At 45.2% G+C, this 72089-nt stretch overlaps 3 protein-coding genes across 3 annotated transcripts in view; all 3 read right to left on the reverse strand.

Moving 5' to 3' along the window:
* Positions 1-1467, reverse strand: part of cldn7a (claudin 7a) — a gene marked incomplete at both ends in the record, with an annotated part of 2920 nt that extends 1453 nt beyond the window's left edge. Inside the window, one exon of the mRNA XM_079757665.1 lies at positions 1245-1467. Within this exon, the coding sequence (XP_079613791.1) occupies positions 1245-1467 (223 nt within the window). The remainder of the gene's footprint in view (positions 1-1244) is intronic.
* A 12425-nt stretch (positions 1468-13892) lies between these two features.
* chrnb1l (cholinergic receptor, nicotinic, beta 1 (muscle) like) lies at positions 13893-30138 on the reverse strand (the record flags this gene model as incomplete). Its single annotated transcript, XM_079758499.1, has 11 exons — positions 13893-14033; positions 14319-14457; positions 22995-23188; positions 24071-24294; positions 24579-24764; positions 25228-25375; positions 25587-25695; positions 26042-26151; positions 26984-27028; positions 27602-27735; positions 30066-30138. The coding sequence occupies 11 exons, from the start codon at positions 30136-30138 to the stop codon at positions 13893-13895; spliced, it is 1503 nt and encodes a 500-aa protein (XP_079614625.1).
* Positions 30139-33379: 3241 nt separating this feature from the next.
* On the reverse strand, positions 33380-55109 carry chrnb1 (cholinergic receptor, nicotinic, beta 1 (muscle); the record flags this gene model as incomplete). The annotated part of the gene is made up of 11 exons (XM_079757574.1): positions 33380-33523; positions 34488-34635; positions 41776-41951; positions 45911-46134; positions 46558-46743; positions 47152-47296; positions 48666-48774; positions 50740-50849; positions 51741-51785; positions 54177-54316; positions 55049-55109. The coding sequence occupies 11 exons, from the start codon at positions 55107-55109 to the stop codon at positions 33380-33382; spliced, it is 1488 nt and encodes a 495-aa protein (XP_079613700.1).
* Positions 55110-72089: the final 16980 nt, after the last annotated feature.

Consider the following 72089-nt stretch of genomic DNA (forward strand, 5'->3'; position numbering starts at 1 on the left):
CAGATTCCCTCTCGGTGAATAACCAGAGGGAGATTTACCACAGAGAATTTATGTTCCCCCCTAATAATGGTCGTTGCATTCACGTTAACCAGCAACATACTTTAATGTGGGCTTTTCCTAGAAGTGAGCGCCTTTGAATAAACACACACACACACACACACACACACACACACACACACACACACACACACACACACACAACAAACCGAAATACATGCCTTCTTGGTGACCTTTGCTTGCTCTCTTTCTATCAATCTTCATCTCTCCCTCTCTCTCTCTCCCTCTCAGTTTCTATGTCCCTCTACTGATGTTCAAGAGGTATGGGGCTATTGTCAGGAGACTCACACACACACACACACACACACACACACACACACACACACACACCTCTAGAACCAGTCTCTACCAGTACTGTCCAGTCCCTTCCCTGTCAAAACAACAAAACGTGTGTGTTTGTGTGTGTGTGTGTGTGTGTGTGTGTGTGTGTGTGTGTGTGTGTGTGTGTGTGTGTGTGTGTGTGTGTGTGTGTGCGTGTGTGACTGTCTATGTGTCTGTCTACGCACTCCTTATGCAATAAGAGGTACGATGAATGGTGAGGAGATAGATGGAGGCTCTTCCCGCGTATTTCTGAAATCGGGTTGTGACATAGTTATGTTAAGTTAACTAAACGAATGTTTCCTAACGAGGTGGAACGTTGTATCAACGAAATGGATTGCATTTAATGACCAATCTGGTGACTTTCCACCGTTTTGTTGAAAACGTGACACATGATGTGAAGAGTGGTTCACATCGCAACTGATGTATCTTATAAACTATTATTATTTTATTTGTGTCATCTGTAAAAACAAGTGATCTCCACCGTTGTCCCACACACGCTGTTTTAATGCCACTGTATAATATTGTGCAGTGTATCGTTTATCAAACTAATCTTTAATAAATAGCTGTATTACATGTATCAACCTCTTCTTTTTAAACTGATGCGCCAGTGGGCTAGGTCTATCAGAAACGAAATTCTCCATACCTGGGGACAACGGTAGTAATCACTTGTGTTTACATATGACCGTCAAATAACAACCTCTGCTTTGTTAAATAGATTCAAAATATTTTTTTAAGAAAATCTCCACGCACTCCATTTGGAGACGTAACGCTACATGTGCCGCGTAATTACTCCGCTTTTGCGCTTATAAAGTGGACTGGATCAAACAAAACACGAAAAACAATGTATGATTGAGGTGATTACTTACTGTCCAGTTGCAGGATCGAGTCGTAGATCTTGCACTGGAGTTGTCCGGTGCTCTGAAACGCGCACGACATCCACAGCCCCTGGTACATGGCCACCGCCGTGATGATGTTGTCGCCGATGTACGCAGACATCTTCCACTGGGGCAGAATAGTTCCGATGATCAGGCCCACCAAGCCGATGAGCGAACTGACGAACCCCAACAGCTGGATCCCCGAATTGGCCATCTTCTGGAGAATTAAAAAGGGGACTTCAAATAGTACTAAAACGAATACGCACGATCCTCGACGCGGACGCGCTTTATCCGAGGTCCTTGGGGTTGTTTCACCAACAAATGCAGTTTTCTTTTTTATTTCAATTTGTTTGTTACGCAGTAAAAGTGATCCCACTCGTTTTAACCGGTGGTATTGGTCAGTCTGTAGCTGGGGTTTGTGAAATGGGTATGCGCAACCGGGGGTCTTGGCGATGTGCGGAGAAGTGGGTGTTTGTCATGCTTGCTGATGCATTGAGTTAAATTAAGAGCTGCTCTGCCTCCACTACACCAGGCTGGTTTTATTTGAAGAGGGGGGCCGACGTCCAAAGCAGTTCCCCCCTTCGCCCTCCAGTGGAGCAACAGGTTGTAACGATTACGCAATCCATAGCCTGTTGTTTCTTTTTTCTGGTGGGTTTTAGATTTTTGAAGCAATTCTGTAGTTATTAATCGCTGTTTAATGGTTAATTTGATTATATTTGATCAAATCTTTATTTATTTTACTTTACTTTTTATTACTATAATTCATTATTTTTTAAATTAATTTAAATTCGATTAACAGACATTGTGAGGGCCAGTGGCTCAGGCGAAGTAAGAGGACCATACTATCACACCTTTGACCACTGGCACACTGCTGTCCACTTGGAAGGTGATTGACACCATATCAAATCACAGTCTTATTGGCTGGAGAGACATTGTTGCCGTTGTCTTTGGACATGTATTGTCCAAAATTGTTATACAAATACATAACTTGTTTGTATTCATGCAAAGCATTTTTAGCATCATACGTTTCAGATAGCAGTTAAGACAAGATTAGTCTTCGATACCAATATCTTTGGGATGGGAACTAACTGGCTAACTAACTAATGGACTAATTCATCGCCACTGCAGCCACAGGTACCTGATAGGTGACATGTGTTTAAAACTGCAGAATCCCCAACTCTGCTTGTGGATTGAAGTGTTAATATCCGACCAATTCTTACAGGAAGGTACCCCCCCCCACCCCCCAATCCGATTTACAATCTCTGCAAGTAATTTCCGATCAAGGATTAAGTACATTGAAGCCCTCATTGTCGTCGATTGTAGCACACACACAACACACAACAATAGTTTGGGCTTATTAGGTGAGTTAGCCATGCCAGCCGAGGCCCCGGCTTCCTGGGGTGTCGGGGCGAAGCCGGGGGGACAATGCCCACTATTGTGCCCGGGAACCACAGGCCCTGGAAATGTTACTTGAAAACCGGGGCAGAATACTGCTGTCCAGTACTAGGAGCAAGGACAGCCAATATCCAACAATGGACACCCCCCACCCCCGCCCCCATCCACCATGAACCTTTTGTTCCATATTAACCTAACGGGGAAACAGACTACAACAACTGCTGCTGGGAGCTTATAATAAAGAGGCTTTGGGAGGAACTGGGAAGGCCATTATTTAATTTAGCAGCAGCTTTTATAGAAGCAACTTGCATGTGTATGTATGTGCACTGTGAGTGTATGGTGTTTTGTAAATACATATCAATGAGCAGGTAGCCTTTAGGGCAGTTTGCTCAAGAGTGCCTCCAGGCAGAAGGCCTATATCAAGGTTTGAACACAACACACACAAAACACACACACACACACACACACACACACACACACACACACACACACACACACACACACACACACACACACACCTTCTCCTCCATCTCCACACCTTCTTCTCTGGACTTGAATTGGGGTTGTTTTTTTTGGGGGGGGGGGGCAAGATTTTCGTATTTCTTGTTCTTTATTCCCCCCCCCCCCCCCATCCCCATTTCTTCTAAGGCCGTTACGGGGCACAGAGGCAGCCATTGTAGCCAGGGGGGACAGTGACTCCTAAGTACTGTAGCTCCAGGAATGTGGCGTCACTTTGATATAGTGTTGGCGGGAGGAGGAAGATGGGGTTGATGAGGAGGAGGAAGAGAGAGAGGAGGGAATGGTAGTTGGATGACTGAAGGTTGGGGCGCTGGGGGAAAAGATGAGGAAGGACAGGAAGGTGGTGAAGAAGAACTACTGAAGACGAAGACAGACCACAACGGGCTAACGTAGAATTAAAAAGGGAATAGGGTGTGTCTTGTTCAGGGAGGAAGACGAAACAAAGATGTCTCCCGGCAGGAGCCATCACAGGTGTTGCCACTGGTTACCAGATTTATGGGATGGTTTCCGAGAGGCCACAATTCCGGAAAGTCTCAGAGTTATTCGTCACAAACAAAGGACACCTATTTTTTTACCATTAGCCCAACAGACACGCACAAACATTCTCTTACACACACACACACACACACACACACACACACACAATACAGCTGCTACTACAAATGTGTCTTATTTGGTTAAGCGGCTGTAAAAACGCACCAGGGGATTGGAATGAAAAAAAAAAGCAGTTGACCAGAACAAGAACACAGACAAAGCTCTGTACTCAGAGGTGTCATAGAAAATACACACACACACATATACATACACACACACACACACACACACACACACACACACACACACACACACACACACACACACACACACACACACACATACAGGGTGTGTTTGATTGAAGTGAGCAAGAGGAGGGCTCCAAACTCAATTATTTAAATCCTTTTAGGGGCCTTTGGGAGGCACAGAGGCGTGAGCAATAAAACATGGCTTGCCAACAGCGTTTGCCCTCCCTCTGGTCTCCTCCTGAAAAGTGTTGCACAGGCAAACAGAGGGGATGGCGCCTTACCCCGAAAGCCTCCCTCTGTCGTCCCGTCTTTGAGGTGTTGTCACGGAACACGTGGTGGATTTCTCCCGCTGTGTTCGACATCGCTTGTAAGAATGCACTTATTTGACTGCTATTACATGACTACATTTTGACCAGTGATAGTTCTGCAGACATGTGACTCAAATCATTTGTTCCATATTCAAGCCAGTCCCAGTCATTTTTCTTGGAAAAGCCAAGCCAAGTCAAGTTTTTATTAAGGGAAAAGCCTTGGAATTAGTCCCTGTAAACCTCTAATAATGATATTATGGGCCAATTGATGTAACCTGTTTAAAAAGTATGACAATGAATTTAATTCTTATTATATCTCTTAGATAACTATTTTACTATTCAGTGAAATATATGAAATCAATAAAAAAAACATATTATTATTGTTATTTATTTCAACATTTCTTCTAAATCAGAAAAATATTCCCTTCCCGTCACTTGTAAGCTGTGAAATACCGACAGCAAGACTACAACTTGATCCAACTAAAAGTAAAAGGTCAAGTGAACTCAGTGTGTGCTTATATGTATTTTATGATCGTCAACATATGAATGCCGTTTTGTCCCTGTAACTGAATTAAGACTGTTATTAAGAGAATAAAATCCTATCTTTTTGATGTATATATATATGTGTAAATATATTTATACAGACCTAATAGGTTTAATAGGGTTACATATTCTATCTTTGAAAATAGTTAGAAAAAACTACTAAACCTGGGTTCGTTAGCAATCTAAAACGTTCATAAACCGTGACTACATTCAGTGTTTGGATTTTGGTGTGTTCATAAACCATGACTATAAACAGTTTTTGTGTTTAGTGATTTCACCGAGGCAAGTTATGAACTGCTGTCCGTTAGTTTGTTAGTACCCCCTGCCTTAATTTTTGCTATCAATGTATTATCCGTAAGTTGCACATGCTAAATATATATATTTTACTTCACATTGTAGTTACCAAACAGGAGGACCAATCCACGTCAATTCCTAGCAAAAGTCCTGTCTACCTAGCAGCCACCACCGTAGCACCATCCAGTGACTCACCATCAGATAGGTTAGGAATACTGAATTATTAGAATATCACTTTTCCACGGTTTTCTGGAGCCTACATGAAAGTTGACGTTATATAAAGGGTTTGTGATGTTGGTTGTTTTAAATGAACACTAGGCTATTCACTAAAGTCCATTAGCATTCAACAGAAAGTGAAAATATTGTTTTGATGAGGACAACATACTTATCAGCAGACTGTAATAGCAGAACTGGGCTATGCTACTGTTCTGTCTGATTGAGTAGTGGTATGACCGTCGTCAACATTTTTCTGAGATGGTAAATTATGGTTATTCCTACGCATCTATATGCAATGTATTTGACCTCACAGGTCCCAGCTCTACACTACAAGAGACGAGAGCTGAACGTAAACGACAACCTCGTTCCTCTGAACCCCGGTGTCCCAAAATCAACATCAAAATCAAAAAATTGTCGAAGTGATCTTATCAACCTCTTACTGTCCAACCTTGTATGGCACAACACTCACTCATTGAATTTCTTGGCCTGTGGCATGTGCCACCGCGACCACTGACATGCCATGGCATATGCCGTTCAGGAACGGCATATGCCATTCAGGAACGGCATATGCCGTTTAGGAACGGTAACTGCCGTTCAGGTGGAACGGCATATGCCATTCAGGAACGGCATATGCCGTTTAGGATCGGTAACTGCCGTTCAGGTGGAACGGCATATGCCGTTCTGGAACGGTAAATGCCGTTCGGGTGCAGCGGCATATGCCGTTCAGGAACGGTAAGTACCGTTCCCAACAATGGTATATGACACCAGCATGCTCCGCCTCCTCCGTATAATTTCAAGACAAGTATTGCCGTAAATGTAAAGCTATATATATTTGGTCTTTATCGACAATATATCACAACATAATGCCATAAATAAAGGGATTTATACGTTTCTCTTGTCTGTTCTGTTGTTAGTATATGTGCAAATCTGTTTGTTGTTGCTTTTGAAATGACAGATGCTTTTGAAAACAGCCAGACTTGCTCCGGTGAAGGTAGTTAGCCTAGCCACCTAAACAGGTCTGACTAATCAATAACAGAGATTTAGAGCTATAGTCTATGACTACAGAGGCAGGTCCCTATATCTACCATGGGGTGGAACTGTAGCCTATGACTAGACAGTCATCCATTTTTCCACTCCTGTTTTATCAAGGTTTCTTAGTAGCGTAGCCTATATAGCCTACTGTATGACTGATTCAACTCATAACTATTCAATAGGCCAAATATTAAGTTTTGCATTTGTTCTTATTGGTGTTTAACCCACAATTTGAAGTAGGCCTACAGGTTCCTATCATTTAACACTGATCCAGTGTCATAAACCTTTCTATACCGACATGATCCAGTGGTATCATGGCATATAGGCCAACCGTTTTTCCGCTGACATGCCACTCATGTGAAATGGTAATTACCAGTTTATACTGGCACCTACCGTTTTTTTTTTTACCGTTTTCCGTTTTACTTGTCTTGAAATTATACGGAGGAGGTGGGGCGTGCTGGTGTTATATACCATTGTTGGGAACGGCACTTACCGTTCCTGAACGGCATATGCCGTTGCACCTGAACGGCAGTTACCGTTCCTAAACGGCATATGCCGTTCCTGAATGGCATATGCCGTTCCTGAACGGCATATGCCATGGTATGTCAGTGGTCGCGGTGGCACATGCCACAGGCCAATAAACGATCTCGGCCCTACTGCGGATACTTCGAGATCATTTCACTCACTGAGGAACCTTCCTAAGCAAAAAAGACCATTTGACAACAGCCAAAGACATTTCGGCTGCAGGTGGATGAACCATCGGTCCATCACCGTCTACCATGAATCAAGTGTGGTGTGAGTCACTGTGGTTTGGCCACCAGGGTATAACGTGAAGCCTTGCAAGTTGGCTTCAAGCAAGATCAGAAGCAGCAGCAGGCTCCAGGCTACGTCGGCCACCACCAGAAGCAGGCGCCAAGTCACGGAGGCAAGCAAAAGCAGGCGTCAAGCCACAGAGGATAGTAGCAGCAGGCTCCAAGCCACGTCGGCCACCACCAGCAGCAAGGTGCCAAGCCACGTCGGCCACCACCAGCAGCAAGGTGCCAAGCCACGTCGGCCACCACCAGCAAGCGCTAAGCTATTGAGGCAGGCATCAGCAGGCACCAAGCTTCAGCGGCCACCAACAGCAGGTGCCAAGCTACGGAGGCAAGCAGACTCCAAGCTACGGAGGCCAGCAGCAGCAGCAGGCTCCAAGCCATGGAGGCCAGCAGGCTCAGAGCTAGGTCGGCAAGTAGCAGCAGGCTCCAAGCTACATCGGCAAGCAGCAGCAGGCTCCAAGCTTCGTCGGCAAGCAGCAGCAGGAACCAAGCTATGGCGGTGAGCAGCAGCAGGCAGCAAGTTACCGAGGCAAGCAGCAGCAGGAACCAAATAACACACAGCAACCTCAAAGACAGCAGGCATCAAGCTAACGGCCCAATCCTCAAAGGCAGCAGGCATCTAGCTAAGGGCCCATGCAGCAAATATAATTGGTAAGTATTCTTAATTGGAAGTACTATAATCCCGGGGTCTGACGGGGTCAATGATTTATGGAAAAGTATTTCCTGAATTTCATAATCTGGCCCTCATCATCATTTCTAAAAGGTGGATAACTGGATTTCCTGCAATGAAATGGTTCTACAATGCTTTTACAGCAAAATAACAATAAAATTGGTTAGGAACTCATTAGAAGCTGATGCAGATAATAGCTGCATGATAATAGCTGCATTGTATGGCTGATGCTTTGTGTTAAAGAACGGCCGAATGGTGCTTCCCCTTCTAGGCTACACTTCTCAACACACTAGGCAATACAGTCAATACAATAGATGTCATAGATATTCCTCAAGAATAAAAAATCACAAAGACAAGTATGTGAAACACTGTGCTTCAATAAAAACTTTAGATAAAATAAATGAAAAAGGCGCGATCATTACTTTCCATCTGTACACTTTCTAAAACAGTGGCCAGAGTTCACCTCCTGTAGGACCTGGAACAAACTTTTATGTTGCGTTGCTTCCCCCTAGTGACTTGTATCTACCACTACAAACCAGTTGGAGAACCCAATTTACAGATAAAACTTCAGTAACGTCCACTTATACGATAATATTACAGCATTTTTAAAATTGTTTGAATGGTGAGCTCTAACGAAAACAAGCAATATATCAAATGCCCTGACAAAAAATAAAGAGATCTGCCATCTGGGGCTGTAGCAGGCCTGGAATTAGCCCATTCAGCCCAAATCTTATTTGTGTGTAAAATTGTGTAAAAAATTGCCGGCTTATGGTAAATTAAAATGTATTGCAATTTGCAAACATACCATCAACTGTGTGTGTGTGTGTGTGTGTGTGTGTGTGTGTGTGTGTGTGTGCGCACACGCGTGTGTGCGATTCTGTGTGTGTGAGAGATAACACGGACCCTTTCCTGCCGGAGGCATACTTTCGTCTAGGAGTAATGACTACAACCGAGATTCGCTTGAAAAGGGAATGGGAAAGCCGCTGGTATAGGCGGTGAATACCTTGTGTAACTGCTTGCAGTCCTAGGTCTATGAATGTGTTTTGGCTGCATTATCACATAATTATAAGATGCCAGCCGTGCCACCAATTAAAGCGTGGCTTGCCGCAAAATGAGTAAGACCGCTTTAAAGGGAGGCCTTCAGGAAGGTATGGGATTTCTCTGTTGGATACTTTCAAAATCTAGTTCACACCAAATTGCCTGCCCTTGCTTTAAGATGTTACCGTACTTTATTGAAGTTAATAGGTCCATCAGTCAAAAATAATGAATGCAAGATTTCGTTTTTAATACTTTTGGACTATAACAAATGGTCACAAAGGCTGGCATATGATCCACTGCATTGTTTAATTTAACGTTATATGAAGGAGTTATATTGTGGCGAACAGTTATATACGAAGTTAAAGCAGTTTTCAACCCCAGAGTTGCCTTTATGTGAACACACCACCACACACACGAAACACAGGTTACACCTCAGAACCACGACTGCCTCGGTGGCGATGCTGTTTCCGCTGACCCTCCCAGGATCATTTGTGGCACCTGGACACGGCGTCCACGGCCGGGATCGCCACACAGCCCCCATCTCCTGGGTCTGTCGTTCCCGACGACCCCATCACCCAACCCAGGGCCGCATTATCCATAAGGGCACTCGGGCCCGTAAGCAGGGGCACTGTCACACCAAAATTGTACCGGGGGAGAAAATTGTACCGCCTCCGTAATCCGCGTTCGAAAAATTACGTCATCGTTCGACGCGATTGTCCGTTGCCAGGCAGGTTTCAGAAAACATTCGCGCTCACGTTGCCAAAGACGAAATAGCATAATACAGATAACACTTTTTACTTTATATTTGTATTGTATTGAATTTAGCTAGTAAACAGTATTTAAAGTGAATCATAGTCTAGCTAGCTTGTGTTAATACACTGAGTTTACTAGCTAAATGCCCCACATTTCATGTGGGGTGCCACATGAAAAGAAAGCTTTAAAATAAAAAAATAAATATATATATATATATATGTATATATATATATATATATATATATATATATATATATATATATATATATATATATATATATATATATATATATATATATATATTATTCTGTTGTAATTGTTGAAATACCATACTTGTTAATCGTTTATGAATATTAATTTTACAATAACAATAATAATAATAATAAATAAATAAAGATGACCACATTCACTCCCCATCCCCAATCTGTCAGAATTTAGTTGGTCCAAAAGTGCGAGCAAATGCAACTCAACCTGATAAATAGGAGACCGATATTATGACAAATGTTTGGGATAGCATACTAACCAGGTTCACTGAGACTTTCCAAATCATGACATAACTTTAGACATTTCAGAACGTCTTTTGGAGTCACAACGTTCTTATGTGGCATCGCAGAGTCACTTCACACAGTGTGTGAAGTACGAAAATGCTGTTTGAGATATTGAAAGAGTTACTCGCCTCTATGAAAAGGAGACCAAAAGGGTCCAAAAACTTTTTTGGTAAAGAAAATAAATTGTGCTGTGCTGTTTGAATTGATTAGACATTTTGAATTGAGACATTTGAATATATTGTTCACCAATCGTATGCCTACATACAGTATATGTAGTTGGACAAGTTAGTAAACATTACATTTGAGAAATCCCCTTGCTTGTGTCTGATATTTTTGGCAGGGGGATAGCACGTGTTGGGGTTGGGGGGGGGGGGGGGGGAATAGTGCCCAAGGGCACCACATTGTGTTAATATGGGCCGGACCAGGCCCATAGCCTTTCAGCGTTCAGTGGGCCTGACCGACCGGTCGGACGCTGGGGCCCCTGCCTGCACAGTGAAGATGCAGACTTCTCCCCGGGTGGGACTGCCTGTCTCCGGCAGCAGGCGTCGTAGGCCCCGATGGTCCCCGACCACACCTGCTAGCGGGTCGGGGACCACCGGGGTCCCAGACCGGCAGGTCCAGGCCGATGATGCACGGGGTGTGGATGTCGGTAAGCCAAAACTCGTGCTCCATCTGGATATGAGCTTACCTAATTTCGCCATTAGGTAAGCACCTTGATCTTGAGTTTGAAGCGGAATAGGCTTGTCTGCTACGTTTTTGCCGCCTAGTGGCCTGTATCCTCTAATACAACCAATTAGAAACCCTAATTCCTACAACGTCTCAGTCACGACTTATAATAGTCACAAGACAAATAATAACAACAGTAATGGGATCTTCCGCAAGAAGTGTATTTTTTAACCTTTCAAATCAAAAATAAAGACAACATATCAAGTAATTCCGTACTGTACACGAGGCCTGTAAGGTTGAGGACTCGAGTCATTGATAGACTCGTCTGTCCCGATCAACATCAGTGTTACGGACATGGAAGGACACCAAAGTAAGGAGTCAAATTGATTCAAATAGTATTGTCTGCGTAAAAAAAACCTATAGGGTTGGGAATCATCTCATATCATGCAATCAGGATTAAAAGTGTGTGTGTGTGTGTGTGAGTGTCCGTGTGTGTGTGTGTGCGTGTATGTGTGTGTATGTGCATGTGTGTGACAGGTGCCATGAACTTGTTTTGGTGTGGAAGAGGTTGAAAATGGCAGAGTCTACATGAAAGAATTATCAAATGCAGAAACTGCCGTGTCAGTATTACAATGTCCTCATTGCTCCATGTTTTTTCCCTTGGGGTGCAGATGGACCTAGAGGTAGATCTGGACTAAGTCGAGCTCCACCAGATCATTAGCTGGCTTCGGCAAGGCTGTAGCCTCCGCCGGCTGCTCGGTAGTCCTCATGTTTACCCTTACACTTTGCCAAGGTGCATGCCTCCAGTCAGGGAGGTCAGCACAGGGCACACCAATGAAGCATCCGTCCGGGTGGCCCATAAAGTCGGCCCCTTCCCTTCACCCCACCTCCACGTCATCATGATGTCCAAACCCCAAGCGTGAGATAAACAGAATCATACTCGTAACAATGTCTTAATCTGTAACATGTGGGAGAAAAAAACATTTAAATTGTGTACATTTTTGAACAGAACTTTTTCCTTTACTAGTAAGATAAATGCTTTTTTTTTTTACTTATTACTTCCACATCTATGCCTACAGTTTAGATTTACAGTGGGGCAAAAAAGTATTTAGTCAGCCACCAATTGTGCAAGTTCTCCCACTTAAAAAGATGAGAGAGGCCTGTCATTTGCATCATAGGTATACCTCAGCTATGAGAGACAAAATGAAAAAAAAAAAAAATCCAGAAAATCACATTGTCTGATTTTTAAAGAATTTATTTGCAAATTATGGTGGAAAATAAGTATTTGGTCAATAACAAAAGGTCATCTCAATACTTTGTTACATGCCCTTTGTTGGCAATGACAGAGGTCAAACGTTTTCTGTAAGTCTTTACAAGGTTTTCACACACTGCTGCTGGTATTTTGGCCCATTCCTCCAGGCAGATCTTCTCTAGAGCAGTGATGATTTTGGGCCTTCGCTGGGCAACACTGACTTTCAACTCCCTCCAAAGATTTTCTATGGGGTTAAGATCTGGAGACTGGCTAGGCCACTCCAGGACCTTGAAATGCTTCTTACGAAGCCACTCCTTCGTTGCCCGGCGGTGTGTTTGGGGTCATTGTCATGCTGAAAGACCCAGCCACGTTTCATCTTCAGTGCCCTTGCTGATGGAAAGAGGTTTTCACTCAAAATCTCACGATACATGGCCCCATTCATTCTTTCCGTCACACGGATCAGACGTCCTGGTCCCTTGGCAGAAAAACAGGCCCAAAGCATGATGTTTCCACCCCCATGCTTCACTGTAGGTATGGTGTTCTTTGGATGCAACTCAGCATTCTTTCTCCTCCAAACACGACGAGTTGAGTTTTTACCAAAAAGTTCTATTTTGGTTTCATCTGACCATATGACATTCTCCCAATCCTGTTCTGGATCATCCAAATGCTCTCTAGCAAACTTCAAACGGGCCCGGACATGCACTGGCTTTAGCAGGGGGACACGTCTGGCACTGCAGGATTTGAGTCCCTGGCGGCGTAGTGTGTTAGTGATGGTAGCCTTTGTTACTTTGGTCCCAGCTCTCTGGAGGTCATTCACTAGGTCCCCCCGTGTGGTTCTGGGATTTTTGTTCTCCGTTCTTGTGATCATTTAGACCCCACAGGGTGAGATCTTGCGTGGAGCCCCAGATCGAGGGAGATTATCAGTGGTCTTGTATGTATTCCATTTCCTAATAATTGCTCCCACAGTTGATTTCTTCACACCAAGCTGCTTACCTATTGCAGATTCAGACTTCCCAGCCTGGTGCAGGTCTACAATTGTGTTTCTGGTGTCCTTTGACAGCTCTTTGGTCTTGGCCATAGTGGAGTTTGGAGTGTGACTGTTTGAGGTTGTGGACAGGTGTCTTTTATACTGATAAGGAGTTCAAACAGGTGCCATTAATACAGGTAAACAGCCTCTTAAAGAAGAAGAAGTTACAGGTCTGTGACAGCCAGAAATCTTGCCTGTTTGTAGGTGACCAAATACTTATTTTCCACCATAATTTGCAAATAAATTCTTAAAAAATCAGACAATGTGATTTTCTGGATTTCTTTTTTCATTTTGTCTCTCATAGCTGAGGTATACCTATGATGAAAATTACAGGCCTCTCTCGTCTTTTTAAGTGGGAGAACTTGCACAATTGGTGGCTGACTAAATACTTTTTTGCCCCACTGTATGCAGAAAATACTTTTGGCATCAATCTGACTTCATCAAATATGTCCCCAATATTATTTTTTACCTAGACAATACTTTTCACATCAATTTGGCAACATACCAGTGGGGATATAAATACAGAATGTGAGAATTTGTGGCCTTGGAAGAGCACCGAAGAGGAATAGAAAAATGCAAATAATTGATTATCATAGCCAACTGTGTGTGTGTGTGTGTGTGTGTGTGTGTGTGTGTGTGTGTGTGTGTCTGTTCATGCGTGAGTGCATGCGTGCATGTGTATATGTGTGTGAATGATTTAGTGTGTGTAAGTGTATGTGTGTGTTTGCATGTGTGTGTGTGTGTGTGTGTGCGTGTGTGTGTGAGTGTGTGTTTGTGGGGACTATGGGAAGGGCTCGTCTGGGGTGAAGTTGAAGCTGGCATCCAGGAACATTGCCAGGGTGCCCAGACCTGTGATGACCACAAACAGCCAGAAGAAGAGCCGGTCCACCACCAGCGCTATATACTGCCAGTCCCCTGTGATCTACAAACACACACATACACACATTTCATTATTTTCTTTCAATGGCTTTCTTCTGTCTCTCATGCATTTCAATGTGAAAGCATATACATTTATTTAGTGAACAGCACATATAGTGATCATTTATTGCAATACAGCGTGTTTTGGGATTGCTACCCAAAAAACATAAAACTCTCTCTCTCTCTCCTTCCCCTCCCTTTCTCCACCCCCTTCACCTCCACTCCCCGACCTACACCCCACTACCCCTCCCCCTCCCCCTCTCCCTGCCCTGTCTCCCTTCCTCCTCACCGAGTCATCCGTGTCCTGTTTCTTCAGCTGTTCACTCATGTAGGTGACGGCCGCAATGGCCGACTTGAGGTTTGGCGGCAGCACCAGGCAGTAGCTGTCTGTGTCAAAGTAGCGCTGGAGCTGCACCGTGCTCTCGTTCCTTCAGGGGGCGAGAGAGAGGTAGGGGAGGGAGAGGCGTGGACAGAGAGGGGAGGTTGGACCTGTTATCATGGTTCACGATATGTGTGTGTGTGTGTGTGTGTGTGTGTGTGTGTGTGTGTGTGTGTGTGTGTGTGTGTGTGTGTGTGTGTGGCAAGCTGTCTTAACATTAAATCAGTAGGGCTGACTTGTTGAAATGTTAATTGAAGATATCTAAAACAATTTTGATATGTTCCAAATGTATTTTCAAGTATAGAAATTACTTATTATTTATTATTTAGACGAGTGAAAACTGATTGACGATTATGGAGATCGGCAATTCATTTCCACATGTTGAAAAATGACGAGTGGAAATGTTATTTCAGATATCAACAATTACATTTTCGATAGAGAAAAAAAAACATTTTGGATAGGTGGGCGTTATATCATTAAATTACCATTAAGCCACCGGTCGACATTCAGACCTCATAAGTATTCAACAAATGTCGGCATGGCAACAGGCTCCATGAACTTGTTTTGGAGTGGAAGGAGATGAAGATGGCAGAGCCCACATAAAAAAAATTATCAAACGCAGAAACTGCCGTGTCATCGTTGCCCGCATACCGTATTCATTTCGGATATGTAGCTCAATTTACCATATTGATTTCTGATACACGTACACCAATGGAGATATTAACAGTGACATTTTGACAACTGGAAATCCCTTTTCTGATGTCTGAAATTAAATTCTGACTAGTTATGAAAGGAATTGTAGATATTTAAAATATAATTGTTGCTAGTACGAATGTAGTTTGTTACAATGGTTTATTTTAGGATATCTGAAATGCAATTCCAGATATCCTCAGTGAAATTCTTAACAGTTACAATTCCAAGCTGACATATCAATAATTTATTTAATTTCATTTTGACTAGTCAGAATTTAAATCTTAATATCTACAATTCAATTTACGATATCTGTCATGTAAGAACAATTGGAGATGTCTACATGAACATTGCCACAACTAGAACTGAATGGTTGATACCATTAATCAACATTTTGACCGGTGAGAATTGAGATGTAGACATTAACATAATTAATGTAGACATTAATTATTGTTTAAAATAAACATAATGAAATTATAGATATGACGACTTCAAATTATAAAAAGTCAAAATTAAATCATTCATATCTGTTTTTGAGGTTGAATATAAGTCAATATCAAAAGCTGTAAAGTGACATATATCTACAATAAACGTGTCCACTTAAGAAATAAATTGTTGGTAATAAAAATCCACATTTTGACTTGTGAGGATTGATGATGAATTGTAGATACCTTTACTTAGAAATGCTACTAGTCAAAATCACATTGTGGATATGTTGGCTAACTAGTCAAAAATCAATTGTGGATATCTACGCTGTTAGCGCTACTGAGTAAAAAGGCCTAGCCAAAGTGTGTGCTCTTCCTTGTGTGTGTGTGTGTGTGTGTGTGTGTGTGTGTGTGTGTGTGTGTGTGTGTGTGTGTGTGTGTGTGTGTGTGTGTGTGTGTGTGTGTGTGTGTGTGTGTGTTGTAGCGTAGGCAGCCAGGGTATATAAAGTGTTCTCTTTGAGTCCCGGCGCCCAGGCAGAATTATCTGTCAAATTGAATTTAACGCTATTTTCCATTTAAGTCAGCAAAGCAAAAGATCCGCTGAACAACAAAAATAGGTATTGGCATAGTCAATTACAATTATGTATACAAAAGGGCAACAAACAAAAACCAACCAGGTGACAGCAGCACAGAGTGCTCAAACCCTCACAGGTTACAATTAACATAAATACACAGAAACTTTGTCAAAAGACAGTTCTGGTTATTTAACCCAACAAAAAAACAAAAAAACACGGTGTTCCGAATGCCCATGTATTTGTGTGATTTATTAATTCTTTCAGGCAGACGATAATGCGGCCTTACCACTAGGTGGAGTCCTTCGTAAACATTGACGCTATCTAGTTTCACCTTTTTTAATCATTTCACCAGCTGTCGTTACATGGAGCAAATGTGCGTTTGCGTTCTTGACAAAGTGAGTTATTATTTCTTGTTTATTCTGATATTTATTCATAAGAACAGTACAGCTAATTTAATGTTAATTTATATGTTTATGCTGTGTCAATAAAACAGTATTTTCAAGTGTTGCGCAACTTTACCGTGGATTCACGTCGCAGCTGCGACTGAATTCGGATCGCGGCCTTTACATATGCGCTCATTCGGAGCATTGTAAATCATTAAGTATTTCATTGTTGTAGCCAGTTATTGTATGTACTTATATCTGGTTTATTTCTGTTATATTGCAGATACCACACACATTTGATTCCTTATACTGTATGCACCTGAAACTTCATAAAGACCCTAAAATCCATCTCTGCCTATGTCTACTCCTTACAAGAGACCCGGTGTGGATCGAGCAATCCACCTAACCTCAGAAATCATCTGTATACATCCTTCCATTTTCAACATTGGTCCTTCAAACCGGAAAGCTTCACCTGCAGCGACCAAATGGCAGAGAAGGAGGGAGAAGACAGCTCCCATCACACCTACAAGCCTATGAAGTGACTCTCCCCCAATCATTGCTATCTCCCACAGTTCCTCTCGGCACTCTTGATAGAGTGCAGAGGAATATGCAGAGTACCAAGATGTAACAGCTGCAGTCCTACAGTTGTCATGCCGAGCCTGCCACATCTAGAGATCAGCTACACAACTTGCTTTGGGCTCCATATGGACAGACACAGCAACAAGGGGAACAGGCAGGCTTCGAAGTAGGTGGAAGGGAAAGTTATCAAGCCAGGATCATATCTTGTCAGCTAGATGAAGCTGTTGGACCCCAATCCTGCTCCCAATCACCAGTAAGCAGCCAAAACCTAGAAGGGAAATATGACTACGACCATTCAGAGTGCAGCTCAGTTATTGACAGCTGCTCACTCCCATTACATCACGCATCATAAAAACAAGCTCCCATCAATCTGGTTCCGTCAATCAGCCAACACAGATCCCAGTTCAAGCAATGCAGCAGCCACTAGCCCATCAGACTCCATCTCAGCCTCCGCCTGGGACACCTGCTCACTTGACGTATGGACTCTGCATTGCACCGCTGCATCTCCAGAGACAGCGTATAATCCACCAGGCATTCCTGCACAGCCAGTGCACCAGCAGATGTCCGCGGCACCCTCACAGTCAGTGTATCAATCTTCTGCAGCGATACACTGCAGAAGGTATTATAGACAGCCGGTCTACCAGCCACAGGCGCACTAGCCGGTGTACCAGACCCAGGCTCCACAGCCGGTCTACCAGCCCCAGGTGCACCATCCGGTGTACCAGACCCAGGCGCAACAGGCAGTGCTTCAGAACCATCACTCAGCAGCTCAGGCTGTTCCTGTGCTGCAAGCGTACAAATACGCTCCTACTGCTCATGCACAACAAGTGTTCCAGCATGGCCCTACTGCACTCCCTCAGTACCTGCAGCAGCCTTCCCATCAGCACCTGCAAAAGCCTCCTCCTGCAGTGCCAGCACCAAATACATATAAACACGCTCCAGTGGTGCTTCCACTGACCAAACCTGAAAGTGCCCTGATTATATCCTGGGGAGACTTGGTCTAAGAAACCCAGCAGTCCTTGCACGGGGCGGCGGCACCGGATTCCACCTTACCTGGACCAGTTGAAGTCAAGGGTATTCTCAATGCGAAACCATTGGGGTACGTTTCATCAGGACCCTGACCCAGTAACACCAAGCATGTTGCTCATGGGGCGGCAGGATGCCTCCCCACCACAAGTAACGTATGATTCCAAGCCCCTTACCAAGCGGCGCTGGCGTCACAGCCAAATGGTGGCTGATCACTTCTGTTCACAGTTCGTTTGCCATTACATGCCAGCCCTTCAAGTGCACCAGAAGTGCAAGAAACCTACCGAAAACCTGGCCATGGACACGGTGGTACTGACAGCTGACCCTCAACTGCTGCACACTCATTGGCCAGTCAGAAGGGTGGTCAAGCTGATAGCCAGTGCAGATGGCTGAATCAGATCGGCAGAGGCCAAAGTAAAGGAACGGACACCCTGTGGCCCGTCTGGTCCCCCGAACGGGTATTCCAGATGACATGGTGCAGGGAGCTATGGTGACGACGTGGGGAATTCAATGGGTCAACCCAGAGAACGTAAAACTACGAAGAGGATTTAGGGCCACATGTGATTATTTTTTGGAGTTCTGACTTCAATCTCAAAATCTTGATTTAAAGTCAGAATAAAAAAAGGGTTCCGATTTAAGTCCTAGATTTCAGACTTTAAACTCAGAATGAAGAGTTCGGATTTCAAAGTCCAAATTCGGTAGGGCTGGCCCGAATGCCATTTTTCAGGCTTCGAATAATCCTTGGTTTTTCCGAGCGAGTATTCGAATACTCGTTCCAGAAAAACACACCATCAAAAACAACATTAATAATCCCTATATACTCCCTGGAACCGATTTTGACAGTATCTGCATATTTTGTTGAAGATTTAATAGCTTTTGAACGTTTATTAGTAGGCCTAAGTAAGTTGGAGATCCTTACTTTTTGCCCCGTGGAAGCGAACAGCTGTTGTTCGGTTCCAAATCAGCTGTCCTTTCTGCCATCTAAGCCCTTACCTTTTCAATTAATCCTGGAACGTGCGTCTTTTCAGGGAATTTGTACAATAAATCCATAACAAATACCGAATATTGATTGTCTTATGTGTCCATATTATATCCATTATATTGACCAGGTATTCCCAAGACGCTCACGCTCTGCAGCAAGCCAGTCACAGTTGATGGGCGCGGCGCTGTACAGCGAACGTAAACAAACACCTAAGCTAAGGTTAGCATTTTGCTAAGCATTACTTTTCCTCCCGAGATCCCGCTAATGTTGTGTTATAAAGTTAAGGGAAACAAGATATCTATTCTTCCTCCACCTCTCTCGCTTCTCTGCTTGGTGTCACTTATAGTTTGCCTGCCTCGCTCTGGTAACATCACGTCGATCATTGGCCAATTGAAAATGTTCCCAAACTGAAGATTTTTGGGGCATTTTGAACCAGCTTGTTCAATGTCTATGTTGAAGTAAGTGCGCTCACTGCGCTGCGCTCGGTTGTGAGGTGATGGATGCGCTGTGACACTAAGTGATGTAAGATCCTCCTAAATGAGCAATATATTACTACTACTACTACTACTACTACTACTACAATATTACTAAATTTATTGCAAAAAGAAAAAACAAAACAAAACAACAACAAAAAAAAAGCTCAGAATACTGATTTAAGCTTCGAATACTAATTTTCCGAACGAGTATTCGAATAATTCGGGCCAGCCCTAGAATTCAGAGATTAAAGTCAGAATTCTAACTTTAAATTCGGAACTCAAAAAATTCACATGTGGCCTTAATCCTCTTCTTTACGAAACCGCTAACGCTAACCACTGTTTGGTTATCTTTGAACCCGTTTTCAAAACAAACTGCTGCACACCCATTCGCCTCAGGAAACAACTTCTAACTCGACGTGTTGTCGACTGTCTCCTCAACCGACACCGTTAACCAATAGTCACCTTTTAAGGTGGATTGACATAGATATGGCGTTACTACTGGATATGATACTATACTATTTATACTAAATTATTACCTAAATTATTAGTATATGAATGCATGAAAATAATAATATGTAAACATTAATAATTGTAAAGACTTGTGTGTGCTACCATTGAGAGTAGTTCATTTTATGACTATCATTGTATGAAGATTTATGATATTATGATTATGTGTTTTTAATTTTGTGTGCATTTATGTGTTAGTGTGTTTGTGTATGTGTATATATATATATATATATATATATATATAAATGTTTTTGTGTGTGCACTCCTATCAGTCAAGATTAGGTTTTATCCCTTGCAAGATGCAGACATATAAACAGAGAGAGACCACAACCATACATATTCTCCAGTGATTGACAGCCTGCTTGGCACCTGGGACCCAACTGTCTCATTGGCACCTTTAATGACGTGTGGACGCCTGCACATGTGCAAGCCCCCCACCCTGACAGCATAGGGGCCAGGCGGCAGAGACGTGGTCGAGAAGGACGTGGTACCGGGTGGCAGGAGGGAAATATGATATGAAATATGGTAGAGTGGATCACGAATACACACACCCCACACTCAAAGGTTATAGAAACTGTGCACTTAGAGGGGAGAACAGGGACTCACACACAGCACCCTCTCTGCTGGGGAATGCCTATTGCATTCCTACGCCTCTACTCATTACCACAGGCCTAAAGTGCCATATTGCCATGACACACATACACACACACACACACACACACACACACACACACACACACACACACACACACACACACACACACACACACACACACGCACACATACTAACACACACACAACCACATACTAACCAATAATTGACATGTACACACACACACACATAAACACACACACACACACACACACACACACGCACACACGCATACTAACAAACACATACATGTTTACACACACACACACACTCACACATGCACACACACACACACACACACACTAAACACTTGGCTACTAACAAACACTTACACATCATAAACATGGTATAATATTATTATAGGGTAGAGTATGTATCGAAATATCTATAAAGTCCTATAAAATTGTGTCTCCCACACAGACACACTGCCGCGTACTGAAATAGTTCCTCCCCTGGTGAATGTCCTTTACAGCGGTCAGTGTCTCCAACTGTCAGAATACCTCCAGAGAGACGGATAGAGAGACTACACTGTCAGAGAGAGAGAAAGATAGAGAGAGAGAAAGAGAGAGAGAGAGACAGATAGAGGGACTGCACTGAACCACTGAGAGAGAGAGACAGAGAGAGAGAGAGAGAGAGAGAGAAATGATTAAGTGAGCAGTCCCCCTCTGTGGATGTAAGGAACATCCACAGAAATAAAAAACATGATGAAATCCCTCATCTGTCAATTTCCTGTCCGACCGCGATCACTAGCTCTCTGACCCTCCCGCCTCCCTTCCCCCTACAGCTGCTCTCTCACCCCCCCCACACCCCCGCTAATGCCTAACCTAAACACAAGGCTTAGAGGACTGGCGAGGACCAGCAGGGCTTAGGGATGGAGATGCTACAATGAGATGCCCTTTTGGAAGGAGATGACAGACACACACACACACACACACACACACACACACACTCACACACACACACACACACACACACACACACACACACACACAACAACAAGGGACAGGGATGGAAGGTGGTGGTGGTGGTAGTGGTGGTGGTGGGGTATGTATCAGCTATGGCCAGTTGCCCCATGCACTAAGTGAGTCTGTCATTCAGTCTGTAAGGAACTGAACGAGAGCACTGGTGGAGGGGAGACAGAGTGGACCGGGACCCCGTGATTAAAGACCACCAGGGTTTATTAAGGCATAGACATCTCCAGAGTCTTTGATTTAGGTTGATTGGTCACCGCGATTATGTTGGCGGACTTAACGATCTCTAGCAAGTGGCACAGGACTATGTCTATTTGATGTACTTTTATAATAAGTTTTATTTCAAAGATTTGAAATGCAACAAAATTGTTATCCCTGGCCAAATCGATAAGGCAATAGTGATAAAGATGACCCGGATATTGTGAGGGAACAGGGTTGTCTATTAACAAGCCACAGTGAGGTGATTGGAGCTCAAATTAGCTTATGGGACACTTCCCGGCAAATATATTAATGGCGCCATGCAGGCAAACATCATCAGCTGCAGGCTAGCGGTCAGTGAGTCATACTCTTATTCACAGAAACATTAGTAAAAAAATCTTTCTTGGCACGACAAGGGTGGAGAAACGTATCGTTCAAAACAACGTTACACAACGCAAAGAAACAACCGCTTTGAGAGTGAGTCTACCGATGTTAACTCTGGAAAGTTCCAGTTCAGAGTTTGGTCTAGCTGTGCATAGCTGTCCAGCTATGCAGCGCACAACTATATCGCTTGCCAAGCCTCCCAAACGTGGAGCTCTGCTGTAATAGCTTGTCTGGCAGCGAGACACGGTGTTTGCAATCTGGCTTGTGTCTTCAGAGGAAGATTGAGGCCTCTGATTAATTCACACTAATAGCATATGCTAATCTCCCCGTCGAAACAGACAATTCAGCATCTTCATCGACCACATTTTTCATTGCAGAATACCCCTTCATCAGTTTGGCTTAAACACTTCTCGGATAAACACTTGAGAGGTTCGAAGATGAACTAAGGCTGTGGGAGTTGAGATTTTCACTGAGATTGATGCCCAGATTGTTGCATCTGCTATATTCTTTAGATGTTTTAATCCTAAGTGACAGTGAATTCAGATACATGCCAATGACGATCAGGTAAGGGGCCTTTCGGTACCAGCCACAACACTGTCTTGCACCACTTTAATCCACCATTATTAAAAAATTATAGAAAACTACAATGTGCTGAAATGTAGCCTTGGGTCCGAGACAACTTTTACACACAAAAGGTTGCAAAAGGATGGCAGGTCAGCTGCTTCAGCCCAGCCTCACCTGTCTGTCCATGGTATGACACGATCGGGGTCGATGTTACGGATAAAGTACTCCCCCCCAGGTCTTCTCCCGGGCGGCGGTTGCAGCGGTCGGCCCAAGTCGGTGGACTCCTTCTCCTTCTCCCACTCCTCCTCTGGTTCCTCTGTTGGCGGCCTGGTCATGCCGATGTACTTTGGGAGGAAGTTGATGAAAACCTGGTGGTGTATTTTGGGGTCAAGCAGAGTGCAAGAGCCATATTTTAGTCATATTTATGTCTAGTGTCTTTTGAGTAATTGATTTGTATGATAAATGATTAATATTAAGATTGCATATTAGCATTGACCCATAAGGCACAAGAAGTGACCTCATGTGCGGGAAAACAGAGCTGGAAACCTACATATCAACACAGTTTTTTTTACCCTTATAAGGATTTCATGCTTTGTGTTGTTTGTATTGTAAGTAGTAAAAGACTCAACTAAATCTAGAGACATGTCATTTTTGGAGTCACGCTCATTGCTAGGCTAACCCAGTGTTGTGAATATTGGAAAGAAAATTGGCAAAACAAAGCTACACAGAGTAAACCAGAATATGGCTACAATCTGACCGTTTGACTGGTGTAATGCTGGTGTAGAGGAATGAGGGGGATAGGTTAATGGACGAAAATAAGAGCAGAGAAATTAGTCATTCGGACATCATTGTGTTGCAAGACCAAAATGTCTTTGTTTGACCTAAAAGTAACTTAAAAGCCACCTCCAGTAATCAATAGTGTTGTTTTTGTGTCCAATACCCTAATTGATTCTACAGTCATCGTAAATCACCAAACGAAAAGATGAAGCTTAGGTGAATTAGGAGATGCCTTTACCCACAGCAACTCACAGTGAATCGAGATCTATTGATTCACTTATCTTCCCTAGTTTAGTCTACATCCTATGCCCTGGTAAATAAAGAAAGCAGACGGAAATGATACATGAATGAGCAACATCTGTATCTGTCTTGCTATGATGCCTCTGGGATAAGAGGGACAATTGCGCAGGAAATGACACGTTTTCTTTGGACGTAAGTGTCTTTAAAGATGGCGTTTGTGGCGTCGGTCTCACCTTGCGCACCCACATGGGCATCTGGTGGGTGTTGGTGGAGCGGTGGTGGAGGTTGAGCACCACCACGCTGAGGATGACGGAGAAGGTGACCAGGACCATGGTGAACATGACGTAGTTGACGATGATGGGCGTGGCCAGCGATGTCTCAGGGACCTTATTGGCCAGCAGTAGCATGAAGACGGTGAGGGCGATGAGTACGGAGATGGAGAGGGTCATCTTTTCTCCTGTAGACACAAGCACATCAGTCAATACATACAGTGTATACAAAGTCAAAAGCAAAAAGAGATCAACAAAAACCTTTACACGCATCCTAAAGAGAAGCTGAATAGATTTGTTCTGCTTCTACATCGATGTTCAACGACGTTCAATCTATGGAATGGAGGAATCACAGAAGGACAACCTTCTATTCATCTGCGTCCTCTATTTGTAACGTAGTATGTTGTGAAGAACAGCAAAATCGCTCACACACATTTCTAAGTAATCATGCATTTTGAGGACATCTTCTGACCTGCTCCGGGCGGCAGGTAGAACACGAAGATGGCTAGCACACTGGTGATGATGCAGGGCACGATGATGTTGACGATGTAGAAGAGGGGCTTCCTCTCTATGATCAGGTAGAAGGTGATGTCTTCATACAGGTCCCGCTTCACGTTCTTCCTGCTGGGTTTGTGGCAGATGTTCCACTCCCCGTTCTCTGAGGGGGAGAGACACACAAACACAGATAGAAATAGGGAGAGAAGAGAGCGGGAGAGAGAGACACAAAGAGAGGGAGCATGTTACTAAAATTGTAAACAATGGAGGGTGTTAACTCAAAACAAAAAACGATACTGGTCTCCTTCCCCATTCATCGTACCTAACATTTACATTCTTTACATTTAGGGGATTTTGCTGACGCTTTTTAGAAAGCGACCTACAACCATTCATTCACACATTCACACATCAACGGCGGAGTCTGGTAGTAACCTTTGATTACCAGTCAACAGCTCTACCACCTGAGCTACTGCTGCCCCCACGTAGCTGTTGGAATCCATGACCAAATCACCCCTAACAAGCTACCTGCTTCTTAATGGGATGCATCTAAGGTCCCTGTTAGCTGCATTGGATAAACGCATTAGCTAAATCAACCACAACAACAACAACGTCATCAACACACGGACCAGTGAAGGCGTTCTCATCGATGACAATCTCCTGGATCTCGTTGCCCTCCTCGTCCAGGAAGTACTGGAGGTCGACCTCGGAGGCGTCGTAGGTGTAAGACCTGAACACCATGGTGCAGTTCTGCCAGTCGAAGGGGAAGTACGCTGCCTGGAGGGGGGACACGGTACAGGGGGTCCGGATGAGGCAGGTTACACATGAAATAAGCTAGCAAAATAAGCAATTCAGTTCACTCAAATGTGGCGTTCGGCTAAGGATTGGTTTGAGTTTGGTTAGTAAGGATAGGGTTGGGGTTAGGATAGGGCCATGGTTACCGTTGTGGTTAGAGACAGGTCAGCATCCTATGATTTTCCGACTGTACCTCGATAGAGCAGGAGCTGCGGTAGATGGCTGGGGGTAACCAGGTCACCACCCCGCTGCTGTAAACCAAGACGTTGACATACAGGGCCACGTCAAACTGGCCGTCATTACTGCCGGGTGAGAGGTCAGGAGTGAGGGGTGGTGGATTATAAGGAGAGAGCAGTTTTAGACATTTTCAGAACGATTTCATGAAAAAAAATTGGGCGGCTTTAGCGACATGCAACAGCTTTCATGCCAGAAGTGAAAGAAAATGTTGGTCCTGCTTGGCCTGATTTCACTGTGAGTTGCATCAACATGAAGTCAGATTCGTATGCATTAGTTTTATTATCCTCAGACCCGTTCAAAGAGAACAGCAGTGGATTCAGATCCAGTCCATTGTGAACTAGCAGATAGCGGGCTGTGACATGGCTAGACAGGTGGTTTGCTGGACACTGTGTTGACAGACAGGGCACTCACTTGTTGATGAGGTAGATATCGGGGCGCCAGACCTTGTTTGGGGGAACCCGGACCACGTCGATGTCGTCATACTCCGCCGGGTTCCATGACAACCGGTAGTCCGTCCACAACTAGTGGTGGAGGAGGAAGAGAGAGAGAGAGAGAGAGACAGAGGTAAAAAGGACAGAACACTGGTACAATAGGATAAACTAAGAGACACCCAAAAATCTAAAGAACGAAAAAATGAGAATGAGAGGGATACAATGAGACTCAAAGACATGAAGAAAAAGTAAAAGTAAGAGAGACAGAAAGACAGTTTGAAGTCAAAGGACACACAACAAAAATAAAGAAACAGCATGAAAGAATAACATGAAGACAGAAAGGAGGGAAGAGAGAGGGCTGAAGAGAGGAGGTGAAACCGATCCCCACAATTCTGTGATGTCGCCGTCAGCGACAGCATTGTTTCTCCTCTGATGACTCATTGAAATACTCTCCGCTTCCGCTCTGGTCCTCACCCACCATGCCTTCTGTTTTGCACACCCCACCCCCAAACACACACACATTCAGAGCCTAAAGAAGTCCAATTAGCGAGTGTGAAGGAGTGAGAGAGAGAGGAGTGAAAGCAGAGAGCTGAGTGGCGAAACCGAGAACTGGCACAGAAGCAAGGAAGCAAAGAGGACGAGGCCATCGCCATTAAAAGGGATGAGGCCATTTAAGCCGGAGAGAGAGAGAGATAAAGAGAGAGAGAGAGGGACAGAGAAATAGACAGAGAAGGGAGGATGAGAGAGAGAGAGAGAGAAGAGAGAGTGAAGAGAGAGAGAGAGACAGAGAGAGAGAGAGAGAGAGAGACCGAGAGAGAGAGAGAGAAATAGAGACACACACACACACACAAACACAGAAAGAGAGTCTCGGGAGAATGTGTGAGTGTGTGTGTGATGAAGATCAATGTTGTCATTGGACTACCAGATTCATGAAGACGTTGGTTGTCATCTCGCTATTTTTCTCATTCTGGATGGAGAACACACAAAGACACACATACACACCGACACACACACACACCCACACACCGACGTACACACACACACACACACACACACACACACACACACACACACACACACACACACACACAGACACAGATTAGCTTACTGCTACTGTATGATCGGACTGCTCAATCAGTCCCAATCAATTGAGCCCCCATGGCCTCCGCTACCAGAGAGTGTGCATTTGTGTATGTGTCAAGTTTCGCTTGTGGGTGTGCCATGTGTATGTAAGTGGGAGAGATAAAGGCGTTTGTGAGTGAGTGTGTGTGTGTGTGTGTGTGTGTGTGTGTGTGTGTGTGTGTGTGTGTGTGTGTGTGTGTGTGTGTGTGAATGTGCGTGTGGGTGTGTGTGTTTAAGTGTGTGTGTGTATGTGTAGAAACAATCCTGATTAAACATATAGGGCAACATTTGTGTGTGTATTTGTGTTTGCGTGTGTGAGTGTGTATTCCCATGAATGTGTACCAGGTCGTCCAGTTTTGTGTGTATGTGTGTGTTTGTGTGTGTGTGTGTGTGTGTGTGTGTGTGTGTGGTACCCTACCAGGCTGACCAGCTGAGACAGGGTCATCCCCACCCGCACCATCACTTTCTCCTCCCAGCTGATGACCGGGCGCACCTTCAGGTTGTAGTCTGTGAAGAGCTTCTGGAGGAGGCGCCGCTCCGTCTCAGATGCTCCTGCAGGGGGAGGAGGGGGAGGAGGTGGAAGAGGAGATGGCGGAGGAGATGGAGGAGGATGTGGAGGTGGAGGAGGTGGAAGAGCAGGAGAAAGAGGAGGAGGTTGAGGGGGTGGAGGAGGAGGAGGTGCAGGAGGAGGAGGAGGAGGAGGAAGTGAAGGAGGATGAGGAGAGGGAGGTGGAGGAGCAGGAGGAGGAGGGTTTTTGATGAAGATCATAAAGCGGATAGAGAGAATGTTGAAGGAAGAGGAGCAGGGAGGAAGGGGAAGAAGAAGAGGGAGGAGAAGGAGGAACGAGACGATGAAGGGAGCAGGGAGGGAATTCAAGTGGAGGCATGGTTGGAGAAGGAGTGCACAAAGAGGAAGCGATGCGGAAGATGAAGTGGGGGAGGAGAAGAAGGAAAGGAGGTAAAGGAAAGGAAGGAAGAGGTCGATGAGCAGAAGAGAAGATGATGAAGAGGATGGTTGATGGAGGAGAGGATGGAGGTAAAGTAAGAGGGAGATGATGCAGTGGATAAAATTCTTACATTGTGACATAATATACAACACATACTGTTTTATATATTATTCTGGTTTTGTAAGATTACCACTAAATACAAATGCTGGAACGTGGGATGAAGATCAATAGAAAACTTTCATAATGATCAATAACATAATTATTGATAGTGTGCTCTTGAGGATAATTTACCTTTGGAAAACAATCCTAAACTATTTACTTTTGCAAAGGAGGAATAGTTTTTATGAATATATTTGACACATAATGACTCAGTCATGGCTAAATGAGCTGGCCAATCAAAAGCTCCTTCTTCATTCCTTAAGCCTTCTGTCACACACACATCATTGGTGCCTAATAAAAAGGCTCCAATGATTCGTGTGGCTTTACAGCTTTGGTCAAACCCCATTTTGAGGCCAGTCAAACACCAGGCCCCTGCCACAGTTAAAGGTCTTGAGTTGTGCTCTGTGAGAGTCGGCTCTTGGGTCTAAAATATCCACAGCAGCCGCCGTTGAGAAGAAATGTGCAAATTCTCAAACTGACGGACGGGGAGTTATACTGCCCTGTTGTCAACAAGAGTTGGAGGGAATTTCCATGAGAGCCGGCGTTTTGTGTGTGCGGACATTGTGGTTTTGTTGTGTATCTTCTTGGTTTGTGACGCTAGGGAGAAACACTGTCACTGTAACCTATTTCAGACACAAACAAAAGGTGCGGCGTCGACAAACAATTTGATCATTTACGCAAAACGAATACTTGACACGTATGTTGCCTTGCATTCTGTTCCTCTAGATAGATAAATAACGAGAGAGAGAGATAGAGAGAGAGGAAAAAGGCCGATAGCGTGTGCTTTTGGCCTGAGCTGTCATCAGTATGGACGAGGATCAAAGAGAGGCTTGTATCTGTTTGCTCGCCGACCCAGAATAGCGCTGCGTCATCAAACAATGCAGTGCTAATGTGATTATCATGAATGTTACCGAGAAAGTCTCAGGACTTCCGCCTTATCGTTTTTCAAAGCCTAGATGTATTACTGGACATCCTGATTAAAGAGCTGAAGGTTGACCCTCCTCGCGGCCATCTCCTTGCTTTACTAACAGATTTTTTTATCCAAATTCAAATAATTGATTTATATTCAGACATAAAATGATATAAACTTTAAATATGTGCCATGGCTAGTTGTTGTTGGATATGGGTAACATTTGGATGTTACCCATATCGGCCTAATTAGCATATGTTTTGTATAAATGTATATGCAACTTTTATATAACTGTCCTCAAGCTGAAAAGAACTAGAAGAATGATCATTCAATTAATAAATAAACTGTGTAATAACTCACAGCAGTTCATAATAATCATAAAAAAGAAAATCTTGAATGCACATTTTAATGTTGAACAAATTTCCATTCTGTAAGAATTAGAACACAGGAATGCAACGACAGAGACACAGGCAGAGAAGGAAGACGGGGTGTGTAGGAACTCCATGAACTGACTGTCTGGAGTGTGGTAGGGTGTGCTGAGGGCGACGTTTGTTTTCACCGATACAGGGTCATGTGATCAAAGTTAAAGAAGTTTGTCTGTTTCCAACCTTATTTTTCTCAGTGTCAAACACCCTCACATTCCTGTTCCTGTCTAACAAATCTCTTCATCGAACGCTATTAAAATCGAATCGAAGAATAAACAACAATGTTAAACATTTCTTTGAATCGGAATGACACGACAAAGGTCAGAGCACCGCCCGATATCCAAACCCCTGACAGAAAAACAACCACCTAAACCACAACATGCATAACTTTCCTCTAAATGAAATTAAAATAGTAATTAAACGGTCAACCGGGGCACTCACCGGTCAGGGCCAGACACAAGCATCCGCACAGAACTACCAGCCAGTTTATCCTAACCTCCATCTTCGTAGCCATCCGTGTGTCAGCTCGCTCGCCACTCCAACCACCACACCATGTGACTTCGTTCTGTGCTGTCACAACGCTGGGAGACGGCGTTGCCCCCCCCAGCGCCCAGCTCACCTCAGAGAAACACCCCCCTGGCTGAGTGGAAGGGGAGGGGGGGTGGGCACATCAAGGAACCGGAGAAGTATTTCCAAAATGTATACTGGTCTCCTCCACACACGCACACCCACACACATTCCCCTCCTTGCTTCCTGTATGTGCATTTATTTGTGTGTGTGAGGTTTATGTGTGTGTGAGCCTTGATTGTGTGTGTGTGTGTCTGTGTGTGTTTGTGTGAGTGAGCTTTGTGTGTGTGTGTGTGTGTGTGTGTGTGTGTGTGTGGGGGGGGGGGGGGGAGGGGGTGATGCCCCCCTCTTTCTCTCGTTCTCCTGAATGAGAAAAAAAGAACAGGGTCCGTTTGGGGAGTGAGGAGAGGGCGGAATGTGTTTGTAGTCAGTGGGGTTAAGGGGTGGAGGGGATGGGGGGGCTACACCTGTTAGTGCTCACCAACCTGGGATCGGGAACAGTGTGATAGACAGCCCTGGGGGGGTGGAGGGTGAGGGGGAATCTCAGTATGTGTGTGGGAGAAGGAGCCACGAGGGGGACTGTGTTTCAGAGCGGCTGGCTGTTGGCTGGTGGTGGAGTCTGTTCACTCAGTGACTCTGTGTCCCAACAATGAGAGCAATTCCTCTGTGTGCGTGTGTGTGGTGAGCCTTGAGTGTGTGTGTGTGAGTGAGCTTTGTGTTTGTGTGTGTGTGACTGAACTTTGTGTGTGGTTTTGTGGTTTTGTGTGTGTATGTGTGTGTGAGTGAGCTTTGTGTGTCTGTGTGTGGGTGAGCTTTATGTGTATGTGTGTGAGTGAGCTTCATGTGTGGCTTTGTGTGTGTGTATGTGAGTGAGCTTTGTGTGTGTCTTTGAGCTTTATGTGTGTGTGTGTGAGTGAGTGAGCTTTGTGTGTGTGTGTGTGTGTGTGTTTGAGCTTATTATGTATCTTTGCAGTGTGCAGTGTCTCAGCAGCACCGTTTTCCTCTTGATTAAGTTTAACGAACGAAAGGGAATTGTACACCTCTTCCTCAACCAAAAGATTACGCCTATGAAATGAGACAAAGCGTTAATGATTTCACTTCTTAACCACTGGTGAACTCCGATTTTTTGTTGTCACTCGAAAGACTGGTTTAACTTTCGATTGGTTACTTGTAATGATGGTCCTTCCTGTGTCTGTACACCTGAGAAGGAGTTTTGAAACCAAAACACCAATGCTTTGACTGTAGCCAGTTGAAAGTGACTGACAGATGACTTTGCTTTCCTGAACGCAGTCTTAAACCGTCCCAGCGAGGTCCTCTGAATGGATCCATTCTTCAGTCTTCCAAAGCCCTCCGCCAAACAACAGCTCAACACTACATAGCTCCGTAAGTCACAGTGCTAAAGGGATATATTCCGCAAACATGTATGTTAATGTCGAAAGCGGTGTGAACTTCCTCACTTCTCTGCATCCCTCTCCCTCTCTCCCTCCAACTCTTCTCCTCTATCTCCATTTTACAGTACACGTATAACTACAGCCAGAGTTAATTAATAATAGCAGTAGCGATTCCCCGGCTCCTCCTAGCTGAGTGTCGAGGTGTCCCTGAGCAAGACGCCTGACCCTGTCTGCTACTGACGAAATTTCTGTCACCCTGCATGGTTGACTCCGCCGTCGGAATGTGTGAATGAATGATGCTTCGGATAAAAGCGGCTCCCCCGAAATCCCCTAAATGTTAAAGTAAAATAATACAACAACACTCATCCAACACCGGTTCCTCTATACCTTCCATCGTCACTCACAATCTCTTTGATTAAGATTGACAGCAAGGAGGTGTGAACACAAATAGGACGCAGCCAAAGACCCCCCGGCCCCTGGCTCTGCTCAACAGAGTGGACGAGGACAGGTGTGTGTGTCGCATGGCATTCCTGAGCAGCTCATGCAAAAGGATGGGGTGCATCAAGTATGTGTGTGTCTCTTTGGGTAAATAACTTTGCGTTAATGCTTAACGGACGCGTCACTGTGAGAGTGTGTGTGTCAGTATAAACTGCAATGGAGTGTCCATTAGTCTAGGTGTCCAAAGTGTTTGTGTGCGTGCGTATCAACCTGTGTGCCGTCACTGTCTGTGAGTGTGTGTCTTCTGGTAGAGACAGTGGACAGGTCCACAACCTATTGATGCAGCTGGCCAGTATCCCCCCCAACACACACACACAAAAATAGCTACACGCGCCAAGCACACGCAAGCCGGAAATACAGAGGATCACTGCTGTCCCAGATATATCCCAGATCCGCCCCCCGCTCATTCAGACACGGTTAGGGTAAAAAAAATGAGGGTGGGAGACATGCACTCAAACACAAGCACCACACACACACATACCTTGACTGGTATTTATGGAGAATGCTTTTGAGGGGGTTTCAATTTGTTTATATGTTCACACTTCACACAAATATTTGACGAAATTCTTGACAGTAACACTGTAGTTGAATGTGTATGTAAGTACATTCATTACAAATCAAATTTTTCATACAATAGTCATCAAACTAAATCAAACTGAATTGAACATTTAGTTCAGAAACTTTGTAAGAAAACCATGTGAATAAAGGTTTCCTTCAGAAAAGTGTAAGTACCCTTAAACATGAAATAAAATACTTCCATCTTTCAAGTATGCTTTCAAGTTTATTCTCTTCAAACTCTCTGGGCAAGCGCTTGATATCTGACCACAGTCTGTCATTTTGTACACAGACAAACAGCGCCACGAAGGTCTCTTTCAAACTTTCACTGTATCACCAAGGGTCCAGAAAACACAACAAACAAATAATTTCACAATAAGGGCGGCTGAAATGGTTGACATGTTTTTCTGTCGCCCTTATTGTGAAATAATTTCTTTGCCTTCTTCACTGTACAAGCTTTACAATAAAAGCTTTCCTTTTTCTCAATCTGCATTATACGGTTGCAGACAAAGAGCTATGGGAGTGATCATGATATTAGGATAACACAAAGGCAATTCTAATTACAATTTGGAATATAAAAACACAAAAACGGAAACAAACAAAAGCATGAAATTGCTCTCCAAAAAAGATTTTAGATGAAGACACACCGAATTGTGGTGGTGCTTTGCTAGGAGAAGAGCTTGGCATATGCGGACACACACACACACACACGCACACACACACACAAACACACACACACCCTGCTCAGGGCTTGAAGGGGTCGGTGGGTGTGAGGCTGGTGCTGGCGTTGATGAAAATGCCAAGGGTTCCGACGGTGGTGAAGACCACAAAGATCCACAGGAACATGCGGTCCACCACCATGGCTACATACTGCCAGTCCTCCTTCAGCTAGGGAGAGGAGGAGGAGCGGGAGGAGGAGGAGGAGGAGGAGGAGGGCGAGAGGAGATGAGTGGTGAGGAGGAAAGGAGGGGAGAGGAGGAAGAGGAGGAGGGCGGGAGGAGAGGAGTTGTGAGGAGGAATGGAGGGGAGAGGAGGAGGAGGGAGAGGTGGAGGAGCAGGAGAGAGAGAAGAGGAGGAGCAGGAGGAGGAGGGAGAGGAGAAGGAGCAGGAGGAGGGAGAGGAGGAGGGAGAAGAGGAGGAGCAGGAGGAGCAGGAGGAGGAGGAGGAGCAGGAGGTGGAGGAGGAGCAGGAGGAGGGAGAAGAGGAGGAGGAGGAGGAGAAGGAGGAGGAGGAGGAGCAGGAGGTGAAGGAGGAGCAGGAGGAGGGAGAGGAGGAGGGCGGAAGGAGAGGAGTGGCAAGTTGGAAACGAGGGGAGAGAAGGACAGGACAGGGAAAGAGAGGAGGGTGGAGGGGAAGGGAAGGACAGGACAGGAGGAGAGGAGAGGAAAGAGAGAGAAGGGGGCGAGGAAAGATTAGCAGAATGAAGAGGAGAAGGGAGGAGGAGAGGGGCAGGGGTGAAGGGAGGAGGAGGAGAGGATGGAGAGGTGGAGGGGATAGAAGAGGAGATGATGGGGAAGAAGAAAAGAGAAGAGAAAAATTACATTAGAGGTAGACAGTCCATGAGACAGCAAGCATGCAGAGACAGACAGAGGGAAATGAAGAAAGAACGACTAAAAAGAGAAATGGGCAAGAAAATAGTTTTAAAAAGGCGGCACAGACCAGAAAAGCAATATGTTCATAACAAACAAATGTACAAACAACCAGACAGTTACAAACCGCCCAAAAAAAAAAAAGACAAGAAAAAAAAAACCTTTAAACAAAATCAGAACAGACATAAAGACCAAACAACATATACATAGCTGACAAAATGGCCACCGTAGCAGCTCAAGAGGCATCGGTTGAGGACACTCACAGCTTCGTAGTCCTTCTCGGCCTGCAGGGCCTCAGCGATGTAGGTGATGGCCTCGATGGCAGACTTGAGCTCATCGGGCAGTGTCAGGTAGCTGCTGGGCCCGTCGATGTACTTTCGCATGTCCGTGGTCATGCCCTCCGGCTGGTACCTGCCACAGACATCGTTTCAATACCATAAAAACATCGGTCTGAAGTTAAAGCTGTTGTAATATATTTCATCAAGTTTGTAGCGTCACATTACCGGTACATATCTCTAGTCAATGCTGATTGAGAGGGAATTCAAATATGTTAGCAATAAATGTTATAAGCAATATTTCAATTAAAAAAGTAATTTTAACAAATATATTTTAACATTTCCAGGTAGAAATAGGAAGGAAATGGACTGGGAAAAAAATATGAAAAACATAATTGACACACGCAGACACAGACACAGACACACACACACACACACACACACACACACACACACACACACACACACACACACAAACAAACAAGCACACACATATTAATGGCTGATGCTGAAGGACGGAGATTGAATTCACTTGATTTATGATGATTCACACTTTAATTTAAAGTCGATTTTGTTTGCTCCTTATGAGATGTAAAGGGCCATTCTGAGCCAAAACAAACACAAATTCTAGGGATTCAAGGGATTAGACTCTAATTCAAATATAATTTTGAGTATTACATGCCATTTTTGCAAAGTTCGTTCCACTAATGCAGGGGTTCTCAAAGTGCGGCCCGCGGGCCAATGGCGGCCCGCAGAAACATTCCTGGCGGCCCGTAAGCTAAACATATTAAAAAAAAAATTTTAAAAATTGATTTTAATTTTTTTTTTTATATCAATATTAATTTAAACAAAAATAAATAAATATAAAGAGAAAAGTCGACTCTCTAGCTTTCAATTGAATCCTGTTACATTTGTTCGATTTAATCCGACCGTACATTACTTTGAAAGGATGAACCTCAGTTTCGTGATTTAGACCTCACTTGACCTCACTCCCAGAGGTCCACGGTGCAATGTTTTTTTTCACCACTGGGATGCTGACGGCGTTTCCCGCCTCAGTCACTCTGCCGCAGCCTCAGGGAAGAGACCGTGACTGCAGCTGTGATGATGGAGAAATAAACATACTTTTGGTGATGAGAAAAGGTGGTTTCAAGATAACTGGACATACACTTACTTTGCCGTACCTCACGGGTCGGATAAAGTCATGTGCCTGATCTGCAAGCAGGTTAATGCAATGCTGAAGGACTTCAACATAAAACGCCATTATGATACCAATCATAAAACGTACGACAAATTTACCGGCGAGGAGCGCACCGGTAAGCTTGAACAACTTAAAAGAGGCTACGCTGCACAGCAGTCAGTTTTCACAAATCTAACAAAATCCGGTGAAGCTGTAACACAGGCTAGCTACGTTGTAGCTCAAGAAATAGCCCGCCGGAGCAAGCCCTTCAGTGACGGAGAATTTGTGCGAGACTGCATTTTGAAAGTGGCCGACATTGTATGCCCTGAGAAAAAAGCAAAGCTCCGTGACATAAGTTTGTCGAATGACACAGTGACACGACGAATCGAAGATCTGGCAAACAATCTCAAAGAGCAACTGGGACAACGTATCGAGGGACTAGGAAAGGGAGCCTTTTCCATCACACTGGATGAAAGCACGGACATTTCCGATACAGCGCAATTGCTGATTTTCATCCGAACGGTCACAGAGAACTTTGAAATAGGCGAGGAGCTGCTTAGTTTGGAGAGTGTCAAAGACAGAACAAGGGGAGTCGACATTTGTGATGCTGTGTGTCGCAGTCTTGAAGCATACAATGTGAAGCTGCAGTCTATGGTCGGTGTCACAACAGATGGAGCACCGGCAATGGTCGGAAGAAAGGCAGGTGCCATGTCGCTGCTCTCTGAGAAAGTGGCCAACAGCGGAGGTGAGAAACTAATCAAATATTACTGCATAATGCACCAAGAAGCCCTCACTGCTCAAACGCTTGAAATAGAACATGTCATGGAGATTGTTGTGAAGACAGTTAATTTCCTGAAGTCCAGAGGTCTGAATCACCGCCAATTCAAGACTTTTCTGGAGCAATCGGAGGCAGTTATATGACTCTGCTGTGAGGTGGCTGAGCAGAGGTGCCACATTGAAGCGTTTTTTTTAACTTGAGGAAGGAAATAGGAGAGTTCATGGAGTCAAAAGGACAGGATTTGACACAGCTAAGTGACACAAAATGGCTCTGTGACCTAGCGCTCCTTGTTGATGTGAACACTTGTCTCAGCGATCTCAATTTGAAGCTGCAGGGCCATGGGAAGCTTATTTCCACACTATTCGACAACGTCAAAGCTTTCCAGAGAAAAATTGAACTGCTGCAGGGACAGCTCAAACAGGGAGATCTAACCCATTTTCCCGCCTGCAAGGTGCTCGTAAATGAAACAGACACAGATCGGTGCCACATTCTGCGTCACCTGCGTTCAGGCCACAACCAAAACCGAATAAAAAAACTAAGAGAGGAATTCGAGCACCGCTCCTCCGACTTCAGGAACTACGAGAAGTCAATCAACCTCTTCCAAAATCCTTTCTCTTGTGTCGCTGCGGAAGAGCCTGCAGAAATGCAGTTTGAGCTCATTGACCTACAGGAGAGCTCCGAGGCCAGAGCAGCATATCGTGACAGGAATCTCATCGAGTTCTACAAAGGACTTTCCCCAGCGACATACCCTGCACTGCGCCAGCATGCCATCAGAAAGGTCTCTTTATTCGGGAGCACATATACTTGTGAGAAGACCTTCTCCACCATGGCCATCAACAAATCCAAGCTGAGATTCAGGCTTACAGATGGCCATCTACATGATGTCCTTCGTATTGCAACGACGGAGATGGAGCCGGACATCAGAGGAATCAAGGCCAACCGAAAACAGCACCACAAATCCCACAGCAATACAAAAAGTTATGTTGACCTAGCAACAAATATTGTGTGATTTAATGACAAGCTTATTGATGACAGGCAATGAGATATGAGTGATGATGATGACTTGTTTGGTAAGCTTCTATTTTAAAAGTCTCTCTCTTTCTCCCCCTCCCTGTGTGTGTGTGTGTGTGTGTGTGTGTGTGTGTGTGTGTGTGTGTGTGTGTGTTTGTGTGTGTGTGTGTGTGTGTGTGTGTCTGTCTGTCTGTGTGTCTCTGCAGGTTTTCCTGAGGTGATTTTGTAGCTGGAATTGCTCCTGAATAAGGTCCAGGCTGATAAGAAAGGAAGGCACACTGAGACTGACTGTTCTAATTAAGTTTTTATTCTGAAATGCACACAGGACTGTTATATCCCAAATTATACTGTAGGGGGCAGAGAACCCCAGGGATTGTGTGTTAGTTACAATGTTTCTTAAGGTTTTCTCAAGTTGTGCCAGGTTTTCCCTAATTAGTTATTTAAAATGTGTTTATACTTGATGCAGACCAATACATGTAGAGACTGTAGAGATGCAACCTGGTCATTAAAATGATTACAAATGGGATTTTGTTCTGTTTTATAAAAAATGTTTCCTTTGGCAGCCCTCAGTGAAATTTTGGGTTCCTAAATTGGCCCTCAACTGTCAAAACTTTGAGAACCCCTGCACTAATGCCACTGATTTTTACACATTGCATATCTAATGGAAACGTAACATAGATGTACCGTACATCTGCACATAGACAAATAATACAAACCATTTCAAACAGTAAGTAAACATGGCATCCAATGTTTGCTTCATGATATATGAGCTTTAATCCGAGGCATTACCACACTTTATTAACATTAATGACTATTCTTTGCCACACATCCGCTATGTTATGAAACAACTAGAATATCAAACACCTTTGTCAGATGTCTTTGAGTGTGTGGCATTGTGTGGCGGAGGAGGAAGACATTACCGTCGGCTCAGGTGAGCAGCTGATGATTTTAGACGGAGGCTGTTGATTTTAGACGGAGGACTTGCAGTACAGCACAGTGACCACTTGGGGGTATTGTAGTGCCACACTCCGAAACAGAGGAACTATTTCAAGAAGATTTCTGTCTGTTGTTGTCCCCTCTCGCAGCGTGCCTTGACTATAAACCCACCTTGGTATTCATCATGCTACATTTCTGTGTGTGTGTGTGGTTACACCCACACAACCGAGGTGTGCAGTTGTGTGGCAGGTGAACCTGTGACCGCACACACGTACAAACACACACAAACACGCCCACAGGCAGATGCTATCAGATGATTGCGGTGTGGGAGAGAGAGAGACAGAGAAAGAGAGAGCCAGCCACCCCCCCCCCCCCCACCACAAACACACACACTTCCCCATGGCCACGTGTCTCCTAGGTGTGGTTGGGTCCCTTGATCGGGGAGAGGTGAATGACTAGTCAGAGGTACTATTTAAACCCCCTCCCCCTCCTCCACCACCATGACCACCTCACCCACCTGCCAAGAGTCTCAATAAACCTAATTAAGGTTTATTGAGACTGAATGTGTGTGTGTGTGTGTGTGTGTGTGTGTGTGTGTTTGTGTGTGAGTGTGTGTGTCTGTATGTGTGGAGAGATACTGCTGTCTCATCGGATTGGCCCTAATAGAGATACTGCCTCCTCCCCCACCTCCCACCCAACACTTGTGAGGACATTCACCTTCACACACACGCACGCACACACACACACACACACACACACACACACACACACACACACACACACAAACACACACACACACACGCGCGCCGCTGTAACGTGTCGGCGGTGGATTTGTGCGTCACCATTATTATTTTAGCAACGATTTACCATGTCTGCCTCTGCCACCACCCTCCCCTCTCTCCCTCCCTCTGCTCCCCTCCAGGGAGCAGCAGACCAAAGGGAGAGAGAGGGAGAGACGGAGGGAGAGAGAGAAAGAGAGAGAGAGAGAGAGACAGACAGAGAGAGAGAGAGAGAGGAGAGAAAAAGAGAAGGGGAAGGGCTGAGTTGGGAAAGAGTTGAGTTAAGGGCAGAGACCGAGATGACCAATGAGAGAGATGGATAGCATCAAGGGTACAGAGAGCCTGTGTGTGGCCTTTTCAAAATGGGCAGTGAATTCCGATCTATGTCATGAAGCAGGTTGAGGATGTCTTGTTCAAAGATGTTTACACGTTAGGGGGCGGACATTGGGTATCGATCCTGGCACGTTTCGGCTGAGAGGTGAACAACTAAACCACTACGATCCTGAGAGTTTTTTCCAAATAATTGTTTGACATATTCACAAGAATATTCCATATTTATTATGGATAGCAGAGGCGACAGTGGCTCAGGAGGTAGAGCGGGTTGGTTGGTAACCGGAAGGTTGCTAGTTCGATCCCCGGCTCCTCCTAGCTGAGTGTGGAGGTGTTCCTGCGTAAGACACCCCACCCTAACTGCTCCTGACGAGCTGGCTGTCGCCCTGCGTGGTTGACTCCGCCGTCGCTGTGTGAATGTGTGCATGAATGGAGGGTCTGCACTGCTGACTGTTTGGCGATGGGGAGGCTGCACCCACATTGCCGCAGCAGCACAGACTGCGACGATCGTGCCGCATCCCTGCGTCTGCGGGGCGCCAGTGTGGCAGGGGGAGCGTGACATGACTGCGAGTGCGTCGGGTTAAAGCGAGCGTCAGCAGATTGGGGGGGGGAGGGACGGATCGATGGAACAGCGATCGGTCTCTCATCAGTCACTCGCCGTGACCCGTGTGTCCTCGGAAGAAGAGGGATTTGCCTTTCATCACCTTTCACCACAACTCCCCCCTGGTGCGCACAAAACTCATTTGAGTACACACAAACACACACACACCTCCGCAAATGCGTGTCGTTTCGTATACACGCACAGAAACTGTACACACACACTTTACACAGACACACAAAAATCAACACACACACACTGGGCCCTATCTTTCATCCGGCGCAATTTACTTTCTACACTGACGCATGTGTCGTTATTAGTTTGCAACTGGCGCTGAGCGTTCTTTTCCCTCCACCGCCAAGCGTCGGTAAATTAGGGAATGATCTTGCGCCCCAAGGGGCGGTTCGGCAAAAGGCGGAGGCGTGTTCTGGCGCAAACGTTCCCTGGTGCTATTTTGCAGTTTCAGAAAACAATTGCGCCACAAACCAGGATATACCTGGTTTAAAGTCAGTGGCGCTTTGTTCAGATGCTATTTTAAAGGCGCATGCATAATGTTGCTTGTGCACCTCGCGCATACACTTTGCTTCTCTCATCTACCTAGCCACACATTCTTGGTAAATTATTTGGGAAAGAACAGCTTATACAGCGTGTCAGCTGTTGATTTAAAAGTTGTACTTTTATATAAATTTTTGATTTAAAAGTTGTACTTTTAAATCAATGCCTCTGCAAACAACGTACAGCAAACACTTATTTTCTTGACACAGACATCGTGTACAAACCCATAACTTTTAGGATTGATGAGTATTTGATCGTGAGGAAACATTGTTTTACAGCGAGTGAGTGTTAAAAATAATGAATGAATGCAAGCGCGTGTGTGTAACAGAATTAATGAATGCGGGCGCGTGTGTGTGCATCCATCTGATTAAACACACGCAAACTAAACACATAAAGCATAATACAGTCCATGGCAATGTATATTAACGGGGGGACACATGCATATTAGGAACACAAGTCGTGACGATAATACATACAATACTGGTAAGAAACGATGTTTGTTAATGTATTGCGTATATCATTAAATAGAACCACAGTTACCGCATATCATATGTGTGTTAAGTTTTATTTGCCGAATTGTATTTGAGGACTCAGTTCTGAAGTTGTGGAAGAAAACGCTATTCCATGTATGAATTAGGCCATATTATTTGGCCATAAACTGAGCATTTTGAAGATTGAAATTCATGTGGTCATGCATCTGTCTCATCGGAGACTGCAAACGCGCTGTCAAAATATCAACTGGTCAGATTCAAATGCACTCATGGCTCTTAAAGGGGATGGTAGATGGCATTCAGATTGGTTTATTGAACGTTACGCCCAAACCACACCTAGGGTAATTGGGCTACTTCAGACCAACCTTTTTGAGATTTGCGCCAGGCGCAAGATTCATTCATACGCCGGTAAAATAGCAACATCGCCATAGAACCGCCCACAAAGCTACTTGCGCTTGGCGCTTCTCACTTGCGTTTCAGACCGTTAAAATGGGGCCCACTTAGTTGAAGAGTCAAAATTGGTATGTACTTTTTCCTTATACCTGAGGGTGCTTTACCAGAAACAAGTACACACACACACATTTAGTTGTAGAGTACAGTAACACACAGACACACACACACCTGTTGGGCTTTGGGAAGAGGAAGGAGTTGGCGGGCTTGCGTATGAAGTATTCGTCGGCGGAGCGGCTGACCGTCTTCACGCTGACCTCACGCCGCACCGGTGTCTCCAGGGACAGCGGGGTCTCCACCTTGGGCCGCAGCATGCCCAGGTAGGGGGGCAGGAGGTGGATGAAGATCTGGTGGAGGGATGGGGTGGAGGGGGTGAGGAGGGAGACGGGGTTCGTAGAGAAATGGAGATGGAGAAAAGCCCACACCAAGGTAGTTTTGAATAGGTACAAATGGTGGAAACACATGCAGGTGGATACAAACAGTTTTTGGGGAGATGGTGAATTGGGGGAGGGTGGTTGTTGTGGGGAGCATTGGGGGAGAAGGAGTGTTGAGGTGGAGGGTAAAGGAGGAGGGAGTGGTGGGGACAGTTTCAAGGGAGCCCAGAGTCTATGCTTAAAGGGATACTTCACCCATCCAGAACCGGTGTTCTATCATCATAAAATGTTTTTTTGCCCTCAGTCTAACCCAGTCTTCCCCTGGCCCAGCTTTCCTGAACTAATTTTCTCCCGAGATGACGTCAAATTACGCGTTTGACGTCATCTCGGGAGAACTTTGCTTGCCTGCTAGAAGGGCCTTGGACTACAAACCACTGGTTCCGCAAATTTGTGAGCCCACCAATAAGGAATGAGGGGGGGTGAGAGCTCGCGTACGAGATGCAAACACAATGTCCGCCATGTTTCTTCACCGCTTAGCAAGAGAACAAATTTGCAATGTGAAACAGCTGAAGAGCATTTTGAAAATCAATTCTTGGATTCGGACATTCAGGGCTATTAGTGCGAGCCAGAATACAGCCAGGAAGAATTGACACAAATAGAGGACAAGGCTGCTGCAGCTGAACAAGCCTTGCCGAGGACGAGGAACCAGAGCGTGCCGGTTTGCTCTGTTCGCCTATAGACACTTACACAGAGTCCCTGTGCTGCAGCGAATTTCAGCGATGCCAGTTTCTTCTAGAATAAATGGCTGAATCTGTCGAGGACGGGGCCATGTGTGTAACCTCTCACCCAGGCTTTACGCCTCATCTGAACAGTTGGGTATTGGATGCATATTTCCGGACCCAGAAAGTGAACTGGAAACGCCAGCCAAAGCCTGCCGGGAGAAACAGCAACTGAGCATAGAGTAAGTGTTTGTTTTTTTACTAACACATTGGCTACAATAGTTTTGAGTCCCAGGGAACGTGACAATGTAGTTATCCGAAAGTAGCCGATCTTATTGGCAGAGCATAGGCTACGTTACGTTAGCTTGAAGTCTGTGTAACGCTGTAAAGGCTACTCATGGCATAAATTATCTTGCTTTGCTAATGTTGTTCTCTTTCTTTTTTAAGACAATATCGGCTTCCTGTGTTGTCCAGGCCATCAGAGATAATGACCAAGCACAACATGGGCAGTACCGTTGCTACCAGGAGACAGTAGATGCTCAAGATGAGCTGTGACTATTTTGACTCAAACGCACCCTACACGTTTTATTTTTGTAAATAGTTCATATTTTTTCATGAATAAAACTTCAAATTCTTGTTGGTTGTTGGGATTTGTTTACTAACCAAAGTGCTGTTATACTAAAGTAGGCCTACTGTGTAAGATAAACACTTATTTCAACTGGGGAGAAAAGGTTGACTACAAATACTTGATATGCTGAGCTAGTGTAATTAGCAAATCTTTTTATGCTGTGCAGTCTAAGTCTAAACTAGTCAACGTATCACGGGGATATGTTTACACAAAGTTTGCTCACGCTACCACTTGAGCTAGGACCATGGGTCCTTTCCCCTCCAAACGGAAACATGCGGGCGGTGCAGCGAGCGCGATGCACTGTGGTAGTTGGAGGATTTCTTACTTTTGAGCCAGAGAGGCACTTTCTGCCTTTTCTCAAGCTAGGATGAACCGATTTCAATTTTTTTTTTCACATTTGTAATACATAGAATTATTTAATTCATATAACCTTCATATCTCCACCGGTGAAGTATCCCTTTAATAAACGCAATAGCCGCTGTTTAAATTACCATCATTTATTTATGCTTGAAGTGCCGTTAGATTCATTTTTTAATGTTGCGCTGCTTTTGGTTCATGGTCATCATTTGTTTTCCGTAAATTGTTGGTACATGAACAGTCAATATTCTATGCCCCAAATGTCCCAAAATGTAAACAATAAAAAAAGGGACTTTTAAGAGTCCCAAAGGGAAAAAGGGACTTTTAAAGCTAGGGTAGGCATTACATAAGAATCGTTTTTTTTCCTATTTGTTGCAGTTCTCTTTACATCCTGGCAGTCATCAATAAATCAAATACTCTGACAGTGTTTGTGGTGGTCGTAGGCCTGCAATAAGCCCTTCTGATCATTTGAGTGTTTACCGATGCAAAGATTGAACAGCTTACAGCATACCAGTATGTCTCCCGACCGACCTGGATACCTGCCTGTGAGGTCATTGACCGGTGTATTCCACAAGGCTAGGCAGAACTATTGCTGAGGCAACCAAGGTCGAGGTCTTGCATTTTGGAGGAGTGGCCTTTACCGGGAAGCCTTTTTTCAGTTGGCTACTTTAAAAATCGAGGTTTTTCTGGCTGGTTTCACCAAACTGCCAACCCTAGATTTAATTAAAAAATTAATATTGGGAATTTTCACACATACACATACACACAAAAAATGTTTGCATCCACCTGCAGGTGTTTCCACCCTTTGTACTCATTCAGAACTAACTTAGTGTGGGCAGTGTTGAAAACACTTTTGTTTATCTCCATTTCTCAACCGTTCATTAGATAGTGTTCAGCCCTATAAAGAGCTAGGCACCAGCTCCCTCTAGCACCCAGATCCATGACGAAGACCACTCCTGATAGACTCCCTCTGTTACTGTCGTGGTCACTGTTCGTCTATGTATCAGGAAGCTCCGGGAGGCGGTGTGCTCACGACCAGTGCTCACAGAGTACATTTCCACTGGGCTGACCCCCGAGGTCAGAGCTGAACGCCATCCGCTCAGAGCTTTGCTGTCAGAAGTCTCTCGTCGATGACCTGAGGTGGAAAATGATGCGCTCAATGCCGCGTTGGAGGCAAACGGCTTGCGCGACTTAATGCCAGGCTAGGCACAGCACAGAAGGTGGAGTTCTCCGCAGCCCCCGACCACTACGACCAAGGTACCCGTCATTCTAAACAACGTGGGCGACAATTATAGTGGCGCGTGGGGGAGAATTGAACGATACCCATCAAAGGATTATAATCATTATGTTGCCTTATAGTCTATATGAATGAGATAAGACTTTGAAGAATCTCCTGAAGAGACTTCTTCAAAAGATTCTTGATTCTTCTTGCTTCTTGAATATATCCTCTTCTGTGACACCAGTATGTCCTCATATTATATATGACAGAATTCTTCAGATCCAGAGGTCCAGACAACCTGATGTTTAGAAAGTGTTGTGAAAGGAATCGATAAGGATGGCGAGGGTAAAGGATGAGAGGAACTGGGTGAAAGGTTTGCAACCAAGTCGGTTGATGTTGAAGCCATGTATGGGCTTGAAGCCATGTAACAACCTTGGCTTGGAGCTTATGGGAGGAATCCCAAAGCCAGACAATAAAAAACTGTTTGCCAAAGCTGGAAAATAAGTGGTTCCCGGCTTTTGTATTTCTTTCTTAAAGTTCTAAAGTTCTGAAGTCTCCTGATCTCTTTCCTTGTTAGAGTTGAAGTGTTTTCCACCACACACCACTAGCCCCTTTACCGCCAGCCCCCATGGGCTGCACACCTCTGCCTCAGCGCAGTCCACTCCAAAGAGCAGACTACGGGGGGAATCAACCGTGGCTGGTACCACTACCACTTGAACACTTTACACTTTACTACACCTCACTACTTACTATTAGCACTGTTTTCGTTTCTCTATTTATTATATTTTATTTTTATTATCTGTTATTATATTGATGCTGCTACTTATTTTTACTTATGTTTTTACACATCTATATTTTTTTACTTATCTTTATTTACTTCACTTGTGTTGTTGCTGCTATGTGGCTGTTGAAGAACCAAGCCTAAGAATTGTACTCTTGTGCAATAAGACGAATTAAAAGCCACTCTGAGTCTGAATCTGAATCTGAATGGAGGGAGGTGTCGTTTCACCTTGCGCACCCACATGGGCATCTGGTGAGTGTTAGGGGAGCGGTGGTGGAGGTTGAGCACCACCACGCTGAGGATGACGGAGGCAGTGACCAGGATCATGGTGAACATGATGTAGTTGACGATAATGGGGACCCCCAGGGACGTCTCGGGGACCTTGTCGGCTAGCAGCAGCAGGAACACGGTAATGGTGAGCAGCACGTTGATGGACAGACCCATCTTCTCGCCTGGACGCACACACACACACACACACACACACACACACACACACAAACGGCGGGAGGCATACGCACGGGTGAATACAGGTCGATAAAGCTGACACGACCACACATGGCCAAATCGGTTTGGCTGTTAAAACTCTGCGACGTCCCACTTTTTTGCAGAATTACATATTTGTAATACTGAGCTGTGTGTTCATGTTTCCCATGCATGCGTACATGGAGATGACATGAAGATATTTTAATTGTATATGAATCTTCCTAGCACGATTTTCAAGAAACAACATCCAGCCATAGCCATAATTCACCTAGCGGCCATCTTGGCTCCAGCTCGGTCCGTGTTCGGTGAACCGCACCGAGCTATCGTTTAAACCAGGATGGCCGCCAGGGGATTGAGGCCCATGTTGGTGGTGAAGGAGCAGGGCGGCGTACCGGCATCCGGGGGCAGGTAGAAGTTAAAGATGGCGATGATGGTGATGAGGATGCAGGGGATGATGATGTTGAAAATGTAGTACAGGGGCTTCCTCTCGATGATCAGGTAGAAGGTCATGTCTTCGTACATGTCCTCGTTCATGTTCTTCTTGCTGGCCTTGTGGCGGATGTACCACTCGCCGCTCTCTGTGGGGGGGGGGGGGGGGGGGGCAGAAACCGTTACCCTGACTACGGTCAGGGAGGATGCTCTCACAGTTTCAGTCTGCGGTTTAGGCTATAGTGGCCATGTTTATGTTATTGACTTCTAAACACTTCCTTGGTATCATCTTATATGCAACCAAACGAAACCCAACCATCGTGCCCACGTAACCCAAGACAACCCAAATCAACTCACCATGCATCCTGTGAGAAAATGAGGTTCCTCATTATGACATCTTGAATCAATAGATGGAGAACATGAGGTACTTCAGTATGACATCATGATTTAATTGATGTAGAACATGATTTTTCTTTTAGTATGACATCTTTATTTAATGGATGAGGAACGTTCGGTATTTAAGTATGACATCATGATTTCACTGATTTGGTACCCACCGCTGAAGCCCTCATCCAGGACAATCTCGCGGATCTCCTTGCCCTTGGCGTCCAGCGCGTACTGCAGGTCAATCTCGGTGGAGTCGTAGGTGTAGGAGCGGAACTGCATGGTGCAGTTCTGCCAGTCGAAGGGGAAGTAGGTGACCTGGGAGGGGGACGCAGGAGGAGAGAGCGGGGACATGGTATGTTAAGAGCTGAGGAGTAGAAGGCTTGTACAGTCAGTTATGGGACGTTCTGATAGAGACCGTGTCGCTAGAGCAGCGATTCCCAAGCCCCGGTCAACAGACCGGAGCTATTATTTCATGCGCAACCGCATCACAAAAACATCATCCGTCCGCCATCCATCCACACCAACCTTTTTTAACCATTTTCAAAACCGCACCCGCCCGCCATCCGCCAGTTGTATATAGCCTACTATATAGGATAATGGCTATTGCACTTTATTTTTTGAAAAAAAAAGGCCTCGATATTAAAGAAACGCAGGCTCGAGCCTATTAATTCCAAAATTCGTTGCAAGTCCACGACACAACAGAGCAACATGCATGTTCACATTTTAAATTGTACGTAACAACCCCAAAGCTTGCCTGCTTGCCTTGCAAATCTAAGTTTTCCGACAATCTTTCTTACCTTCTTTCTTAGCTGTGGATGTTACTGAAATAGAAGTTGAATAAAGTAATCTCATTTAAATTCCTTATTCCAAGAGTGGTAGGCTACAATGATGGGCTGTTTTAAAATAGAACTAATATCGAAACAAAATAACCCAAGGGCAGTCTCATCTACGAGACGTTTGCTTAGTGGCCTATAAGGAAAGCGCTGCAACGAAATGCGACATGAGATGGATCGTCACTTAATTGAAGCTTTGTTTTTTCTTTCAGGAGTGTGTGTGTGTGTGTGAGAGAGTGTGTGTGTATTTAACCATGTATATATTTTTAATATGATTGGTTAAACCGTCACCCGACCGAATTTAATTACAATATTATTTTTTGTCACGTCATCCGCCCGAACCGCGGTTTAGCCGGTTTTGCAACCGCCAACCGCGCTTCTCTAGTCCATGGACCCGTTAAAACCATCATGTTATTTACTTCGACACATGGACATAAAATTTAGCAATAATGCAACTAAACCACTGTAAATTAAGAACTGTAAATGCATCTCTCTGCACAACTTTTGTGTTTATTGAAGTCTAAGGTGACTTTTCTTGTGTTTCTCTAATAAATGTTATAATTGTATATGATTGCATTGTTCAAGTGAGCCTGAGACTCAAGCATTTCAGTGCGGTTACACAAATGTTGTGAATAAGGCAAGATGATACTTTTCATGAATATGTCGGTCCATGGAACAAAGAAGGTTGGGAACCCCTGTATGTGTGTGTGTTTTGTTATCGAGGTCTCGGATAATCGGACGGATAATCAGAGCATGGCAATGTGTGAGTGAGTGATGTGATGTGTGTGTTTGTGTGTGTGTGTGTGCGTGCGTGCGTGTGTGTGTGTTTACGTGTGTGTTTGTGTGTGCACCTTGACCCCGCAGGAGCTGCAGTAGAGGGCCGGGGGGGACCAGGTGACGCGGCCGCTGCTGTACACCTGCACGTGAACCTGTAGCGCCACGTCAAACACCCCATCGTTACTATGGAGACAGAGAGAGACAGAGAGAGAGAGAGCGGGAGGGAGAGACAGAGAGAGAGAGAGAGAGAGAGAGAGAGAGAGAGAGAGAGGGGAAGAGAGAGAGGGAGAAAGAGAGAGAGGGGGAGAGAGAGAGAGAGAGAGAAGGAGAGAGAGAGAGAGAGAGAGAGAGAGAGGAAGAGAGAGAGGGAGAAAGAGAGCGAGAGGGGGAGAGAGAGGGAGAGAGAGGAGAGAGAGAAAGAGAGAGAGAGAGAGAGAGAGAGACGGAGGGACACAGAGAGAGAGACAGGCAGAGAGAGAGACCGACACAGAGAGAGAGAGTGAGTCACAGTGCAGGTTACCAGAGTTCTGTGTCCAACTCCTCATGTCCTTCGATCGCTCACACACGCTCACTCACAATGGTCTTGGAGACTAAGTAAGATCGCCATGTGTGGTTTGTATATGGATGTAACACCTGTAAGCATCGAGATTTAGTCTGTGTGTTTGTGCATGTGTTTGAGTAGGACTGCGTAAATCGGTGCATATTCTATGTTTCTGTGACTATGTTTTTCCCACCTATTTATATATGAGCAGAAACAACAAACACTATGTGGTAAGGAGACAGGCAGCTTGTGCGGGGGGGCCGGGGTAGCTCTGTTATTGGAGAGACATCCTGGATTAATTTGCGTGGTGGGCGAAGCTGGCTGATTAGGACCCACAGACAGACTGAGGAACACTGCAGTAAGGAGGTGTGAGTGAGTGTGTCGATGTGTAGATGTAAGAGAGAGAGATAGGAGGAAGCAAAAGGGGGGAAATAGAAATAAGCCTGGGTAAAGATAGAAGAGAGGGATATGACTGGCCTGAATCAAAAACAAAAAAAAACTAAAAACTAAAAAAGTGTTTTTTTCATTCTCTTTCTTTTTACTCTGGCTCTACTCCAGTGGTCAATCTGCATTATTCTGGGGATTAAATTTTGAGCCAAATCAATGTTTTAATAGAGCCAGGATAGTTGGCGGTGATGGTTTTTGACTCCCTTCTAAATTGGAGTTTTAACTCCAATGGATGTGTGTGTAGCTTTCTCTTTCAGTTTCCCTCTCTCTCACACCCTCTCTCTCTTCGTTGCAGCGTCTCTTGCTCCCTCTCTCCCTTTTCTCTCCACAACTCCAGCCCACTAACCTCATGCTACCAGTATGAATGTCCAGTGAAGTATATCCCCTTAGAGCCATAGAACCATTTCTTTGCGTGAAATGTGTGTGTGTTGGCACATGCATGTGTATGTGTGTGTGTAGCTGTGTGTTTGTGTGTGTGCATGTTTATGCGCTTCTGCATCTGTCCAAACTGGTTTGTACTCCCCTCAGGTATTGAAATATGCATGTTGACTTTTAGAACTGAAAAATCCCACAAAAAATGTGTTTGTGAGTGTGTGTATGTGTGTGTGTCTGTTAGCGAGTATGTGTGTTTGTGTTTGCAAGAGTGTGTGTGTGTGTGTGTGTAAACCTGAATGTCCGCAGACTAACTTGTAGGCGTCTTGCATGCAAGAGAGACCTCATCTGCTCCTCTTTAACGTCACCGCAAGTCACTTTGGATAATAGCTAAATATCCGCAGGTGCCATGCTTAACAAACCTACCTCACTCTGTTTGGCCTCAACAATCACGTCTTGTTACGGAGTTGGCCCACCCGCCAAGTGTACGTGAGTGTGCACGTAAGCGTTTACACTTAGGGGATTTTGTTGACGCTTTTATCCAAAGTGACTTACAACCACTCATTCACAAATTGACATATTCACACACACCGTCAACCACGCAGGGAGACAGCCAGCTCATCAGGAGCGGTCAGGGTGAGGCGTCTTGCTCAGGGACACCTCGACATGCTAGGAGGAGCCGGGGATCGAACTAGAAACCTTCCGGTTACCAGCCAACCCGCTCTGCCTCCTTAGCTACTGCCGCAACGTGCACACCACACACACATCACATGGCTTGTGGTTCCTACTTGTTGTAGAGCACGATGTCAGGCAGCCACACCTTCCCCGAGGGGATACGTAGCACCTCCACACCGCTGTGGTCCTTGGGTTTCCACGACAACCGGTGGTCTGTCCACTCCTGTAGTTCATGTGAAACACACCGCTTTAGAGTGTTTCCTTGTCTGTCTGTGTGTGTGTCTGTGTGTATGTGTCTCTGTGTGTGTGTAAGTGTGTGTTTGTGTGTCTGTGTCTTTGCGAATGTATGTATGTGTGTGTGTGTGTGTGTGTGTGTCTGTATGTGTGTGTGTGTGTGTGTCTGTGTGTGTGTGTGTGTGTATGTGTGTGTGAGGACAGGAAAACTGTGATGCTTTGCCAAACAGAAACAGAGGGACCAGGGAGGTTGGAGGTAAAGGTGAGTTCAGAATATCATTATCATGATTATTATATTATTTATATATTATCATTATTTATGATGTTATTATAAATGTTGGGATAGCTGGGTGTATTCCATGGCCTATTGCATATTTGTCTCTCCTCCTTATGCTTTGTTTGCCTTGTATTTGCCTTGTCTTCATATATTCTTACCAATTTAACTATATTGTCGTCATAAATGTATATTTTCAAAAGGGAAAACATTTTTTTGTCCAATGTTTCTAAAAGCTTTCTAGAAAGAAGAGGCCGTTCCTAAAGAGATCTGTGTCGGCTCGCGGGGGGGGGAGTGACAAATATATAGACTGTTACACACAATTTTTCAATCTGTCACAGCCTCAATTCAAAGGGGCGCTGGCAGACCCTCGGTCACATCCTGCGACGCCTTAAGAGCACGATAAACAGAGCGCTTGTCAAAGGAACCAGCAGGAGTGGGTGCTTGTTAAATGGGGTGACCTCGTAGAACCGTTTAAAACGGAAGGCGTTTACTGTTGAAAGGTGAGTGTGTCCATGCATTCAAAATGAGACACACTGCTATCGGCACACAAAAACTATATCTATGTTTACTATATACTGTATATTATATCCATGCAATTCCTACCAGATTCATAACCACAGTTGTACTCATTTCTTCATTCTTCATGTTCTGAGAAGACAAAGAAAATAACAAATCAAAGTGTTAATCGTAAATCGTTTTGATCTGATAATATGACAAAGGTCTTCCATCCTTGAGTAAAATGTTTTTTTTTCCAAATGTTAAGCTTTTTCCAACAACATGAGTACAACTTTGCATTTAGGCTTCTTTTCTCAGCAATACACGTAGAACTTTTCGCCCCCTAGTGGTCACTAGTAAACTTTTGATAATCATTTAAAATAAAACAAACCACAATGCACAAAAACCCACCACACACCACACATAAATATCACTTTTCACTCTGTGTGAGTGATCCAGCATTTGTTTGTATGTACATGCACAGAGTGTCTGTGATGTGATCCGAGATACCGAGGGGGAGACGTGTGGAAATGTTGGTCAGTGTGTGCTTTTGTTTTTGTTTGTTTGTTTGTGCGTAGGTGGGTGAGTGGGTGTGTTTGTGTGTGTGTGATATCTTGGGAGGCCCCAGCCCTGTGTAACAAGGACTGCTATTTAAAACTAGGCTCAGAAATGCCTGCAAGACAGCTGGTGCAAGGACCGAGGGGGGTAGAATCCTCTCCCCCTATTCTCTCTCTCTCTCTCTCTCTCTCTCTCTCTCTCTCTCTCTCTCTCTCTCTCTCTCTCTCTCTCTCTCTCTCTCTCTCTCTCTCTATATATATATATATATATATATATATCTCAAACACACTCTCTCTCCCATTAAGCATCTCTTGCTCCCTCTCTCTCTCGACTCCACTGCTCCAAACCCCTAGCCTCATGCTACTAGTATGAACGACTAGTGAAGTAAATCCCCATGTCTCCTTATACGCTGGGAACCACTAGCTGCTAACCGTTAGCCTAAAGTTAGAGTGCCAGTGCGGGATATGTATGTATGGTGACGCATGCGTTTATGTGTTTCGATGCATGTGTGTGTGTGTGTGTGTGTGTGTGTGTGTGTTTGTGTGTGTTGGGGGGTAATTTTCTGGCATCATTCCACTCAGGAACTTAAACAGTGTTGCGTGAATTTCGCTTGACCTCAATTCTAAAGAGACGTAGCGTGTGTGATGGTGTGAGTGTGTGTGTGTGAGTGTGTGTGTGTGTGTGTGTGTGTGTGTTTGTGTGTGTACATGATGTTCTACATTTGCCCGAACTTGGTTTATATTATATATATATTTTATATTTCCACAGGATTTGAAATTGCCCTTTCGAATAAAAATAAACCGAAAGAAATGTGGTATGAATGTGTGTGTGTGTGTGTCTTGGCGCGATAATGTGTGGGTGTGTGATTTTGTTTATATTTGTAACAAGGGAAATTAATGACAATGTGAAGTGGAAGGAACTATTTCCAATAAATTGATTAAATGCATCTTGATCGTGATAAAAACGTTAAACCGATTCCAGGGGTTGGCAAACACGACCCCGCTGAGTAAACAAGAGCTTGTGCATAATTGGGTTTAACTGGCAGAGGTTTGTTAAACTGACAAAACGACTCAACTGCAGGGTTATTGGAGCTGTCTGTGTATTGATTTCCATTTTTAGGGACCCTTTGTCGTTTACAAACCCCTTCAATAAACGTGCTTCAGCATACCACCAATGGAAATTGCCATTGTTTGTCTTCCGGTTTTTGATATCTAAATATTTTGTGAAAACGTTTAGTTAAATGAAATAGTTGTATAGGACAACTTATTTATTTCATGAAACAAAAAACCTTGAGAGGAAGAGAAACTCAAAGAAAAGTCATCCATCGCTGCATGCTTTGAAGCAGTTCCTATATCGAGCCAGCTGAACAAAGGTGACCTGAAATGCATCCCACACACCTTCACCACTTTTCAGTCCTTTAGCAGACGCTTTTATCCCAAATAAATTACCAGTGATATTAACGAGCGGTGAGGTCTTAGGCGTCTCGTGCGGGGACACCATACAGCTAAGACTACAGACATTGGGGTGAGACCCCAGAACCTTTCAGCTGGAGGTGGAAGAACTTCCTGACCACTGTACTACACTGGACCCGTGTTCCAGCAGGTACAAATACATCAATCTGAGCCAAGATGAACTCAAAAGTACACACAGACACAGGGGTTTACTTGTGTGTAATACTTACGTTAAGGTGTGTTTGTGTGTGTGTGTATGTTTGTGTACGTGTGTCCGTGTGTAATATATGTGCTTACATGCGTGTAATTGATGTGCATTGGTGTGCGTCTAATATATGTGCGTGTGTGTGGGTGTAAGTGTGTTTCTAATATATATAAGTGTTTATTTGTGTGTATATGTGTGTGTGTTTAATACGTGTGTGTGTGTGTGTTTAATATGTGTGTGTGTTTAATATGTGTGTGTGTGTGTGAGTTTAATAAGTGTGTGTGTGTGTGTGTGTTTAATACGTGTATGTGTGTGTGTGCCAACCCTCACCAGTCCGACAAAGGAAGTGAGCATCATGCCCACACGCACCACCACTCGCTCATCAGCACGGCGGGCCGGCCGTACTTTCAGGTTGTACTTGAGGGGTGCGAAGAGGGAGGACATCAGGGCCTGCTCCTCCGGATTGGACTCTATTGGGGGGAGACGGTGCACATAAGATCACAGGTGACGGCACATTGACCAATAAGAAATATACAAAAATGTAAAATTGAATGGGACAAGATATCAATACCTGTGTAAGTGTAAACATTTTTTCTATCTAAAAATAACATAATCCTAAACATAATAAAAACATAATTATTAGGACGATATTTAAGAAAATTTTGTAATGAATAACTGACAAATGGCAACAATAACGTCCAATACATGACATGATCATAGTTTATATATTACTTAGATACAAACAAAATTATTTTAATTTGGGCCTTATGTACCATGAATATAGAACCATACATGGGGCTGAGAACGACTCATCTCAGTGTGTTTTTTACCCTGAATTCATGAGATACACACAGTTCTTGAAGACTTGGTAGACAGGTTTCTAATCAAGTCAGTTAATGCCAACTGTCAGCAGGCCAATACCAGCCAACCAACAACTTAAATCGTAGGATAAATGAGTTTGAATATCAAACGTATGTGGTCTGTGAGGACCAAATTGTAGATTAAGAGGCGTAGTAATTGCACACTTTTCATTTCATTGTGCCAAGACGTGCCAAATACGGACTCCACACACACACACACACACACACACAAACACACACACACACACACACACACACACACACACACACACACACACACACACACACAGGGCAGCCTGAACATGTGTCGTTGTCTGTGTACAGTCGCACAACCGAACTTACCTCCGACGGCACACAAACTCCATAAGCAACATGGCACCAGGAACAGCGCGCAGCCCCTCATGGTCCCCCCGCGCAGTACGCACGCTTCTTTGTCCCGCTAATGAATCAAATCAAGTTAATAGATGCCCACTACAAGTAATGGCCTGGTTCAGTTTGGTTTTGTTGAATCTGGAGTGTAGTTTGAGTTGTTGAGTTTGGTCACCGGGTCCAACTGGTCGTCTGCTCGAATTACTCTACTGGAGGGGAGGGGAGGAGGGGAGGGGAGGGTGACTGGGCTGGTGGTGTCACCAACCAGCTGGCGTTCTAGTAGGCTTATCTAAAGAGCTAGGCTAGGCTATAACTTAGATGTTACTACAGTGTGTGTGTGTGTGTGTGTGTGTTTGTGTGTGTGCGGTGTGTGCGTGTATGCATGGTTAAAATGAATTCATACTTGGTCTTACACACTATTATAATCTTGTATATACACCACTATACTCATACACACACAGTATTATACTCCTTTTACATGTATGCATAAGAGTGTATAGTCGTGTATGTGAGCGAGTATAGTCGGGTATGTGAGAGAGTATAGTAGTGTATGTGAGAGAATAGTAGTGTATGTGAGAGAGTATAGTAGTGTATGTGAGAGTATAGCTGTTTATGCAAGAGAATAAAGTAGTGTGTGTGAGAGAGAATAGTATTGTGTGTGAGAGAGTATAGTAGTGTGTGTGTGTGTGAGAGTTTGACTGAAACGGAAAAGTGAGTTTGATTCCTCAGCAGAGGTGAGTAGAGTAGCCAAAAAATGTACTCAAGTAAAATGAGTGTTACTTTAAGTATATAAATACTCAAGTAGAAGTAGAAGTATTCATAAAAATAATTACTTAATTAAGAGTCAAAAAGTATGCAGTGAAAAGACTACTCAAGTACTCAAGAGTACTTAGAAAAGTACTGAGTTTCTCCAGATTTATTTTTGAAATATACAGAGCAACACAAATGCTAACAAATAGACACAAACAACATATAAAACAGCAATGTTCAAATATTTTTTTAATTTAAATATTACAATTTAAATAAAACAATAAATGTCTTTAAAAATAAAATTAATAACCCTTGAACTAAAACGATAATCAATTAATTCTTTGCAAAATTAAATACATCAACCTACAAATAAAATTATAGTTAATTAGGTTTATCCAAAATTATAATAATTGTTGTGTTGTCCATAAATGATCAGTCAGGTTCTTATTAACTCGATTTATTAACAAATTATAATCACCATGTCCCTGCTCTCTGTCTAGCGTGTCTATCTGTCTCTCTGCATCCCGCGATCTCTCTCAGCATCTCGCGATATCTCCAGTAGCTAAGATACTATACTACATCCCTCCCTTGTTTAGAATTAAAGTACTAATTAAAGTACTTCAACATAAAAGGGTTTCATTACAAACAATCAAATTAAATCCCTTGTGACTAACTGTCTATTACTGTTGCCTACAATAACACTGTACTGTAATGTTCACAACTCTTTTTTTTTTCATTCATTAACAGATTCAATATGATGATTATTACAGTTGAACATAACTTTTTTTTTTTTTTACAAAGTCACTTTACAGTTACTAAGTGTCCCTGTAACGTGCGGGCTTTCTTACAACCCTGCCACGCCTGGTAGTGACAACCTGCCATTCTGGAACAGGGGCAAAGTCGGGTTCAGGTGGAATCTCGACTGCTGGAGTGATCTGAGCGAACTCCATGTCCAGATTGTCATTGAGAACCCGAGCCTCGGTTGGCTCCGGAACATCAAAGTCCATTACCACTGGAGTGTGGCGCAGATGTTTGACATTCCTGATGACCTTTGATCCATCTTCTGTGTTGATCAGTTCGAAAGAATTGTCCGATGTGTTTTTGAGTAACACATAGCGAGTGTCTCTGAATATGGAATCCAGCTTTCCGTTCTCCATACTAGCAATGTACACAACGTCACCAACTTCAAAGTTGTGTTCCTTCGCTCTTTTCTTCTGGTCAGCGTACTGTTTCATTTTGGTTCTGTACTCCTGGTGATGGTGTCGGATGTCATTTGTCTTCTTTCTGATGTGTGATATGTCATCTCCCTTCTCCACGTTTGGAATCTTTGTACGAATGTCTCGTCCAAACATCAGCATAGCTGGTGTCTCCCCCGACGCTCTGTGTGGCGTTGAACGATATGCCAACAGAATCTTAGGAAGCTCCTCCCCCCACACCTTTCCTTCACACTCGGCCGCTCTGAAGGCTTTCTTTAGGTATCGGTGAAATCTCTCAATTTTCCCATTCGATTTCGGATAATATGGAGATGCACGAATGTGTTTGACTCCACACGTCTTGAGGAACGACTCAAAAAGCTGTCCTACAAACTGCCTGCCATTATCCGTCACGACCTCTAGGGGGAATCCGAATCGAGAAAAGACCTTTGTCATTTCTGTAATGACAGTTGCTGATGATATGTCAGATATCACCACAGCCTCTGGAAATGAGGTATAGTAGTCAATCACAGTCAATATGAACTTGTTCTGGATAGGACCTACCAGATCGATACCTAACTTCGTCCAAGGTCTCGGTGGTAAGTCAAGTGGTTGGAGGGGTTGATCGTTCTGGAGCGGCTGATTGAGTACACAGGCGGAGCAGTTTCTAATGTCTCTTTCAACATCCAAATCCATGTTAGGCCAATAGAATTTACTCCTCAGGTACTGTTTTGTACGTACCACACCCTGATGCGTCTCGTGTCCGATCCTGAGTACTCGTTTTGTCATTGCTTTCGGTAACACAATCCTGTGTCCTCTCAGTACAAGTCCATCGTATGTGCATAACTCTTCTGCACACCTGTTGTATGGCTGTAAGGTTTCCGGTACCGGATTTGGCCATTTTCCTGTCTCCACGATCGTCTTCAACTGCATCAGTGTTTTATCCTCTGCCGTTTTCAGGCGAATGTCCTCCAGAGTTATGGCCTGTACATCATGCAGAGTCACTGACAACACTCTGTCGACATACAATTCCACATACTCATTGTCCTCAGTCTCTTGTAATGGAAGTCTTGATAGTGAATCTGCCACATTGGATTTTCCCACTATGTGTTCGATCTTGTAGTCGTACGGCTGTAGTCTCAAGCCTAATCTCTGTATGCGGGGTGGCGATAGTGTAGCTTTCTCTGGGTTGAACATGTAGATGAGGGGCTTGTGGTCTGTTTGTAGCGTAAACTTTCCTCCCCACAGGTATGTTCTGAAATGTTCCACAGCCCAAACACAACCTAGAGCTTCCCGCTCTATCTGAGAGTAGCGGCGCTCGGTTGGAGTCAATGAACGGCTCGCATACGCCACTGGCTTGTTCCGTCCATCTGATTGGGTTTGAAGTAAGACTGCTCCTAGTCCTACTGGGCTCGCATCACTGATGACTACTGTTGGTGCATTCAGCTTAAAGTAAGCCAGGCATGGCTCACTTACCAACGCGTCCTTCATTGCTTGGAACGATTTCTCTGTTTCTGTCGTCCACTCCCATTCCTGTCCTTTTCGAGTCAACTTCCTTAAAGGTTCTGATAGGTTTGCATAGCTCGGTATGAACTTCATCAGAAATCCGCAGGTGCCTAGGAATGAGCGAAGTAGCTGTACATTCTCAGGTCTTGGTGCTTTACAGATAGCTTCAACCTTCCTTAGATCTGGTTTAATTCCTTCGGCTGAGATCACATGACCAAGTATCTCAATCTGCAGTAGTAGTCCGAATATGCACTTGTCTCTGTTCAGGGTTAGGCCTCTGTCCGTGAATCTCTGGAAGACTTGTCTCATTCTTTGTTCCAATTGCTCATCATTCTCACCGAAGATCATAACATCATCCATGTAACAGACGGTGCCCTGCATTCCGCAAAGCATCGAGTCCATAGCCTTCTGATAGGCTTCCGGTGCACTCGATAATCCAAAGGGGACTTTTCTGAAGCGGTAGCACCCTCTGTGAGTAATGAACGTGGTCAGGTGTCTAGATTCAGGGGCTAAGTCACACTGCCAAAACCCTTTCCGTGCATCTAACTTGGCAAACACTTTTGCTCCCTGCACAGCATGTAAGATGCTGTCTACAGTCGGTACTGGATGTCTTTCTCTGATCACAGCATGATTCACCTCCCTGAGATCTAGCCTCACTTCCTTGGTGTCTTTCTTTGGAATTAGTAGTATGTTGGAGACCCATTCTGATCCTTCATTCACTTCCTCTATTATACCTTGGTCAAGCATCTTGTCTAACTCCTGGTTCACAGCCTCCAACATTGGATAAGGGACTCTCCTCAAACCCTGAGCTACAGGTGAGACTTTCTCATCGACTGTAACTTTATGACTGTAACCTTTAATTTGACCTAGTCCTTTAAAAAGTGAATGAAATTCATTTGCTAGATTACTGAATCTCTCTGTCTGTCCTACTGTGTTCACAGTTTCTCCAGGGTTCAGTATCTTCAATGCAAAGCTGGCTTTCCTACCTAGCAAGGCCTCAACCTTTCCTTCTATGACATAAACGTCATCTTTCACTACCTTGTCCTGCCATCTAATTTCTGCCTCAAAATAACCAGCACATCTAAGTGGTGTTGTCTGGGCATAGGCATAAAACCTCTTTCTGGTTGGTCGTAGTTCTGTCCTTCTGGACAATGTTCTTCTAAATAGGTCTTCTCCTATGAAGTTTCTACCACTTCCTGTGTCTATGACCATTTTTAGCTTTTGTCCATTTACTTTCACTGTTTCAGTCCCTTCCGAATTAACTGCATTAATAAACTCATCTGACTCTGAGTCAGAAGGTTCATGCACTGCTCTAACTGGTTTACGAAATTTGGGCTTTTCTTCATCCCTATTTCTGTCACTATTCTTCCCTCCCTGTGCAAATATTTTCTTCCTACACACTCTTGCATAATGTCCAGTTTTTTTACAGTACAAACAAGTAGCAGTCCGAGCTCCACATTCATCTTCTCTGTGGGACGACATTCCACATCTGAAACACTTGGTGTCGCTGTTGTCATGCTCACCGTCATCATTTCTGCTTTCGCTTCTTCCGTGTGCTTTAGGTTTCATTTTCGTGTCGTCACCGCGACTCCTCCTCGTCGTGAAGTGAACCTGATTGTCCCGGGCTCTGTGACCACTGGCCTCCGGAAATAATCTAGACTCCGTCTGCGCAGCTTCAAAAGCTCTTGCAGTTGACAATGCTTTGTCTAAAACCAGTCCATCCTCCTGTAACAGTTTGTCACGCAGCCTCTTCATCGCACATTTCTCCACAATCTGATCCCTGATCATGTCATTCTCCAGTGCGCCGAAGTCGCACGATTTCGCTAGTTCCCGCAGTCCATTCACAAAAGCATCAACCGACTCGTCGGGAAACTGAGCTCTTTGTCTAAACTTGTGTCTTTCCAAAACCACATTTCTCCGTGGCGTAAAGTATACATCCAGGGCAGCAACAGCCTGCGCATGTGTACCTTTGTCTCCGGGTAGATTAGCGAAAATCCTCTGGGTCGGCGCACCAATACAATGCAGAAACGTGGCTCTTCTGCCCGCGTCCTGTGCACTGACAGTCCCACTCGCAACTTCGAAGAAATTGTACGAGTCCTTCCATAACGTGTATTCCGTATACAAGTCCGATGCTCCCAGGTTCAATGGGACTGGCGGGGCTAGTTGAGCGTGGAAAGCAGGCGCCGGCGGCACTGGTGCAAGAGCAGCCTGTTGTCCCTCCTGCGACATGGTGGTCACTCGTGGTTCAGTCTGCGTTTCCCCGGCGTATTAGACGTGAAATCCGTGTCGTCTTGTTGCCTTCGACTTCATAGCAAACAATCCCATCCTCGTCGCCAAATGTTGTGTTGTCCATAAATGATCAGTCAGGTTCTTATTAACTCGATTTATTAACACATTATAATCACCATGTCCCTGCTCTCTGTCTAGCGTGTCTATCTGTCTCTCTGCATCCCGCGATCTCTCTCAGCATCTCGCGATATATCCAGTAGCTAAGATACTATACTACAACAATTAAAACCAATACACTTATAACACTGTTTCAATTATTTTGCACATAAACATTTTTAACCCAATTCCTAGGTTACAATATGTCACAGGCCCTGACAAAATGATCTGGGTTGTGTTCAGCCCAAAAAAATGTAAAACACAAAAACTTGAAATTGAATACACATCAATACCTGCTGGCAAACTCACTTAACCTATGAAACTACAGAGGCTGAAAAAAGAGACCACCTGCTCCTGTGAACATAGCACGGCACGGCCACAACATTAGCGCGGAACAGGAGCCATTAAAAAAGTGCGCAACACTGTTGAGCCACATGACAACACATGTCACGTGACTCAAGTGGCTGCATTTGATTGGCAAGATCATTTTGTCAGGTTTTTAATGGTTAAAATAGTCACGTGATAGATCTCGCATGTAATAAAAAAAACAATATAAAAAAAGAAAGTAACGGCCGTCACGTAGCCAAAGGCGTAAAAGTACCGTTCTTTCTTCGAAAATATATACTCAATTAAAGTAAAAAAGTGTTGCAATACAACTACTCCTAAAATTACAATTTATCCAAAAAGTTACTCAGGTATTTGTAACGGAGTAAATGTAGCACTTACTACCCACCTCTGTTCCTCAGTTCCTGATTGCTGACTGAAGAGGCGGTAGCTTCTGGCGCTCAAAATACTGCGGTGTCATTTCACTCTTGAATCTCCAGCGATGTTGCTTTACTGCGTTTGCACCAAAAAAATATTTGGTTGCTTGTTTGCGTGGCCGCCTGAGTTTGAGAGAGGCTTCCTCTTGTGACCGCCAATTCATTCTCAGCAATGGCTGGTTTCTATGTATTGTGGAAGTACCAGAGAAGTCAGAAAAACCGACGCAGTCGTTTAGGATTCATAATATCACCCGTTCTATAAAATATGCCGGAGGTTTCCAGATTAGAATCTAGAAACCTCCGGCGTGAGTCCAGGAGTTCTATATCTAAATAATACAAGATTATATAATATATAGATATCTTTATAATATAATTTTGTAGCGTCATAGGGTTTGGGAGATGGGGGCGGGCCTTAGCGGGGGGCCCTCGTAGGAATGAGGATTCGGCTTTGCAGGATTTGTTGTGGTTACCGGCGTTGTCGTTGTGGTTACCGGTCTTGTGTGTGTTCCAACGGTTTATTAGCGGTGGTATCTAATAAATCGCTGTCTAAGCAATACTTGAACCACGACATGGAGGAGAAAGGGCGTTGTTGACGTTTGCGGACTCCGGGTGCTCAGCTCAGGAGGCCGGCAGGACCTCCTGCACCACCTCGCCGGAGGAGCTCCGGGAGTCCCCAAATTGCAACAATCCCTTTCTCCACGTCGTGGTTCAATCTGGACTTCAGATTGATGTGGAACGACCAGAGACGTCCGAGAATCCGACACAGTCATTAAGATTCATGATATCATCCGGAGGCGTACACGGCTTTTGGCCGTTATATTATATATTATATTGTAATGACCTCGCCGGTGACATAACGATGTCCAGTCATAAGTACTTGAAGGAACTTTTACTGTTACAAAAACCAGGTTACTGAAACCCGTAACCAACGGCAAAAATCCACACAAACAACAACTGGACTGGTTACATGGGCAACCCCCCAACCCAGTCCCTTCAAAGTGCTAGCCCCCACCCTCCTGTTCTCTCAAGGCCCTCCCCCAGCTGACCTGATGATTCGCCCCCCACACTGATTGACAAGAAGAACATTGCAATGCATGCACATACAACTGGCATAACGGAGAACGAAATACAAAGCAACACATAACACACAAACTATTTAAATGTCCCAGGGTCGCTACAATATTATACAGATAGATAGAGATCCCGGGGTGTTCTAGATTAGAATATTTTATAGAACGGATGATATTATTAATCCTAAACGACTGCGTTGGTTTTTCTGACGTTTATGGTACTTCCACAACATGTAGAGACTGGCCATGGTTTAGAATGATTTGGCGGTCACAATAGGAAGCCTCTCTCAAACTCAGGCGACCACTTGAACAAGCAACCAAATATTTTTTTGGTGCGAACGCAGCATAACAGAATCGCTGGAATTTCCAGAGTTAAATGACAGCGCGGTATTTTGAGCGCTAGAAGATACCGCCTCTTCTGTCAGCCAATCAGGAACTGAGGAATCAAGCTCAATTCCTTTTCATTCAAACTCTCTTCCGTTTCATTCAAAATCACGTCTGTTTCATTCAAACTCACTTCCGTTTCATTGAAACTCTCTCACACACACACACACACACACTACTATACTCTCTCACACATACTACTATAGTCTCTTGCATTAACATCTATACTCTCTCACACACTAATATATTCTCTTTCATAAACATATATACTCTCTCACACACACAACTATATTCTCTTGCATAAACATCTATACTCTCACACACACTACTATACTCTCTCACATACACTACTATTCTCTCTCACACACACAACTATACTCTCTCACATACACTACTATTCTCTCTCACATACACTACTATACTCTCTTACATACACTACTATTCTCTCTCACATACACTACTATACTCTCTTACATACACTACTATTCTCTCTCACATACACTACTATACTCTCTTGCATAAACAGCTATACTCTCTCACATACACTACTATCCTCTCTCACATACACTACTATACTCTCTCACATACAATACTGTAACGAGCTGGGTTAATGTGGTTCGGTTATTATGCGTTCAGCAGCAATGCAAATGTTCTCATGTGTTGGGTTATGCACTAATGTTATTAGTGGGGGTTAATAAGGGATTGTCTCGCGAGAAGGGGGGGGGGGGGGACAACGTGAGGGAGGGTCCGGAAGCGGGGGGTGGGGGTAGTGAGACCTGTGTTACGGCTGGATGTACGAGTGGTCACGGCCAACAGTGATCGGAGATAAGCTGTGGATTTACCAAATAAAGAGCGGATTGTAAGCCGGACATCGACTGTTTATTCAACGCTGCACCACGTGAGGTGGACGTTACACTGGTGTCAGAAGTAAAACGACGGACTGGTTCTTCTCCGGTGTTCGCCGTTATCCTAGCGTCTTGCGGACCCACCACGGGGTGCTGCTGTTTGTACTGCCAACGGACATGGCGCACAGGAGCGGAGCGCGGCCGAAAGTTAAGGAGGAGGGGAGCTACAGTTATGCCCTTGCGGGGGGTCTGGCGGCGGAGTTTGAGCGCGCTGCGGAGACCAGGGCCCGCTTGAGGGAGATGGCGAGGCGCATGGCATGCGACGCGGGAATGGGCTCCACCGACCCCCGACGGAGCAGAGGATATGGTGGAGGCTCTGTCGCAGGCACGTCGGCTCCTCCAGAGCATGACAGTGGAGGGAGTGCACAGCCTGCGTGTCAGAGGGGCGGTGCCTATACTTCCTGGGCCCCGTGTAAAACACCAAAGTACTCCGGTAAGGCAGACTGGCAGGCGTTTCATGCCCAATTCAAACTGTTGTCACAAGCTGCAGGCTGGTCGGAGGATGATAAAGCGCTACAGGTAGCGTTATGCCTTACGGACGACGCACTGGCATGCCTGTTACTGCTCAGCCCAGAGGAACAAAATAATTATGAGGCTCTTGTTGGGGCTCTGCAGAGGCGTTTTGGACATTGCGAACAGCCCGGTCTCCTACGCTCTGAACTTTCCGTCAGGCGCCGGCGGCCTGGGGAGCCCCTCCGTGTGCTAGCTAATGACATTGAAACTCTAGCCAGGAGGGCTTATGCCCACATGCCCCCGGAAATACAGACGGAGCTTGCCAGGAACCAGTTCGTCCAAGCCATAACCCCCAGGGAGCTGCACATTCAGACCCAGCTCACCCATCCCCGCTCCATACAAGTGGCTCTGGAACTGGCTCTGGAGAGGGAGATTGTGGGGGGCGGGACCATGGGAGGCAGCCCTGAGGACAGTGGTCCTACAGTGAGAACCGCTGCATGCACTGATGCAGCCGAAGTAAAGCCTGCATGGGTGGCTGAAATTACCGAATTAATACGGGCTGTCTCCATGCATTCGCCGCAAAGTGCCACACAACCTCGGCAACGCCCCCTGGTCTGCGGACAACCTGGCCATCTTCTCAGACAGTGCTCCAAGCATTCCAAAGACCAGGGAAATGGCCCGGGGCCCGCATAGATGGGACAGTACGGACCCCGGGCACGGTGTCCCGTGCTGTTGCCGCAAAGGATGGAGGGGCCCAACAGCACAGACGGGGGAGAGGGGCTCCACTCCCCCCTGAAGCAGACGATAACACAGAATCCACGATGGTGGTGGGTTGGACTCATTCGGGGAATTTCTGCCATGTTCCCGTCACCATGCACGGGGCCCCACATACAGCCCTTGTGGACACGGGCTCCACAGCAACACTGATGAGGCCAGATGTAGTTCCGGCAGGGACACAGTTGGAGCAGACTACAGTGCAGCTGAGGACAGTAACTGGTGAGTTGGCCCCTATGCTTGGTAAGGGGAGGGTGATGTTGAATGTGGGAGGTCTGTCAGTGGATTTCACTGTATGGGTGGCGCAGGTGCAGGACCCCTGCATACTGGGGCTGGACTTTTTGAGGGCTGCGCGCTGTCTGCTGGACCTGGGGAAGAACACATTGACATTTCCCGGGGGCCCCAGTGTTAAGCTGATACCGACACCCAGTCCCCAAAGCCACACCCCCTGGTCAGGACAGCCATGGAGACACACTGCCATGACACAAAAACCCCAGTAGAGAGACATACCCCCCCTGTTAGCAGCTTCCTGCCACTAGTGCCCCATGCCCCCAGCAACGGTCAGCCCCCCTCTGCACATGCCGAATCATCTTCCCCAGCCCAGTCAACTACGGTGGGGGAAACAGACAGGTTGTCGGCGGTGAGAGGGATATGGAGACAGAACTGTGGCCAATTGGAGCAATGGCAGCAGGAGGAGCTGTGGAAGGTGTTATCTGACTTTATGGACATTTTTTTGCACTAACAGACAATGAAGTGGGCCTGACACACCTGGTTCAGCACGAAATAGACACTGCACGGCTGATCAAGACGTGTCCCCGGCGTCTCCCCATGGCTCACCGTGAGGCTGCAGACAGAGCGGTTGAAGAGATGCAAAGAGATGGCACTGAACCGTCGGACAGCCCCTGGGCCTCGGGAGTGGTGATGGTGTCGTAAAAGAGGAGCACCAAGATGAGATTCTGCGTAGACTACAGACCGCTGAACAGTGTGACAAAAAAGGACTCATATCCATTACCCAGGATCGATGAGACATTGGACTTGGTGTCTGGCTCTTCCTGGTTCTCTTCACTAGACCTGCGAAGTGGATACTGGCAGGTGCCCCTCAGCCCTGGAGCAAGACCAAAGACTGCCTTCTGTACGGACAGGGGGTTGTGGCAGTGCCGGGTCCTCAGTTTTGGCCTGTGCAACGCCCCAGCCACCTTCGAGAGACTCATGGACAGGGTGCTGGCTGGCATCCCCAGTCAGAGATGTCTGGTGTATTTGGACGACATCCTGGCCCATGGGAGCTCCTTCCAAACGGCCCTGGAATCGCTGAGGCTGGTGCTGCAGAGAGTGGCGGCGGCGGGCCTAAAATTACACCCGCATAAGTGCAGCTTCATGAGGAAGGAGGTGGAGTTTTTGGGTCACAGACTGGGGGGAGAAGGCATCAGCACACTGGAGGAGAAAGTGCATGCAGTGAGAGACTGGCCGACACCAACTGACCAACGACAGCTGAAGAGCTTCCTCGGCCTGGCCTCATATTACAGAAAGTTTGTGCGAGGTTTCTCCTGTATAGCTGCCTCACTGCACCACCTGCTGCAGAAGGACAGGGACTTCACCTGGACGCCACAGTGCCAACATGCCTTCAACTCCCTCCAGAAGGCACTGACTGAGGCCCCTGTCCTCACCCCCCCGGACCCTGGGTTGCAGTTTACTCTGGACACGGATGCCAGCGACTTGGGAATGGGTGCAGTGCTGGCTCAGGCGGGGCCAGAGGGGGAGAGAGTGGTGGCGTATTTCAGCAAAACCTTCAACAAGGCTGAGCGCCGCTACTGCGTCACACGCCGAGAGCTCCTCGCCATGGTGGCGGCGATTAAGCACTTCAAGTACTACCTCGGTGGCCGGCCCTTCACTGTCAGGACAGATCATTCGGCACTGCAGTGGCTGATGTCCTTCAGAGAACCAGAAGGCCAAGTTGCGCGCTGGATTGAAACGCTGCAGTCCTATGTCTTCACGGTGGTACACAGGGCCGGAGCCAGCCACGCCAACGCCGATGCCTTGTCCCGCCGCCCCTGTGCACTGGGAGGGTGCCAGTACTGTGAGTGGAGAGAAGCACATGAGAGAGAGCTCCGTATCGAGGAGGAGACATGCCCCATGCACGAGGGGGCCGGACCAGTCTGCCGCGGAATGCAGATGGTTGACGCAACCGAGTGACAGACACAACAGGAGCAGGACATGGACATACAACCGCATACAACCACCGTGGGAGGAGGTGACTGGGAGCTCGAAAGGCATGTGGACTATGTTTGAGGCGCTGAGAGTGAGGGATGCTGCAGAGAGCCTGGAAGGAACCTTCTACGGGAAAAGAAAGGTGGCAGGTGATAGTCCCCAGTTCACTGAGAGACGCTGTGCTGAGAGCATCCCATGGGACTGCAGGAGCGGGGCACTTCGGAGTAGCAAAAACACTCCGCCGGCTTCGTCAGGGGTTTTGCTGGGGGCGGGTCAGAAGGGACGTAGAGGACTTTTGCCGCCGCTGCGACCTCTGCGCGGCCTACAAAGGACCCCCAGATCAGTCCCGCGCGCAACTACAACAACAGGCGGTGGGGGCTCCCATGGAAAGAGTAGCTGTGGACGTCATGGGCCCATTCCCCCGCACGGATGCAGGCAACCGGTACGTTTTGGTCACCATGGACTATTTTACAAAATGGCCTGAGGCGTACGCAATACCAGATCAGGAAGCAGAGACGGTGGTTGACGCTCTGGTAGAGGGCATGTTCAGCAGGTTCGGGGTGGCAGAAACCATCCATAGTGACCAAGGGAGGAACTTTGAGTCGCGGGTCTTCACCGCCATGTGTGAGCGCATGGGCATGCATAAGACCCGGACCACAGCCCTGCACCCCCAGAGCGACGGTCTCGTCGAGAGGTTCCCAGTCCCCAACGGGACTGGGACACGCACTTGCCCTTCGTCCTCATGGCCTACAGGTCCGCTGTTCAGGAGTCCACCTCATGCACGCCTGCCCTCCTCATGTTGGGGCGGGAGATACGGACGCCAGTGGAGATGGCCTTTGGCAAGCACCCTGACACCCCTGCTGTTCCTCCAGGGAGAGAGTATGCCAGGAGACTCCAGGATCGGATGGAGTCCGCCCATGTCTTTGCCCGAGACCAGCTGGAGAAAGCGGGCATGAAACAAAAAAGGAACTACGACATAAGGTCGAAGGGAAGACACTTCCAAGCTGGACAGCTGGTGTGGGTGTATCGCCCCCGCAGGAAGAAGGGACGGTGCCCCAAGTTGGACTGTCATTGGGAGGGGCCTTGTCAGGTGTTGGAGCGGCTGGGTGAAGTAGTGTACCGGGTCCAGCTGCAAGGAAGGAGAAAGAAGGTTGCGCTCCACAGAGACAGGTTGGCCCCGTACAGAGGGGATTCTCTCCCTTCCCAAAGCTCAGAGTCCCAGGTGTCCGCCCGGAGGGGCGACGGCGCAGCCGCTGCATGCGGCTACACAGGGACACACGAGCCCTATCGAAGACCCATTTCCCCTGCACATACCTCCCCAGAGACAGTGACTTAACCCCCTGTTCACATCCCTCCTTCCCCCTTCCCACCACAGTTACCTTTCACTGCACAGGGGCGTTGCCCCAACCACCCGGCAGAAGCGCCTGCGTCCCCCACGCGGCCGCGGAGACAGGGACGTCGGCCGGCCCGTTTCAGAGACTCTGTGTAGTCCCTCGGGACGAGGGACTTTGTTGGGGGGGAGCTGTGTAACGAGCTGGGTTAATGTGGTTCGGTTACTATGCGTTCAGCAGCAATGCAAATGTTCTCATGTGTTGGGTTATGCACTAATGTTATTAGTGGGGGTTAATAAGGGATTGTCTCGCGAGAAGGGGGGGGGGGACAACGTGAGGGAGGGTCCGGAAGCGGGGGGTGGGGGTAGTGAGACCTGTGTTACGGCTGGATGTACGAGTGGTCACGGCCAACAGTGATCGGAGATAAACTGTGGATTTACCAAATAAAGAGCGGATTGTAAGCCGGACATCGACTGTTTATTCAACGCTGCACCACGTGAGGTGGACGTTACAATACTATTCTCTCTCACATACAATACTATCCTCTCTCACATACACTACTATACTCTCTCACATACAAAACTATTCTCTCTCACATACACTACTATACTCTCTCACATACACTACTATACACTCATATATACATGTAAAAGGAGTATAATAGTGTTTGTGTGTATGAGTAAATTGGTGTGTATGCGAGATTATAATAGTGTGTGTAAGACCAAGTATGAATTCTGTCCCAGGCGGCCCCTCATACACACACGCGCGCCAAGCATCACTCGCATTCATTCATTCTGTTAAAGGCTCGCGGTAAAACTATGCTTTCTCACGATCAAATCAATCCTAAAAGTTATGGGCTTGTACACGATGTCTGTGTCAAGAAAATATGTGTTTGCTGTACGGTGTTTGCAAATGCATTGTTTTAAAAATACAACTTCTTACCGCTGTATCAGCTGTTCTTTCCATTATAATTTAACCAACGTTATAATTTACCGTTGATGTAAATTATTTTAGTCTATGGTATTTCTGGTGTTTCAAGCTAACCACAGTTATGAATGGTTTCTTCACCACATAATGGACAACACCATATAAGGTTTTAATGATAAGTTAAAGACTACAAACATGGCCATTTTGCCATTTCCGTTTAAGCCAAGACAGTCCAAATGTTTACCTGGGTAAATAAGAACATGTGGGCGTGGCCTATTTACCGTTCCGCCCACTCCCAATATAACTGTTTGTTTACCTGTGTTTGGGAGATGCTTCATAAAACACCTCGAACGCAAGCCCGTTTACCTTGTGTCTCTGATAGAATAAACCACGTTGTTGAACATTTACCACTCTCCGAGTCATACCTAGCACGAGACCACCACACCACAAAGGATCGAATTAGTTTATTCCACTTCACCGTTAAACAAGATTTTGTTTTGGAAGGCTGGGATATAGCCTACTTTGCTTGAGTTTATTATTGTTATTATTATTATTATTATTATTATTATTATTATTATTATTATTATTACTACTATTTTAACGCATGATAATACAGTGTTCATTCATGAAGCCCCTATGGATGTTTTTTCCACAATCCACATCATCATAATATTTCAATTAGGCTAATCATTTGCATGTTTGTGCTGTGTATAGCCTACTGGTGTGCAAGCTTATGCTGCAGTTCCGACCCGCCATGGTACGTCAAAATAGCAACACCATCTGTGCTATCCGCTAGTGCACTTAGACCAGTGCTGTGTTCCAATATCCATACTTCCATGAGTACACTTAAACGTGGTACACTATCCGCACTCACTAAGTGCGTTAATTTTCAGATGTCAGTGTTGTTCCAAATCGAAATCTCCGTGGTGCACTAACCGGAAATTACGATCACGACTGCCTCCGCGGCTCCTCCCCCGCAATAAACATCCCGCTTTGAACGATGAACTCTTTACGCATAGCTGCTATAAAAAGCTATAAAAGCTATAAAAACTACAAAATGACTATTAATGCAGGCTACTGCATGAAATAGAGTCATTGAAAAAGGCTATGAAAATGCGCCGACTTTGAGACCTAGAGATCAAAACGTTGCCTGTTAATAAATCCACTTCTGGAGCATTTAAACTGTGTGCAGACCCTCCTTTTTTCTTATATTCAATACTATTGTCTAGCACCTGTGGATTACCTTTGGATGTGCGCACCACCCTTTTTAAGAAGGCTTAGCGTTAGGGTAAATGAAACATCAAACAAAATGTGCCATTGGGCTTTCTCTAAAAAACTGTTCACTCAGTCAGGAAAAGGTTAAAACTTAATCTCCCTAAAAGGTCCGTTCACGTTATCATATCCCATCAGTCTCACTCTGGAGCAAACCGGGCGAGCTGGTTGTCCGTTGCATGGTCATTTATCACCCGCCTTCAGCGCCATTTGGCCCGCTGCCAATTTAATTAGCATAGAAGCTAACTATTAACAGCTCACAGACAGTGTCAAGTCAAACATCAAATAGGCTCATTGGGGAGAGAGAGAGAGACAGCAGCTTGTTTTGGCTGCCACCCAATCACGAGGAAGAACATATTTGGTGGACAAGGCTTACCTGGTAGACGTTGTTTTCTTTGTTGTTGTAGCATTATCTAAGAGGAGTCAACTACTTGGACACTGGAGAATTCAAACTAGCAACCCTGACATGGAATTTACTGATCAATTCAGTCATTTCATTATTTATGTATTCATCATAGCAACCGTGGATTGGTAAGAGATTTTAAAATGTATCCTTTGCCAGGCCTGTAATTAAAGCTAAGTACATCTATTTAATGAGAGAAAAAGAGAGAGAGCTATCAAAGCACTGAAATAAATCACTCAAGAAACCAATGTTACAATCATACAAATATATTAGTTAGTTTTATTCAATTATATCAATAATATTTTTCCCTCAACTTGTGTTGTGTGTGTAAGTTATCATGGAAATAAATACAGATCATATTGCAAATGCAGAGACAAGGTAGATGGGTGGGGCTGTGTTGAGGTGGGGAGAGAATAAATAATGTTGTTTATTGTTTGTTTTTCGTTTTTATTTGAAGGTGGTCCAGTAAGTGTTCGGGCACATGCATGCTTGGTAATCCTGGTCCGTCTGCAAATCCCTCGCAATCGCACAAGTCTTCGTAAAAATGAAAATGAATTAAAAAGAGTAACCTGGTGTCCAGAAACATTGTCGTCATATTAACTGACACTTCGGTTAGGCCGTCCAATCAAACAGATCCAAGGCCGTTCTCGGATGGTCAAGTGTTTTTCTTTGGATGGCTACGTTGTACTTCCTGT

The sequence above is a fragment of the Pollachius pollachius genome, assembly GCF_949987615.1.
Source record: "Pollachius pollachius genome assembly, chromosome: 20".
Taxonomy (NCBI): Eukaryota; Metazoa; Chordata; class Actinopteri; order Gadiformes; family Gadidae; genus Pollachius; species Pollachius pollachius.